Here is a 72089-nt window from a genome sequence, read left to right on the forward strand (position 1 = left end):
ATAAATCATTCATGTACCAAGTGACAGTGATACCCGCAATAAGAGATCGTTTAGGGGAGTTGGTTTGACTTTGGAGACAAGAGTATTGCTCTGTCGTCTGGACTAGCCTGGATCTCAAGGCAATTCTGTTTCTGACTCCCAAATATTGGCATTACAGGTCTCAGCCACCATGCCTTCCAAAATTGCTAGGAGATAGGCTTATTTCTTTTCATTTCTTTTTATTGGATTTTTTTTGGTTTGGTATTTATTTTATTTTTTCCTTTTCTGAGGCATGGTCTCATATAGCCCAGGCTAGAATTGAAGTAGCCAAGGATGACCTTGAACTCCTGATCCAGTCTCTACCTTCCGAGTGCTGGGATTATAGGTGTACATCGTCACGCCTGGTTTCTGCAGTACCGGATATTGAACAGAAGGCTTTCAGCACAATAGGCAAGCATTCTACCAGCCGACCGGCATTTCCCGCCTCCTCCATTTTTTTAAGGTGTCATATTCTAGCTCAGGTTTCCCCTGAACACTAAGCAATCCTCCTGTTTCAGCTCCCTGAGTGCTGGCATTATAGGTGTGAGCCAGGGTGCATTTTAAATACAGACGTTTAATGAGATAATTCCTTGTAAGCAATAGCCTTACATTAGATGGTGGGTAAATGATAAGGGCAGGGAGGGCCCTATGAATTTTTCTGCACCTCCCATATCTGACCACCAGGTGGCAGCCTCCCACAGCTAAACCCTTGTAGGCCAAAGTGGCCTAGTCCATGGTCCTATTCAGCACCAGAGCGGGGCAAAGTCCAACAATGCAACTGTTTGTCCCTCCCCTGCTCCTGGTCCCCGATACTCTGGTGCAGAAATGTCACAGGACTGCTTCTGAGTGAGGACTCTCCTGTCTGAACAGTAAGCCCAACTTAAAGCCTTTTGACTCTAGGCATCACACTCCGGAACCCCCATAAGGTCAGGAAGCAGGAAGAACATTCAAGGCAGAGTTGCAAAAATAATCTGATTTGGGAAAAGGCCAAGGGGAGAATGGAATCCATAGGAGAAGGTATAGGCTGTGAGAGAAGGAAAGAGAAACGTTTTTACTCAGTCACCTCTCACAAAGCTTTATTGCAGCGCTTTCATGGAAGCCACCAGCCACCTGAAACCCCCACCTCCCAGCCCCTGGCCACACATCAAATTCCCCTTTTATCGCTTTCGTCCCACTGATTCTCCAGCTGGCATTTTGCTCAGCTATGGTTCAGAAAAGAAGAATGAGAGTCTTAAGCAAAGACGTCATCATTCTCTCTGAGTTCGTGCAGTTTTCCTAGTACCCAAGCTGCCATGGCTTTTCTAACGGCCAATTCTCCCCATCAGAAAATCTAGTTCCATTTTTGAAAGACATCTTTTTCCGTTTTTTACAATAGTGTCTTTGACTTTGCAGCTAACTAAGCTGCATATTTAATTTCCCAAGTGCCTAGTATTTTTTTTCTAACGTTGGCATATTTTTTTTTTCAGGCTTCCAACAGGTTATTTTATTTTTAAGCAATCCACAGGTTTCCTGTGGGTTATTGACTTTGTGAATGTTAGCCTTAATTTTTCCTAATGTCTTATAGCATGTGGCATACCCAAACAGGAATGGGCCTTGTTCAGACAGCATCCTGAAGAGGAAATATTGATTTAGTCTGCTCTATCTGGACAGAGACGTGGCTGTAACCATTGGTAACGCCCAACCACTTTTTAAGAGCTTTTTCCCCTCGCACAGAAAAGATCTCTCCTCAACATTTTCTTTTGGTGCTGAGAATGGAATGCCCAGGGTTTTAATATGGTAAGCACAAGACTCTACCACTCAGCTAGGTTCCGGCCTAAAACTTAAGAAAATCAGAGGGGTTGATTGAGAAAAGGGAACCTCTCCTCCAGGAAGAACAATGTAACAAAACTGAAATCATCAGGGTGTAAAGGTTAAAGTTGTCGACTTACCTCTAATTCCCTCTCTCCCTCTCTCCCTCTCTCCCTCTCTCCCTCTCTCTCTCTCTCTCTCTCCCTCTCTCCCTCTCTCTCTCTCTCTCTCTCTCTCTCTCTCTCAATTAAGACATAGGCTTGTTGTAGGCATGGCTCTAAAGAAGACATATCCTCCTTGCAAGGCTCAAGGAGCATTGTGGAAAAGGGGACAGGAAGTCTGTAATGGCTGAAAGCTAGGATGAAGGGTGTGACAAGCCATTCTTTAGATTCGATACAACTCCTACAGTTATTGACTGACAGTTTAGTTGCTTGTACTGGGTGTGTACAACACCAGCCCCATCAATAAGTCAAGGAACGGGGAGGGGCTCACAGGATCCCACTCTTTACCTCTGAAATACTGGCTCTTGAGAAGACCCCGGAAGAAGAGGAGCCAGCATCTACTCCACAGTAGCTACTGCCGAGTCCACCATACTTCAAGAGAAATCACACCATAAAGCCCTGGTTAATCCCAGTGGATCGCAAAACAAAGAGTCTTGAATGATCCAGAAAATGTCTGTGGGGAGATAAGGAGGAGATCTAGAAAATTTCTTTGGGGAGATAAGGAGGAGAGCGGTGAAAGTTGTCAGTATACATGTGCAAAACTGCCTTTCAAAGTAACAGTTTAAAACTTTAGTTTCTTGTATGTGTATGAGTGTTCTGCATTAAATACATGTGTGCACCCGTGTGTGCCTGGTACCTGCAGAACTTACGGATAGTTGCGAACCACCATGTGCGTGCTAGGAATAGAACCCAAGACACTGAGGCATCTTTCCAGGCCAGAAATTTAATTAATAATGATGAAGGGAAATAGGACTGTGGAGAAATTACTCCATCACAGTGCCCTAGCTTTGCACATATCCACACAGGCAAAGGTTCAACCCACAACCCACCTGAGTTCTGGCAGAACACCTTGTCCTCTTGTCTCCTAAGAAAATGGCATGAGGCAGTTGTTTGTTGTTTTGTTGTGATCGTTGTCTTGGTTTTGTGTGGGTTTCTTTTGCTTCCCAGGTTCTGATGAGAAACGGCTGTTGCTGCCCTGTCTCTGAGGAATACCAAACTGCTTTTAGAATATGTACATTCATAAAATCAGAGTTTTGTGTGACTACAAAGTCCAAATTTGTGTAAATGGGTATTACATAGAAGGTAAAGTCACAGAATATGACTGTCGCTGTAATCAGACACACCAGAAGAGGGCGTCAGATCCCCATTACAGATGGTTGTGAGCCACTATGTGGTTGCTGGGAATTGAACTCAGGACCTCTGGAAGAGCAGTCAGTGTTCATAACCCCTGAGCCATCTCTCCAGCTCCAGTACTTTGTTTTTATTTTAGGTTTTTAATGTATTTAGTTTGTTATTATTTTTTTTTCCAGAGCTGGGGACCGAACCCAGGGCCTTGCACTTCCTAGGCAAGCGCTCTACCACTGAGCTAAATCCCCAACCCGTTATTTTTAATGTTATATATATATATATATATTTATACATGTAGTAATGTATGTGTGTGTGTGTGTGTGAGAGAGAGAGAGAGAGAGTGTGAGTATGTGAATGTACATGCCCAAGGAGGCCAGAAGAAAGTATCCAATCCTCTGGAGCTAGAGTTACAACTGCATTTTGAGTGCTGGGCACCAAATCTAGGTCCTACGCAAGAGCAGTGTGTACTCCTTTTTTTTTTTTTTTTTTTTTTTTTTTTTGGTTTTTTTTCGGAGCTGGGGACAACCCAGGGCCTTTGCGCTTCCCTAGGCAAGCGTTCTACCACTGAGCTAAATCAGCAACCCCTGCAGTGTGTACTCCTAACTGCCGAGTGATCCCTTCCCCTGTTTGTTTTCCTAAGAACGGGACTCCTGTAGCCCACAATGTTCTTGAACTGACTTTGAACTCTTTCCTGGACTTCAAGGCTTCTACATGCTGAACACTTTCCTTTCATTTTTCTAGAAAATTGTTTAGACAATATGCTGCTTTTTTTTTCATGTTCTGCACACTGTGGACTGTTTTGTGGACACTTTCTCTCATTGGGTGTAATGTTTTTGAGGTTTGTCGAGGTTGTCGCACCTGTCAGGAGTTGGTTCCCATTTACAAGTGAGTAGAAGCCTACTACATGAATATTCCAGGTGGGTTGTCTGCTTTCCCAGTGATGGACCCGCTTCTCTTTGCAGTTTTAGAGTATTAGAAATGAACGTGCTTATTGTTCTTTTTGTAAAAAACCCATTTATTCCATGTGTGTGTTCATTCGTGTGTGTATGTGGACACCACAGTTTGTCTGCATGTAGAGTTCAGGGACCAATTTATGAGGGCTCTCTCTCTCTCTCTCTCTCTCTCTCTCTCTCTCCTCCCTCCTCCCTCCCTCCTTCCTCCATCATGTGGGTTCCAGGGATTAAACTCTGATCACCAAGCTTAGCAGTAAGCTCCTTTGCCCACTGAGCCATCTAGCTGGCCCACCTCATCATTCTTGTAACCCCTTATGAGGACATAGACTTTCATTTCTCTCCACTTTGTTGTGTGAACGCTGCATTTCTCCACTTACTAGAAAACCTGAACACATTTTAGGGTGGGCCTCTCACTCTCTGTATTTTTTATCTGTGCACTTTACTGGCTTTTGATTGGGTTGATTGTCTTTTAACATTTTTATATTTTCGAAGCTCTTCTTCTGGACACTAATCATGGGTCTCTAATATTTGTACATATTCTGTCCTTTTGCTTTGTTTATTTACTTATGTACAATTTAAAATTTTTAATGCAGTCAAATCTATATTTTCTCTTTTATACTTTATACTTTATTTAAGTCAAAAGTCTTAAACTCTGAGGAATATTCTTAATATTCCTAAAGGGTATATAAAGACTTTCTAAGGTATATAGTCGCATAGATGGCTTAGCATAGTGTAATAACAATCACTACACATACTAATCCGACTACTGGGGGAGCAGATGGTGGAAATAAGGAGTTAAAAGGCAGCCAGGGCTACATAGTTAACTATGACTTAGTTAACTGTGGCTAGACTTAGACCTCTTTAGATGAGACCCTACCTCCAAAAAGAAAAAAAGAATCTATCTGGGGGTGCAGCTCAGTTGGCACAGTGCACACCTACCCTACACAAGGCCATGCTTTGGTCCCCGAACTGCATAAAAGTGGGTGTGAGGCTGGGCAGTTGGCTGATCTCTAATGTGAGTGTGCCAAGAAGCCTGACCGCCTAAGTTACATCACCGAATCTCACATAGGGAAGGAGAGAACAGACTTCAACAAGTTGTTCTTTGGCCTCCACGTGTGCAAAATAAATACGTATAAAAAAAACTAAACAAAAAACAGGAAGTGGAGACAGGGGGATCAAAGGCTCATGGTTATCCTTGAATCTATAAAAAGTTCAAGGCCAGCCAGGGTTTTCTTTCAAGGTGGGCTTTCTGTTTATTTGTTTGCGTTTTGGAAAGCAGAGGCTGGCCTTGGACTAGCTACATAGCTGGGAATGACTTCGACAGGCAGGTGCCACTGTGTATGATTTTGTGAGGTACTGGGCATAGAACCCAGTGCACTGTGCACGCCAGGCAAGTGCTAACAACTGAGCCATATCCCCAGCCCCTTTCTCTCAATAGTGCCCGTGCGATGCCCCCATTCAGTTTCCCTCCTCACTCTTCTTTTCGCAAGCGAGCCTGCCTCCTTTCCCCACAAGTTGAATCATGATAAACCTCTGAAATCACACTTGAATCAGATGTAAGGCCTCTGACAAACCAAACAAAGGAGCAAATCAATATATTGATGTTCAAAGTGTACATACTGTCAGGCCTGGTGGCGAATGCCCTTAATCCCAGCATCTGCAAACAGGAGCCAGGGGGGCTCGAGAGGTTCAAGGCCAGCTTGTCAACTTCTCCATTTGTTTAAAATGTTTCACAATAACACATCAAAGGGACGCCAAACGAACAGTATTGATGGCGAGAAGCCTCCCTGAGTCATAGTCTTGTGTGTTTCTCTGTTACTGACAGATAGTCCCATGGGGGAAAAAGAAAGAAAAGAGAGTTTGGGTAAGAAATACTGAAGGCGGCAGAACCTTGTTCCAGACAGCAATGTCATGGCCACATCTATCTTAGAATTCAGAAATGAGCACTGCAGAGATGACTTAGGTACACAAAGGGGCCTGCCACCAAACTTGGCAACCTGAGTTCCATCCCCAGAACCCACACAGTGCACAGTGGAGGAGAACTGACTCCAGAAAGCTGTCCTCTGCTAAGACATGGTGCTTGTAGACATGTAAAAGAGAGAGGGCGAGGGGCAGGGAGAGAGAGAGAGAGAGAGAGAGAGAGAGAGAGAGAGAGAGAGAGAGAGAGAGAGAGAGAGAAATGGCTAAGCAGTTAAGAGTGCTTACTACTCTTCCAGAGGACCAGAGTTTGATTCCAAACACCCTTGGCTCACAACCACCTGTAACTCCAGCTTCAGGGAATCTGAAACCGTTTTCTGTCTTCTGTGGGTGTGTGCACATACACGTGAACAAAAATAAATCTAAAATGGCCAGGGATGGGGTTGGAGAGATGGCTCGGTGGTTAAGAGCACTGACTGCTCTTCCAGAGGCCCTGAGTTCAATTCCCAGCAACCACATGGTGGCTCACAACCATCTATCTATAATGGGATCCAATGTCCTCTTCTGATGTGTCTGAAGACAGCTACAGTGTGCTTATAATAAATAAATAATAAATAAATAATAAGGCCAGGGATGGTGGCACATGACTTCAATCCCAGCAATTGAGCGGAAGAGGAGTATGAATCTGTTAGGTTGAGACCAGCCTGGTCTTTATAGAAAATTACAAGCCAGCCAGGGCTACATAGTGAGACTGACAATATCTTTAAAACATTGATCTGAGAGCTCCAAAGATGGCTCATCTGTTAAGAGCCCTGGCTGCTCTTTCAAAGGACCAGGGTTTGATTCCCAGCTAGTAACTTTCTGTAACTCCATTTCAGAGGACTTCAGTCCCATTCTGATCCCTTCAGGACATGCATGTACACCGTGTGTAGACATGCAGGCCAAACACTCATACACATAAAATGAACAATAAATATTTTTAAAAATTAAATTAAAAATGAGCAAAAGTTAATGAGAATAGACTTCATAAATGAGCTAGTGGTAGTTGCTTACAAATATTATATTCAAATGCTTTCATTTGAATTGAAAATAAAGTCAGATTGTTAAAAATATGCAAATCTCAATTGACAGGATTTGTTTTGAACAGTCTGATTGATTCTGTCAATGAGATTATATAATGCACTGTTTCTATAAACTCATGAATGTAAGGGAGCAGTTCCAAGGCATTAATGAAAGCATATTTAAAGCACAAGGGAAAATAGGGACATTTCATTTTAAAGTCGACAGTGGTAAAGACTGCTTCAAGTTATCAATAGCTTCTTTTCAGCACTATCTGACTATATCAAACGAATTAACTGATCTCCAAGTAAGACAACAGAGGAACGAAACTACTGGTCATTCAATAAGCTTCTTGGTGTAGGTGGTAGAAACTGTGAGTCGCAAACAACTCCACACAATGAGTGATGGGTCATTTGCAGTTCCAGTGGATTCCAATCATTCATTTTCACCAAATTTAAGGGAAAGCTTAATTAAATAGAGTGATTACAATATATCATTACTGATAGGTCACTATGTGTCTTTTGTGTTTTTGGGGTTTTTTTGACAGAAGACTCAGGATGAGTTCAGATAAGTAAATGCCATTGCTATTATGACACGTTATTCTCATTTTCTTATGTGTTTGAACAAGTCTCTTGATGTATTATGTCTCTAAAAATAGAAACAAGGGTGGGACCTGCAGCGATGGCCTCGTGGTTAAGAGCACTGGCTGCTCTTTCAGAGGTCTCAGGTTCCATTGTCAGCACCATACATACCACGCGTAACTTCAGTTGAGGGGATCTAGAAGCTTTTTTTTTTTAAGTTTTTGTTGATTTTTCCAAACAAGGATGAATAGCTCTATAAAAATGAGATACAAGAAAGACAGTTGGGAAGCAGGAGTTTGCTCTCGGAGACAGCTACGCTATGGGAGACTCGGGTTCTGAGACGCTCTGGGACCACCTTGCGTTCTTGTGCTGTTAACGGCTTGGTGCCGGTGCCGGTCACTGGCCTCGGAACCCGATCCAGTGATCCCTTTGAACTCAACACTTCAGACTCTTAGTGTGAAGAGCTGTGTAAGCGGAGTCTGCTTCAGTGCCTTTGGAGCCATGACGGGGCACAAAGAGCTCCTTTAGGCTGTGGCCTCTCGTCAGTCCCGCCGTCTCAGCAGTTCCGAGGCCCATCGTCTGCCCCCCTCTCGTGCTGTAAGCTATAGTAGCAGTTCTGGCAGACAGTTGAGGGGATCTAAGACCCACTTCTGCTCTCCACAGGTAACAGACATACATTCAGGCATAAGTATACTCAGATGCATATAATAAAAATACTTTTTGATAATTAGAAAGCAAGAACCAAAACTGAGGAGGTGGTTCTGTGGTTAAGAGAACTTACTGGAAGCTAAGTGTAGTGTTGCATGCTAAATCACAGCACTCCGGAGACAGAGGCAGGCTGGTCTCTGTGAGTTTGAGGCCAGCCTGGTCTGCAGAGTGAGTTCCAGGACAGCCAGGGCTACATAGTGAGACCAGGTCTTGAAAAAAAAAAAAAAAAGGAAGAGCACTTACTGGTCTCTCAGAGGACCAGAGTTCATATCTTAGCACCCACATGGGCGGTTAGTTCATGCCCCTTTATGGTCTCTGTGGGCAGCGTGTGTGTGTGTGTGTGTGTGTGTGTGTGTGTGTGTGTGTGTGTGTGTGTGTGTGTGTTGTGTGTGTGTGTGTTGTTGTGTATGTTATATATATACACACACATATATACATATATATATACATATATTTACACACAAACACACACACACTTTGAAAAAAGAAAGAATTGATGCTGAATTCTGTCACATTCTGATGACATAGTACTCATTTATACCTATGCGAGGGAAAAAAAAAGGTCTAATAGTTAAAACTTATGCTTGCTAATAAAGTACTCTTATTTCAGGAGGCCTAATGTATTCCAGGTTGGTATTAAACTCATTGTGTAGATGACAATGGCCTTGGACTCCTGATCTCTGGTGGCCACATCCCAAGTACTGAGATTCCAGGTGCATATCACCATGGTAATCTAAAGAGTCATTTTATATTCATTTTTGCTGAAAAGAAATGTGATAAGTGATCAGTAAAAAACTGCCCTCACAGGCTAGAGAGATGGCTCAGAGGTTAAGAGCACTGACTGCTCTTCCAGAGGTCCTGAGTTCAATTCCCAGCAACCACATGGTGGCTTACAACCATCTGTAATGGGATCTGATGTCCTCCTCTGGGTGTCTGAAGACAGTGACAGTGTACTCACATATATAAATATAAATTAATCTTAAAAATAAAGACTGTGCCCACTCTAGTTGCCGTAACCAAATATTACAGAGTGGGTAATGGAAACAAGGGATAGTATATTCTTATGACTGCAGGATGGAAGCCTGGACACAATCCCTGTCCCTGTCCATGCAGGCTTCTGATCCCCATGTCCCCACATAAGGATTCTCACACAGATCTCTTTACAAGAGCACCAATTCCATTGGAACACCCCCACACACTCATAATCTCAGATATCTCATTTAAACCTAATTACTTCCCAAAGGCCCTATATTCAAACACTCAGTGACAATCATACATTCAGCATATAAACTTGGGGAAGAAATAATTCAATCCATACATTTTTAATAAAGCATAAAATCACGTTACATTAAGATGAAATTCAATGGGGGTAAATATAATGGAAAAATTAATTAGAATTGAAGGTGATTTATACAAATTTTCTACTATTGTTATTGTTTTGATGACGATTATGATTAGAATGCTTTTGAGACAGGGTCTTTCTATTATGTAGCTCTGGCTGTCTTTGAAGTCACTCTGTAGACCAGCTGGCCTCAAAGAACAGAGTTCTGCCTGCTTCTGCTTCCAAGTGCCGGGATTAAAGCATGTACTACCATGCTCAATTTGGTTTTGCCTTTCTAAAGGTAGTTTTATGTAACCCAGGCTAACCCCAAACCTCCTATGTATTGAACAGAACCTTGAACTTCTGATCCTCTTGCTTCACAAACTTCCCAAGAGCTGGGATTATGAGCATGCCCCACTGTGCTCACCCATGTGTGGTTGATTTTTATAGTAGTAATATAGTGTTCAAAGTATTAGGCAGGGAATGGTGGTTCGTGCTTTGTAATCCCAGCCCTTGGGAGATAGAGGCAAAAGGATCAGGAATTCAGGTTCATTCTAGGTTACATACTGAATTCAAATTAGATACCACCCCCCAGGCTATACAAGACCTTATAAGAAACAAAAAGCCAAGTGTGCTGTGGTGCTTGTCACTACTTAAGGTAGCAGTCTACCATGTCCAGATAGCCCCTCTGAGCTCGGTGCAAAATGGAGGACTCCTTTTTCTTAGTGGGGCTTCCTCTTCTCTGCCTAATCTGGGGAGCCCAGCCCCCAATCTTCTACCTGAGGAATGTCACATAGTCCTTGGCAAACCTACAAGTTCAACTTCCTGTTTCCTGATAAGAACCCACCCAGCAAGTACTTGGGATTACTGGAATGCCTCTCCGTACAAATGAAGCATTCACAGTACTTTAAACTCAAGCCAATGATTTCATTTACCCTGAAAACAGCTTTCCACTCTCCAAGGTTCAAATATAGCCCTTGGTTTCCCCAACTAAAGTGTATGTACACAAGCTCATATTGTCTACGAGAGCTGTTTCATTAAAATCCTTGGCAAAGCCCCTTCCACCTTACACACACACATCCCTGTACTCCCAGCCCGACCAGGATCCTGTAGATCCTACCTGATGTGCAGCAGTGCCTGGCCCCCCTGAAGGCTGAAGGAAGAAAAGAACCACGGCTGGATCCCAACACGCACAGCACAGTGCAGCATCTCTATAATCTTAGCACTTGGGAGGTATGTGAGGCAGGAAGATCACTGAAGATTTGAGGCCAGCCTGGTCTACATAGCAAGTACTAGGCTGGTCGAAGCTGCATGTGAGGCTGCATGGAAGCTGCATGGAAAGACCCTGCTCCAACAGAATAAGCACAAAAATGTCTTTATGTTTTATAGAACTGGGGTTGAACTCATGCTAGGCAAGGACTCTCCCACTGACCAACAACCTTAGTCCTTTACTCAGCAATTGGATATTGCTATGTTTACCTAAGTTGGTTTTGAACTCCTGAACCTAGACAATCATTTGCTTCAACCTCCTGAGAGTCAGGACTACTGGCACATCCTAACACCCAGCTAAATTTATTTATTTATTTATTTATTTATTTTTTTTGGTTCTTTTTTTTCGGAGCTGGGGACCGAACCCAGGGCCTTGCGCTTCCTAGGCAAGCGCTCTACCACTGAGCTAAATCCCCAACCCCGCTAAATTTATTTTTAACCATAAAAAAATTGTGCATACTTATGGGACATCAAGTGATAGTTAAAAACATTGTATATGTGTTTAAATATCTTCTATCAGTTTCACTCTTAGTGAATTTTTTCAAAAGCCTAATTTGTTTTGTTTTGAGACAAGATCTCATTGTGTACCTCCAGCCGTCCTCTAATATACAAAGATCTTTCTATTTTAGCAGACACACCAGAGGAGGGCATCGGACCTCACTTCAGAGTGTTGTGAGCCACCATGTGGTTGCTGGGATTTGAACTCAGGACCTCAAGAAGAGCAGTCGGTGCTCTTAACCACTGAGCCATCTCTCCAGCCCAGCTCTGGCTAGTCTTAAACTTGTAGCAATTCTTCTGCCTCAGCCTCCTAAATGCTGACATTACAGGCATGTGACCATGTCTCCATTTGTACCAACTAGGTACAGAGGTTCTCTTTTCTCTCCATCCTCATCCTCGTTGTTGAATTTGACTTTTTTTCAGACAGGTTCTCTTGTATCTTTGGTGAGCCTTAAACTCACTGTGTAGCTAAGGATCTTGAAGTCCTGACTCTCATGCCTACATTACCCTAGTGCTGGCATTATGGGCATGTGTTACTGTGCCCAGCTTTTTGAAGTGCCAAAGGTTAAATCCTGGACCTTGGGCATGCCAAGCGAGTACCCAACTACACCCCAGCCCCAGCCCTTGATAGTTTTTAATACAATTAGTCCTAAGAGTCTAAGGGGATGACTCCCTGTGGCTCTGATTTCATTTCCTGATGATTAGTGATGAGGAGGGTCTTTGTTTGTTTGATTTTTGTTTTTACATACCTTTAGCTATGTTTTTGAGACAGGGTCTTACTATGTAGCCCTGTATATCTTAGAATTCACTATATAGACATGGCTAACTTCAAACTCATGGAGATCCTCCTGCCTCTGCTTCCCAAATACTGGTATTAAAGACCATTTAGCATTCTTGTATCTTCTTTTGAGAAACTTCTGCTTAGGCAAATTTTTTTTTTATATTTTATAATTCAGTTGGGTTTTTTTGTTTGTTTTATTTTATTATATTTTATTTTATTTTATTTTGCTTATTTGTACTTGGAGCAGAGCCTTACCACGTAGCCCAGACTGGCCTCAAATTCACTAACTTTTTGCAACAGACTGCCAGGTGCTCGAAAGATAGATACGCTTCATCAAGCTCAGCTTGAGAGCGTGTCTTTTAGACACACTGCTACTCTCTCTGCTGGGAGCTTTCTTGTTTCCAGGGTTACTGCAATCGTTTCCTAAGTTCCTTTCCATTTCTTCCTTCAAATCCTTTCAGTATATTATGCTGTCATAGTGATTTTCTAAAAGCCAGCTTTGATTTCCAATTCTTTGTGATAGGCCAGGCAGAGGGGTTCAGGCCTACAGTGCTAATGCTTGGAAAGCTGAAGCTTGGGGATCACAAGTTAGAATACAGCCTGTCTCAAGGAAACATGAAGTACAACAAAACAAAGCACAAATCTAGCGACTCTTTTGATGTTTTTGTTGCCATAGAAGCATTTCTAAAACTTTACTGCACCGTAAACCTGCCAAGTCTGGTGATAGATAGCTGTGCTCTTATCTTAGCTACTTGGGAGGCTGAACCAGAAAGGTGGAACCCAGCCTAGGATATATAGCAGGTTCAAGGGCAACCTAGGGTCAGACACCTTGTCTCACAACTAAAATATAAATTAATTAATTAACTTAGGTGTGTGTGTGTGTGTGTGTGTGTGTGTGTGTGTGTGTGTGTGTGTGCATACAGTGCCCATGGAGGCCAGAATAGGGAGTCAAAACACCTGGACTAGAGTTAAGCTGGTTGCGAGCCACTATGCGATTTCTAGAAACGCAGTTCCTCTACAAAATGAGTAAGCTCTTAACTGCTGAGCTCTCTCTCCAGTCAAATGGAAAGAAAGAACTTCGGCCAGAGTTGTTTCATTTTCTTTGTTGTGTTGCTTTCTGAGACTGGGCTTCATAGAGCCCAGGCTTACCTTGAACTCTTCATCTTCTTGTCTCCACCTCCTCAATGCTGCAGTGACCCATGCCTGCTTTACGTGATGCTGGCACAAGCATTCTACCAACTAAACTGTATTGCATCCCCCAGCATTCTTTTTATTCATGTTCTGATCGCAAACCTAGCAGAATGCCAAGCATGCACGATGCTCTTAAGTTAGGTTCTCTCTAAAGTGCACCACCACTCATTTACCAGAGCCCACTCCTGCAGTGACATCCATCTGGTGGAGCCAACAAGAGGGATCCTGGGCGCAGATCAAAACAGACTACATTAGACTTCAGCATTAATTTATTTTTCGATATAGGGTCTCATGTAGCCCAGGATGGCTTCCAACTTACTATGTAGCCAAGGCTGGCTATGAACACTTTTTTAGTTCTGGATTTGTTTGTTTGACTGGTATTTCCTTCAAGACAGGTCTCACTGTGTAGCTCTGGCTGTCTTGGAACTCAGCCAGACTGACCTCGAACTCACAGAGATCGACCTGCCTCAGCCACCTAAGTGCTGTCGTTAAAGGTTGCGCACCATGAAACTGGGCCATAACTCTGAACTCTTGTTCCTCCCGTGTCTGTTTCCCAAGAGCTAGGATCACAGGTGTGCAGCATCACAGCTTGCCAAGACTTCCGTCTTGAAGGACAACTAAGAATTGGGTAAATGAAGTGGTGGAATTTAAGCTGACAGGTCAGAACATAATAAGGCATAGAAATGGAACAACGTATCTTGGATGCTGGAATGGCAGTTAATGCTTTATGGCGAGAGTGGAGCTGCTGACATTTACTGTGTGTTTACTGTGGTACACTATGTTAATCGTATTACATAGTGACAAAGGCTTCATCCTTAATCAAACTGGAGTCTGCCTCTTCTCGGTTATGTCCTAAGTCCAGTTAGTCCAGTTTTACTAAGAATTTGAGTCTCTAGCAACCGCCACCCTCAGTGTCTGATCACATCCCTCCTTCTGTGCTCATGACTCTGGTCAGCCTCCAGCAAGAATTCCCCTAGATTTGACATTTCCTCTTGGTAGTTTTCCGTTTGCTGACCCCTATCCTTCCCCTTGGCTACCCGCTGCTATTCTTCCTTCCTATGTTTGAAGCTGAACCTAACTTCCTTCCTCTGCCGCAAAATTTCCCCTGCAGTGGTCACCACACACACCACGATACAGCCTTTCCTTAACAGACATCATGAAAAGTATTTTAACAACAGAGGATCACATCTGTTCTTCATGTAACCTTTATGAGAGGCGTAATTTGTTAATACCATTTACTAAATAGAATCCTGGAGGTCGACAGTTTCCTGATGATTCAATATGTAAAGATTTAGCTATTTATTATGTATAAGTACACTGTCGCTGTCTCCAGACACACCAGAAGAGGGCATCAGATCCCATTACAGATGGTTGTGAGCCACCATGTGGTTGCTGGGATTTGAACTCAGGACCTCTGGAAGAGCAGTCAATGTTCTTCACCACTGAGCCATCTCTCCAGCCTGGATTCAATATTTAAAATGGCTGGGTGGGAGGGAGGTTACAAAGAGTGGAAGAGGCTTGAGAGAAGCACTTGGGGCCAGATTCAAACATTTTGTCTTAGTTCATTTGAGCTGCCATAACAAAAATACCAGACACAAATTTATTTAGTCTCAGGTGAGAAATCTAATGTTGTTGTTTGTTGTTGTTGTTGAAGGATGAAGTCTCAGATCAAGGTGTGAAAAAGTTCCCTTTCTTCTAAGGCCTTGGTCCTTGGCTTGCACATTGCTACCTTCTTTCCTAGGCACTCATATGGTCACCGTGTTCGTGCATCATTGATATTTCTTTTAGTGGCTTCCTTGCCTATTATAAGGACATCAATCAAGTATTATTAGGTTCCACTATGACCACCACACTTTAACTTAGATACATCTTCAAATATCTCTAAATATAGTCATATTATTAAACTAGGAAACAGGAATCCAACATATAATTGGGGGAGATACAATGGCTTCCATCCATAGCTCTGTAAAGGATTTGAACTTTAACCTATAGACCAGTTATTCTGAAGCCTGCTGGTGAGTCAGAGTCACCGGAAGATCTTTTGGAAAACGACTAATTCCAGGATATGATTCAGATTCAGTCACTCTGGGCTATGCTCTGGGGAGAAGTTTAGTTCCTCTATCCTTTCCGGTTGGTTCTGGTACAGTCAGGTTTTTCTCCCTATCCCCACCCAGGTCCTAGGAATTGATCAGAGGGCCCTACATGTGTTACATAAGCACTTATCACTGAGTTATACCTTCAGCCCTGTTTATAACTCTGAGGGCCAAGCTGGGTGGTGGCAGATGCCTTTAGTCCTAGAATACTGAAGGCAGAGGCAGGCGGATCTCTATGAGTCTAAGGTCAGCCTGGTCCACAGGGTGAGTTCCAGGACAGTCAGGGCTCCACAGATAAACCCTATCTCGAAAAACAAGCAAGCAAACAAAAGAATCTGAGGGCCAGCAAAATGGCTCAGTGAGGTGGGTGGCTCAGTGGAGAGAAAGCACTTGCCTTGAAAGCCTGATTACCTGAGTTCAATTCTTAGATTCCAAGATGATAGAAGGTGAGAATCAACTTTTTTTTAAGAATTATTTATTTATTATACATAAGCACACTGTAGCTGTCTTCAGACACACCAGAAGAGGGCATCAGATCTCATTACAGATGGTTGTGAGCCACCATGTGGTTGCTGGGATTTGAATTCAGGACCTCTGGAAGGGCAGTCAGTGCTCTAACCGTTGAGCCATCTCTCCAAACTCTTGAACGTTGTCTTCTCTCTACTGCTGATGCCAAGAAGTGCTTGCTGACAGGAGCCTGATTCAGCTGCCAAAGCCTTACTTATACAGATGCGGGTGCTTGAAGCCAAAACCATTGGACTGTTCACAGGGACCCCAATGGAGGAGTTAGGGGAAGGACTGAAGGAGCTGAAGGGGCCTTATTTGTCATTAATGGGAGGGGAAGCCCTTGGTCTTATGAAGGCTCAATGCCCCCGTATAGAGGAATGCTAGGGCAGTGAGGCTAGAGTGGGTGAGTGGGTAGGTGAGAACCCTCATAGAAGCAGGGTAAGGGGAGATGGGATAGGGGATTTGCAGAGGGGAATAAATAAAATATCCAATTAAAAAAATAAAGTTGTCTTCAGACCTCTAAACCCACAGCATCACACACAAACAGCCATACTGACACGGACATGCACACAATCACATCAAAAAAGTAAAAAATTTAAAACAGAAAAAAAGTAACAGACAAAAAGAACACTTAGACCATGGTGACTAAGTGTTAGCAGTTAACAGACACTAATTATGTTAGCACACACTAACTGGGACTACTTACATTTAAGATATGAATCCATTCAGCTCTTTGGCTTCTAGTTCATATTCTTTCTATCTAAACACACATCCCATTATCCATATTGACCCCCAACAAGCCAGCTTTCATCCTGGATCTTAACCCCAGTAGTTTTTGCCTTCCCTGAATCCAGACTCACAGGGCCAATTTCCTGACCTTGGGTCTGTTTTGATATTGTTGACTTTGAACACTGAGGAGATTGGGGATAGCCTTAGGACTGGTCTAGTATATAGAAATCCTGGGTGGACTTTTCCCTTAGTTTGAGATGATTCTAGGAGCTTCTTTCTCTACCCCTAAACTGTTTGACCCCTTCCCTGGAAGATCAAGGCAGGGAAGGAAAGGGAGGGCTTGGGAGAGACAGCAGTTTTGTCAGCACAAGATAAGGGCATTTTATGACTACACAAAGAGAGGAAATTGCAGTTGGAAAGAATGTGGGAAAGGTTAACACTGAGACACCAGAGCAAAAGTCAGGAGACAACTGGGTGTGATTGGTCCATACCTATAATCTCGGAAACGCAGGAAACTGAAACCAAAGTCCCAGGAGGAGTTCCAAACCAGTCTGCAGAACTTGCTAAGGAAAAGAGAGAGAATGAGAAAGCAAGAGAGGGAGAAAGTCAGAGCGCTAGGAAGAAACCAAAACAGAAAAACAGAAAGGGAACGAAAGAAAGAAAGAAGCCAGAGGGCAGGAAGGTAGACGCTGCAAGCAGATGCCACTTGCTTATCATGAACGATCTTCACAGAGGCGGTCTTCTGACTGAGAACAGCACGGTCCTTGGCAGGTATGTATCCCTTCCTGTAAAAGGACTCAAGATGAGAGCTTTAAGGGCAAAGCCTGGGTTCACTCTACTCACAGAGCTAAACTCGAAGCAGTTCTGCTTTTTCTACCTACTATGTTTGGGCTTTATCATATAGTTTTTGCAAAAAAGTTTCAATGCTAAACCATTCTGATTGCTCGCAGCAGGTAACTGCGGCTTTTACTTTGGGTAAAACCTTGTTGCCACTGAGGTCTGGTGACTACTGTCAGTTCTTCTCTTTCTATCTCCTGCCCTTAGTCTCCAAAGCTGTGTCCTTTCTCCTATTTACAGCAAAGGCTTCTGGTTGCACTTGATTCTTTTATCTTTTCCTCATTTCCTATGAATTCTTATGCCATCCATTTTTTTTCCTGTGTGGCAGCATAGTAAAGGTCTGTTTAAATGATTTCCTGGGCCTGTGGTGGTTTGACTATGCTTGGCTCAGGGAGTGGCACCTTTGGAGGTGTGGCCTTGTTGGAGGGAGTGTGTCACTGTGGGCGTGGGCTTTAAGACCCTTGTCCTAGATGCCTGCAAGCCAGTCTTCTCCTGTTTGTCTCCGAATATGATGTAGAACTCTCATCTAACTCCTGCACCCTGCCTGCCTGGACACTGCCATACTCCCACCTTGATGATAATGGACTGCACCTCTGAATCTGTAAGCCAGCCCAAATTGAATGTTGTTCTTATAAGACTTGCCTTGGTCATGGTGTCTGTTCACAACAGTAAAACCCTAACTAAGACAGGGCCACTGGCAGGGTTTTCTCTGATTTTTTGCTGTTGTTTTGTCTTGCTAGCATTAAGGTCTCATGTATCTCAGACTGGCTTGAAACTTACTGTGTAGCCCATGGATGGCCTTGAACTTCTGGCCCTCCTGTCCTCACCCCTGGAATACTAAGATTACAGGTGTATGCCATCATGCCTAACTTTGGACACTATCACCTTCAGCAGTTGCAGTCTAGTACCTTTGTATACTTTTCTCTAATATTTTCCTTAACTTAGAAAAATTCCAAGTAAATATCCTTGTACAGGGATGGGTAAGATCTCAATGGTTTTTTCTAATTTAACATTTCTATGGGTCTCTGGACATAGAACCTAGATATTATACTTTTGTAAGATCATAACCTCCCCCCCCCCGGGGTTGGGGATTTAGCTCAGCAGAAGAGCGCTTGCCTAGCGAGCGCAAGGCCCTGGGTTCGGTCCCCAGCCCTGAAAAAAAGAAAAAAGAAAAAAAATCATAACCCCCACCAAACAAGTCACTAAGTGTGGTGGTTTGAATATGCTTGGCCCAGAGAGTGGCACTATTAGGAGGTGTGGCCTTGTTGGAGGAAGTGTGTCACTGTGGGAATAGTCTTTGAGACCCTCCTCCCTAGCTGCTTGAATGACAGTCTTTTCCTGGCAGCTTTCAGAAAAAGATATAGAACTCTCAGCTCCTTCTCTAGCGCTGTGTCTGCCTGCACGCTGCTGTGCTTCCTGCTATGATGATAATGGACTAAACCTCTGAAACTGTAAGGCGGCCCCAGTTAAATGTGTACTTTTATGAGAGTTGCTGTGGTCATGGTGTCTCGTCCCAGAAATGGAAACCCTAACTAAGACACTAAGTATTTACCAAGGGTATGAAATAGTCATGACATGCTTGCGGACTCATTTTACAGTTACCTGCTGAACCCGTACCATGTCAGATGCTGTTGTGAGTATTTGTATCTGTGAAGAATGGAAAAGTCTCTGCTGTCTGTAATTTTTTTTGTGCTTTCTTCCTTTCTTGTCTTCCTAATTGTATGAGCCCACAAGAACTCATGTGTACCATCTGATGAAATTTCAAGCAGAGGGCATCAGATAACCAGAAACTGGACTTACAGATAGTTTGGAGTCACTGGGAACTTAATGGAGTGCCTCTGCAAAACCAGAAAGCATTCCTCTTCACTGAGCCATCTCGCCAGTCTTTGTTTTATTTTTGAGACAAGGTTTTACTACATAGTGGAGATGTCCTCAAACTCTCACTCTTTCTGTTGTACCCTCTCTAATACTGGGGTTATGGAAGTGCAGGACCATGACTGCTCCTGATCCTTTTGTTCTTGAAGGTTTTGGTCTAGCATGGATGGAAGGAAGAAAGATATAGTAAAGAAAATACATGAGGAGTGGAGAGATCAGTGTTTGGTGGTTAAGAGCTCTTCCAAAGGACCTAGTTTTGATTCCTAGCAACCACATGGAAGCTCACAACCATTTGTAAATCCAGTTCCAGTGGTTCCAATGCCTTCTTCTGGCCCCTGAAGTCTCCAGGAATGCACATAGTGCATAGACATATATGGTGGCAAAACAAACAAGAGAAGAAAATAGCTGAGAAGACATGGAATGGGGGATGAACATTGAAGTTGCCTAAGGATAAAGGAGGAGCTAGGAGTTCCATTAGGAAGTGGGAGAGGAGAATGTGGGTGCATATAACCAGGATGCATTGTTTATGTGTATGACATTGTCAAAGAATAAATAAAAGATAGTCTATCAAAAGACGAGCACAAAAGAAATGGCTGGAGAAATGGCTCAGTGGTTAGAGCATGTACTGCTGTTCCAGAGGACCTCAGTTCAGTTCCCAGCACGCTGGAAGGCTCACAACTGCCTGTAACTCTAGTTCCAATAGATCTCATGCTCTCTACTGGCTTCTATGGGTACCTACATTCATTTGCATATACCCCCCACAGATATTGATGGATACACAAAATTAAAAATAAAAATATTTAAAAAGAAAATAGTGAGATAACTATACAGTATATCAAAAAGTGCAAGATGTGGATAAAAAATAGCAGGGGGACACAAACAAGGGATATGATATTTTAGTATAAAAATATAAAAATAAAAGGCTTATTACTTTGAAAGTTAAATATAAAAATATTAAAAAGAAAAAGACCTGAGTATGGTGGTATATGTCTTTATTCACAGAACGTGGGCAGGGGGTTAGAAGCAGAGGTATCTCTGGGAGTTTGAGGCCAGCCTGGTCTACATAGCAACTCAGGCCAGCCTGAACTATGAAGACCCTGACTCAAAAAATTAAAAAGAAATAAAACTAGAAAGGAAATAATAGATGCTGCTAAAAACAGAAAATATAGAGAAGGAGAAAGGAGACTGAGAGCACTAGAAGGAGGAATTATACATTTATTTTCATTTTTGGGAACAGTCCTGGGGGCTGATGGCCCAATATTATATGTCTAGCTTAATTAGTTTTAAATATGGTGGTCACTGTGGGCCTTGTGGAGATGGTGACAACCAAGCCAACATGACAAGAGAGGCAAAAGGCCAGCCATGGAAATGCTGGACTTCAGGAGAAGTCAGTGTTCCAGGCAGAATGAGTACTAGGCACTGGGGCATGAAAGTAAAGGAAGAAAAGGTGAAGGTGGTGGGAGGTGAGGACATGGAGATGGCAGGGTCAAAGTCTGTGTAGGATTTTTTATTAGGTATCTATTGCTATGTAATAGGTGTAATAAATTACTTGAAGACTTAGCTACTGTGAACTAGGCTGGGACAGAGGATAACTCAAAAAAGTGCTTGCCTCACAAAGACCTGACTTCAATACCCAGAACCTATGAAGTGACATGGTATGGTGGCGTGGGCTTGTAATACAAGCACTGGGGAGACAGAGAGAGGTAGATTCCATGGAGCTGATTGGCATACATAGTAAGCTACAGGCAAAGTGACTGTCTCCAATGCCAGCTAGGCAGCTCCTGTATGACTTTGCTTCTTTATTGATGTTATAAAACCATGACCAAAAGCAACTTGGGGACAAAGGGGCTTTTTTTTTTATCTTACAGTTTATAGCTGCTCATGGAAGGCAGTCTGGCTAGGGACTTAAGGCATGAACCTGGAGGCAAAAACTGAAGGAGAGATCATAAGGAATGTTGGCTACTTGGTTGTTCTCATAGCTTGCTAAATTTTTTTAATATAACCCAGGCCCATCTGCCTAGGAGTGGCACCATGAACAGTGCGCTAGCCCCTCCCATATCAATCATCAATCAAGTAAATATCAGACTTGCCTACGTGCCAATATGATGAAGGCATTTTCTCAGTTGAGGTTATCTTCCCAAGTGACTGTAGCTGTGTCAAATCAACAAAAATCTAATTACTCATAGCTCTTGGGAAACCTAGTCTGAAGTTGTCTGGCCTACATACAAAGGAAAGGAGAAAGAAAAAGAAACTGTGCACAAATTTAGGAGAGAGGTTCATATGGACACTTCTAACTTTGGTTCTCAAGAGGCTACATGGTTTTGTTTGGGGAGGTTAGTTTGTTATACTGATTTGGTTTATTTTTAAAGACAGGGTCTCATTTGTATCTGTCGCTAAAGCTGGCTTTGAATTCAGTATGTCATTGAGGATAACCAGGAGCCCATACCTCCCAAGAAATGGAGTTACAGGTGTGTAGCAACACACTAGTTATGTGATCCTGGAGCTCAGACTCAGGGCTCCATGCATGCTAGGCAAGCACATCACCAAATGAGAATCATGCCCAATCTCAAGAGATTGTAGTTATCTGACTGAAGTATCCACTTCAAAGTGTCTTACAAGGTCAGGAAGGTGTGGCAGCTAGCTGGTCCAGGAAGAGAAAAGATGAGAAAGGGTTAGGTTTCATTTTCTCATTAGGGTTGTTCAGATCCTGGGATGCTCTCTCGCCCTCCTTCCCTTCCTCTTTTTCTCTTCTGAGTGGGGTTTGAGATAGGTAGCCCAGACTGGCTTCTATGCAGCCAAGGCTGATCTTAAAATCCTGGTCTTCCTTCTTCCACTTTCACCTCCAAGGACTAGATTACAAACATATGCCAACTGTCTGTCTGTCTTTCTTTCTGTCTGCCCTTTCTTTCCAAAGATTTATTTATTTTATTTATATGAGTACACTATAGTTGTCTTCAGACACACCAGAATAGAGCATTAGATCCCATTACAGATGGTTGTGAGCCACCATGTGGTTGCTGAGATTTGAACTCAGGACCTCTGGAAGAGCAGTCAGTGCTCTTAACCATCTCTCCAGCCCCTTCCTTCCTTTCTTCCTTCCTTTCTTCCTTCCTTTCTTTCTTTCTTTCTTTCTTTCTTTCTTTCTTTCTTTCTTTCCTTTCTTCCTCCTCCCTCCCCCTCCCTCCTCCCTCTCCCTCCCCCCTCTTTCTTTCTTTCTTGTCTTACTATGTAGACCCGGATGGCTTCACATTGAATAAGCCTTGGCCTCTTGAGTGTTGGAATTACAGTCATGAACCATCACACCTGGCTTCACCTTGTTTCAGAACTCAAACCATGCCTGGCTTACTCCCCAGCAACCAATCCAAGAGAGGAAGGCAGGAACCACAGGTCTCTATAGCCTCACCTAATATGTCACACGCCACTACTTCCGTATTATTAATTATTATTAAGTTAAAGAATAAATGACAATAGAAACTGTGAGACTATAATCTTCAGGTAAGGGAATTAGTTTCAATAAATTGCTAGAGAGCAGGCAAACTGGTAAGAGCCAGGGCAAATTAAGTAGTTCTCTTAGAAGACACCGTTCTCTTAGAGGACACGATACGCTGTCTTGGAGGAGAGTGAATTTAAGGCTAAGGAGATTTACCCTTATCCTGAAGTCAGAATGGAAAGATTTAACTCCGCAGCATGCAAGCTAGACTGTGGGGGAAGGGGAGCAAACTAAGAACAGAGAAGTCAGACTGCCCTATGGTCAGGAAGATCCAGGGTTGAGTCAGACGGTTCAGCTCCTACAGAGATGAGTACAATTGACCACTGCAGCCTCTTTGAAGTGAAGTCACGGTGGACACTATCAAGACAACCGAGGGTAGGGTGGCCTGGGACAGGGTTCTTTTGTTTTTTTTTTTTTTTTTTTTGAGATACAGTCTCTTGCATATCAGGTTGGCCTCGAAATTCCTACTGAGGATGACCTTGAACTCCTGATCCTTCTGTTGATAAATTTGAAGGTGACTTGTAAGACCTCCATCTAAAGAGAAAAGATGGAGCTTTACTGGCTTACATACTTAAGGGTGCTCTGAGAGGTGAGAGAGCAGTATTTGCCTGCACTTGTTTCGTTGACAGGGATGGGATTTGAATTCAACCTTGCGTGTGCTTGACAAGTGATCAACTACTGAGTTACATTCCCAGCCCTTGTTTGAATTTACTATCATTGTGTTAGTTCAGATGTAATTCTCAGAGATAGAAGAGCACACCCCGGGGCCTGGGACTCAGATGGCTTAGTGGGTAAGGGCATAGCCACCAACCTGAGGACATTAGTTCTTCCCTAGAACCCACATGCAAGCTGTTCTCTGACCTCACACCGTAAACCAATGCAATAATTTTGAAAAAGATTGCATTAGAAGGGACATTATGTTAGCAAAAGTTTTAAGAGTCAAATATATTTCTTTTACTTCTTTACCAAGTTCCTTTTCATCAAGTGCAGCATTAGTTAACTAGGCAGATGGTACTCATGATCTTCTCCTTTTAAATATGTACAATCCATCTTACTACACTAGCCATTAATTCCTGAAATTCCTGAAATCTAAATATACGTTTATCTGACCACCTTACACGCATATAGCACGATCACCACTTGCTGTACAGTCTTTTTGTGTGTCTTTCCCATCTTTGTTCTATTATTTCTCCTTTTTCTTCACAAATTAAATCTCTCACTCTTTGTCTCCCTTTCTTGTCATTCCTTCCATTTTCCTCTATTTGGAAACAACCGATTCTATAATATCGGTTTACTTTTTTTGTCGGGTAGGGGATACTGGGATAATTATTTTCTCCCGGTCTCAGTTTCCCCTGTAAAGTGGCATTTAATAGATGTGTCCTGCCTTCCAGGGTTTTCAAAATGACAAGGACTATGTTAGATACCTAGCAGAGTCCCTGGTAACCGGTGAGAACTCAATATGCTGGGGCCCTTTTCCCCTGGCTTTTAATCTTCTTACCTGTATTCCACTACCCCACCCTCACCCCAGAGTCCAGGTAAAAAGCTGTGTGTTGGGGGGGGTGGAGTCCTGGATGCTAAAAGAGGAAATGCTGGAGTTGGGGGCGGGGACTGAGAAGTGACCTGTGCGCATGTGCTGTCGCTGGGTCAGGGCTCTGCTTGAGCTAGGGAGGGCAGGGTGGGGGGGTGGGGGGTCAGGCTGTATAATGAGGACTGGGGTTTTTGGATGCCCCCTTCCGGCTCCGCGAGACGGCGGGACCTTGGCGGTCCCCCGAGCGAGCGAGACGCTAATCGAGGGCTGCTCGGCTCAAGAGGTAGGTTGGAAGATGGCGGAGTGGGAAAGAAGGAGGGGCTCTGCCGGGCGGGAGCAGAGCTCCGGGGGGAGGGGGGAGGACATGGCCTGAGGCCAGTGGCTGGGCGCGCCTGGGAAGCTGGCGGACTGCACTGGTTATTTTTTTTTTAAAGTCCTGACGTGGGATGCACTTTGGTTTCCGGTCTTCGAGTTTTCTCAAAGGACTGTCCTGCCTGGGAAGGTTATAGGGAGGAGAGGGAGGAGACATAGTGACTTCTGTTCTTCTCCCAGGCTGGGGCCTGCTGCCCAGCAGAGTTGGGTTTTCCCTGATCCGCTCGGGCGCCCTCCTCCAGGATCCCCTCGGGAACCGTCGCCATGGCAGGTTAGTTAGGACTGATTGCTTGGCGCGGTGGGTACAGCTCTTGTGGGTTTCTCACCCTCCCCTCCCCTCCCTTTCCTCTCCCCTCTCCTCTCCCCTCCCCTCCTTCCCCTCTGCTCTGCTCTTCCCTCCCTCCTTCTCCTCCCCCTCCCTCGTCCTCCTGAGTCCCTCCTCCTCCCCCTCCTTCCTTCTCCCCTTCTCGTTTCCCTCCTCCTTTTCTTTCCCTCTTTCCTCCCTTCCGCTTGGGCTAGCTCTGTTTAGTTGGGCGGGAAGGCTGTGCCTCCCTCGGGGGAATGCTGGCCTGGGCTCCTGTCCAGGTTCCCGGGATTGCCCCCTGGAAGCCGTGGGTAGGGTGGCTGGCTTCAAGCCTTCAGGTCAGCCTCCTTAAACTTCGTGACACCTAAGGTAAATCTAGTTAAATAATTACAAAAAAAAAAAAATACAATCAACCTTCCTGCCCTCCGAATCTGATGACTTGTACGGGGCAGGGTGGTGTGACTCTGGCAAGGGTGGTATGAACCCAAAAGAATGAGGGCCAGAGAGCTTCAGAGGAGGAAATAGCTGGTCATTTTTGCCTCTCTTTGTCACCTTGGTCACTTCCCCAGCATATTTCTGAAAGAAAAAAAATGTCACTTTGACTTTCAGTTTCATTATTTTAACTCCACAGTTTACTTGAATTGTGGGGTATTTTTCTTTTAAGCAAGGGGAGTAGTGATTGCTGAAACTAAGCAGTGGCTCTCCCCATCTAAAAAGGAAAGCATTAATGGAAGCCTTGGGGAAAACAAACATCAGATTTTAATAATCTACTACTTTGCCTTCAAGTACAGTTATGACACTACTTCTGACATCCCATCTATACCTTAATAGTGAACAAGTTGTAGAAATAGACCAGAAACTGCTATTTCTCGTTTTCTCCTTAATGGGATTTTTTTTTTAGTCAGTTCAAGAGAACACTGTTAAGAGCCGGCCATCTTAGACTTATACCATTTTTGAGTTGGGAAGGACCTCAGCTCAACTCTTTTGTTTTACTAAGCAGAAACTAAGGCTCATGATTTCATGACTTGTCCAAGGTTACCATGCCATTTAGATTAGAACTTGGTTTCTGGCTTCCTGGCCACCACACTCCTGTTGCTTCATGTAAACTCTAAACAAATATCTTAGTATATTCTATTTAACATTTATGTCTAGCATAATACTATTTTGTCTCAATGTCTGCACCATTTTCAGTGTACTGAACATGTATGTGCCTGGGATTGTTTTCCCCCATAACTTATGAATGGAAAACATTTTAGGCCAGATAGATTTATAGCTACAGACACAGAAACAGAAGTTTAGATCTGTCTGGATTGAGTCACATGGATCCTTGAAAGAGATACAGAAAAAATGCTAACCCTGGTTACTTCCGAAGAAGAGGAATGAAAACCTTTGCTTTTCTCCTGTGCCTTGTATGTTTGGATATTTTCTAATAAACACCTTTGATTTTATTCCCAAAAGGTTTAAAGCTGACATAGAGGTATATCAACATAAGTATTTGCAATCAGTATTTATGAACATCCATTTATCAATGATTTTTATTGTAAAATCCAGTATGGCTTATGCTGTTTTAACAGAACAGGCTCAATTACTTGAGTGTTTGTTTCTCTTTTGGCTTTCACCAATTGTTCTGTATTCATGTGAAACGGTAAAAAGGTTAGTCTTTATTTTATTTGAAAAAAATACATATGGTGAGCCTCCTGATGTTCAAATAGTATAGCAAACTATGGAACTCACACATCAAATTTGTCATATAGATAAGTCTGACTCACAGAATCTTTTGGGACTAAAGTTATTTTTAAAAAGGTTATGCATGTAAAAATTGTATTGGTATATGTAGTTCAGTATAGTAGAGTAAATACTTGCTTAACATCTATAGGGCTCTGGGTGTGATTTTTTTTTTTGGAGCATATCAAAGAAAATGTTAAAATTTGATCAAAATGTATTATGTAATTTGTGAAACTAACATAACCTGCTATTTTGTACAATGACTATACACCAGTAGAAGAAAGGAAGGGGAAAGAAAGCTAGATGTGGTGGCTTCCATCTATAATCCCAACACTGTGCAGTCAGTGCAGGAGAATTGCAAATCCAAGTCGGCCTGGGCTATGTAGTGAGACCCTGCCTCACAAACAAAGTTGGGTAGGACAGTTGACTGTGTAAATGCCCTGGCTGCTCTTTCAGAGGACTGGAGTTCTATTCCCCCCACTCACACGGTATCACAGCCATCTGCAGCTCCAGTCCCAGAGGATTCAATGGTGCTTTTGGCTTCCATGAGCACTGCATGCATGTGATACACATATATGCATGCAGGCAAAATACCCAGACACATAAAATAATAAAACAGAGTCAGGGCTCACACTTGTAACCTGTGCATTTGGTAGGAAGAGGATCAAGAGTTCAAAGCCAGCTTGGGCTACATCATAGCCTGTATACGCAGAATCAGAATCAATAAAACTTTTATATTGCGTGGCATTGTTTGGTACTTAAGTGTTTGCTTTTTGTGCCCTCATTATCACTCCTCAGACATGTTATACAGTTTTTTTTCTAGGATCCAGGATCCCTCTCTCTCTTTTTTTTTCTTTAGAGCTGGGGACCGAACCCAGGGCCTTGCGCTTGGTAGGCAAGCGCTCTACCACTGAGCTAAATCCCCAACCCCCATGTTATACAGTTTTAAAAATGGTAAATGTTTTGGGTTGGAGGTAAAAGCCTCAAAGGATTTGGGGGTGTGCATCAGTCCAGCATAGTATATCCTAGGCTCTGAAGTCAGTATCTAAAGAAAAAAGACTGGACACATCCCCACCATTGAATTCTGTACTCTCATTGACAGAAAGGCTAATGAAGACTCAGGTGAAAGATGAATTGCTCAGACTTATCTTGTTTATTGTTAGCAGACTGTCTTAGTCTAGAACTCCTGTAGTTAATTGTATTGCTTTCTAGTGCATTCAATGAGACCAACTAAAATAACAAAGTAATGCTAGCTAAAAGTTAGACATATTTTAGTGGGCAAGCATTTTACTTAATGTGGCAGCTAATTCAGTAGAACACTTACAGTTTTGACACAAATATCCCCCTTAACTTTCATTTATTTAGTATATTCTCTGTATTTAATGATTGGAGACTAAATATAACATAATGAGATTTCACTGGTTTTGCTTAATCTAATCGTCTAGTAGTAAGTGCTGGGGGGGAGCTAAGGTTTAGAAAATAAATACCTATTGAGTACTTACTATGTGCTAGACACTGCACTGTGGTATGGGTCTAAAGATGACTACATATTACATATAGTGATACGCATTTGTAATTTTTGAACTTGGCAAATTGAGGCAGGAAGGTAACATTTTCCAGGACACCCTGGGCTACATATTGAGAGCTCCCATCTTAGAAAAAAAAAGCACTAAAGGATGAATATGGTAAAGTGCCCTTGTTATTTTGAGGCAGGAAGATTATAAGCTGTCCATTCTTAAAGTTTATCTCCAGTAATCTGTTAATAGTGTTATGTAAGCTGTTAGCATTGTTTAAGGTCATGGTGCATGGCTATTTGAGAAGACAAGTGATATTAGAAAATGAGAGATTAATGTCAAACTTAATAAATAATTAAACATATACAGTGGAAAATATCCTGAATTGGACGCCATGAAACTTTTTTGCGGGGAGGGAGGATCTTGGCTTTTTTTCCACTTAGACTCAGCATCTCCATGTTTCTTTAATTTTTCACAAAAATATGCTTATTCTATTTCATTGAGAACATAAAACAGGTGTTTTGATATTTTAAATTAAAAAGGCATATTCTAGAAAATGTGTGATGTCTTAGGTGGGACAGAAATCTAGGGCCCTGTTCCTTAATACTTCTTTATCAAGTTCTGCTGTGAACTACTCCTGTGTCAAAAAAGTCTTTCAAGGTGTAAGCCTTATTCTATACCTATTTGTCTATAGAGATCTGAACTCTTGACTCCAAAGATTCAAAATTAATTCAATTTTTAATTTTTTTATTTTCTTGAGACAGGAATTCTCTGAGCAGCCCTAGCTGCCCTGAAATACTCTCTGTAGATCAGGCTGGCCTTGAACTTACATATCTACCTGTCTGTGACTCCCAAGTGCTGGAATTAAAGGCATGCGCCATCCCAGCCCCGCTCTTATGTTTTATTTCGCTTTTGTGCCAAGGTCTTGCTGTATAACTCTGCTGGCAAGTTCATGTAGGAATAGGCTTGAGCAGAAGGATTGAGCTTTTCTGTTTGTTTTACTGGGGTTTTTTTGCAGAAGGATCTCGAGTCGGGTTTTAAGAACAGCTGGGCAATAGTGAGACCATGTCATTTTTTAAAAAAGCCTTATATGTGTTATATTTTAAAGAGCAAAACTGTAAGAACAAGGTGGAAATAGAAACCTTAGTAACATGGATCATACTTTACTTTTTGAGATAGATGGGGCCCTGATATATGTCTTCAGGGTGACCTTCAACCTCCCCTTGCCTTACTCAGGCTTCAGTTTCCTGAGTGCTAGGATTACAGGTGGATGCTGTCACACCCAGCTTTCATTCGTTTAATTGTATATATTTAATAATAACTATTATTGTTGTTGGCATTTTGAGGCTCGGAGTATTCTCTGTGTAATCCTGGCTGTCTTGCTGTTCACTATGTAGATGAGGCTGGCTTTAAACTCACAGAGGTCCTCCTGCCCCTGCCTCCTGAGTGCCGACATTAATCCCAGCTCTCTGGCATTTAATTTTAATCACTGTTTTTGGAAGTCTCAATGGCAGTTGCTGGCCTGTTCTGTTTTGTCTTGTAGGTACAGAATAGGAGGATTCAAAGGGGGGAGAAGCAAGCTCAGGAGTCTGAGATTAAGAGAATTTTTGGCAGCTCAGAAACGGTGGGCAAATAATAAGTTTGTGGAGATAGTATCAAATATCAAAGCTTGGATACTGAACTGTCTTTCATATATCCCCATATGGTGACTCACACCTTTAATCCCAGCACTTGGGAGGCAGAGGCAGGAGGATCTCTTGAGTTTGAGGTCAGCCTGGTCACAGAGTGAATTTGGGGCCAACCAGAGCTATCCAACATAACGCCTTTTCTCAAAAAGACATTGGCTGTCATATTATATGTACTTCTTTGTAATAATTATTAACTCAGGATTCTTGAGTTAAGAGTACTTGCTGTACTTCTACAGGACTCGAATTCTTCATCTTTATTTTAGCTTCCTGGTCTCTTGAATGCTAGCATTATAGCCTGCTATAGCCATGCCAGGTTAAGAGATGGTCTCACTGTGTAACTATGGCTGTACTCACTATGTACTGTATGTAGACTTGGTTAGTTTTGTATTTATGGTCAGTCTTCCCATTCCTGATTTTTGAGCACTGGTTTTATATGCTACCATGCCTGACTAAGACTGAAAAATTTTAAAGACTCTTTGGTTAAATGGAGAAAGGGTCTACTTCACAGATATCTGTACTTACATATGTAATTTATACTTTTCTATTTCTATAATCATTTTATTGACTTGGAGTCTGTCCAGCAAGGGACACTACTGTAATTCCATTATTCATTTTGAACAGAGACAGGAAGACCTTGAACTCATAGGCAGCCTGAGCTACGTAGTAAACCCAGTATCAAAGTGCATTCATTCCCGTGTCATCTGACTTTCCTGCTTTAGAACATTTCCCGAGCACAGAAAGGTTAGGAACCCTCACATTCTTAGATACCTCAGTAGAGTCGGCCAAGAATATCCATAGGACTGTCTTTGTAATTCTATTAGTCGCAAGACCTGGGTTCCAATCTTTTCTCCTTTTTCTCTTTCCTTTGCCACATTATATATGATAGTAACTGCCAGTCAGAACCACAGTTTGCACATTTTATGCATGAAAGCTATGAGCATGTTCTATCAGTTAAATCAAATATCACGTATCAAAACATTGTAAATTTTAAAAGTGCATTAACAAATTTTAGTTATTATCAAAGGAAATATGGTAGAAGAAAAGAGGACAGGATATAGACACTAATCATGTTTAAATTAAGGTGATTTCTCATTTAATTTCATCACACTTTCTGGATTAGAACAAATATTTACCTGCAGCTAAGCATTTAGCTATATTATGGCATCAAGGAAAATAAAAATTTCAAGATAGATAGTGTTTGGTACTCAGGGACATTAAATATGTACTTTTAACTCTAGGTTATCTTTACTGAGGTAGATTACTTTGTCCGTTTATCAGTTAAAACCCAGACAGAGCTAGGCTTGGTGGTACATGCTTATTATAATACAAGCACTTGGTAGGTGAAGGCAGAAGGGTCAGGAGTTCTAGGCCAGGCTAGGATCCAGAGTATGTCTTAAGTCAGACTTTCATGATAGCCTACCTTTAAAAAAATTAAATGAAAATAAAACAAAGACAGGATGAACCTACCAAATGTTCTACTAGAGACAACAAAGTTGTTTTGTAGATAGAGAAGAATGATTTTATATCGGGGAAAAGAAAAAAAGAAGGCTCCTGTCAGGAAATTGTTTCAAAGACCTGGCATGGTGGTACACACTTGTCATCCTAGCACTCAGGAGATTGAAAGAGGAGGATCACAACTTTTGAGGCTAGCCTGTGAGTGTGACACTATCTCAAAAAAGGTAATGGGGCCTAGAGAGATGGCTCAGTGGTTAAGAGCACTGACTGCTCTTCCAGAGGTCCTGAGTTCAATCCCCAGCAACCACATGATGGCTCACAACCATCTATAATGGAATCTGATGCCCTCTTCTGATGTGTCTGAAGACAGTGTACAGTGTATGCATATACATAAAATAAATGAATCTTTAAAAATGATTCCTAGTATGATCATAAAATAAAAATACTTTATTCCAGGGTCTAAGAGTACAGCCCTGGTAGAACATTTTCCTTGTATACATGGGCCTTGGCTTCTATCCCAAGGATTGAATATTATTATTATTATTATTATTATTATTATTATTATTATTATTCTGCGAAATTTCTAGGGTGGGTTATATAACCCATTTACCAAATCGTCCACTAAATGAACACCCAACAATGTAAATATTGTACCCTGATCACTGTCAGAATTCCTGGGGAAGTGCCCTAGAACTCACTATGTAGACCAGGCTGCCCTCAAATTCACAGATCTGCCTGCTGCTGTCTCAGTAGTGCTAAGATTAAAGGTGTGCATCACCAGGTCCTCCTAATTATTTTTTACAGGGCAATAAATGAACGGTTAGAGATGAGTTAAAAATACTATTCAACTCCAAAACGAATGAGCGAGATCCAAATGTGGCTTAGACCTTTAACACCAGCATTTTGTAAGGGAAAGCAGGGCATGTTGGAGGCCAGTCTGAGCTACATAGTGAGTTCTAGGCAAACCTGTTCTACCCAGTAAGATCCTAACTAGCTCAAAACAATAGATTCCCATCCCCTCCAATAAAGTAGCAATCAGAAAGTAACTGGTTTTGTGGCTGAGTTATTTCCATCTAACCAGTGGATCAAAAGGCATTTGCTTCCTGGCAAGTGTCAGAAATGTGACCTGTCCATCCCTGAGACTTTCTTTACCTTTATCTTCTCTGTCTCTTGTCTAACCTGATGGTCAACAATAACAACATCAATTTACAATTTCTCCTCTTGTATGTTTTCCTCCTAGACAGTAGCAAACTGGCAACAAATCTCAGGTGGCAAAGTAAAGAACCTATCTTTTTTTCTTCCTGTAATTTATAAAAAATTGTCTTCATTGGAAAGTGAAAACCTGTCAGTACAGGGTCTCAGTACTCAGTTAATTAGATTAATGTATTCACAGATGAAGCATTTTGACATGGATAGCAACCAGATGAGACTCTATTTGGTGGGTGGGATTGTACAATGGCTCTCTGGCAAATTAAGAGTCTACCTCCTTATTCTTTTAATTAGAATTCAGAATGCTTGCTGGATAAAATTTAAATGGTGAAAGAAGGAAACAAAAGAGAAGATAAATGAGTAATAGCGTTAGCCTGAGATACCTTATTTGGGCTGGAGGAGGAAGACTTTATTGCTTTATAGGTTGCAGTCCATTGAGGGAAGTCGGGGCAGGAACCTGGAGCTCAGCCTGCTTTCTGTTTTTATTAATTAATTTATTCACTTTAGATCCAATCACACCTCACCCCCCACAGATGGCTCAGCTGTTAAAGGCTAGGCTCACAACCAAAAATAAAAACGGTAGCAATTTTTTTTAATGATAAGCTCTCATGTTGTGGTCCAAGCTGGCTTGGAAATCACTGTATATCCCAGGCTCACTTCAAACTTTGAGCAGTTTCCTGCTTCAACCTTCTCAATGGGGAAATATACTTGTAAGTCACCATGCCTTGCAACAATAGAATTTGAGTGCATAACATCGGCATTTTATGCTTTTGTTATTGGGTTATATAGTTTTACCATCATCATCACCACCACCATCATCATCATCACCATCATCATCATGATGATGATGCTGGGGCTTCCAGGACCTCATGCATGCTAAGTAGGCATTGTACCAATTAGTTATACCAAAGCCTTGTACCCAGCTCTTTCACTTAAGAATGTCCTGACAATATGTATAATTTAGTATTTATCTAAAACCTGAGCTTCTGGGTTTTTTGTTGTTTGCTATGTTTCTGGGAATGGAATGCCCATGCATATTGGGCAAATGTTTTACCTCTGACTAAAATATCCCTGGTCCTTCAGTCTAGAGTTTGTATTTTTTTTAATGTGTGTATGTTTTGTAATATTTTGCAAGGGAGGGGGTGGGTGGATTGGGGGACATATGTGCCACAATTTGCATGTAGAAGTTAAAGGGGATACTTGGTGGGATCAGGTTTCTCCACGCTCCCCTTCTCTCTCCCTTTCTACATTTACCTAGGAACTGTAGATTAAATTTAGGTTGCTAGGCCTTTACCTGATGAGCCATCACCCCTGTCCAATCTAAGTTTAGAGTGGTTGTATATGGTTCCATATTACCTTAGTACTGTCTTCTGTTTAATATTGTGCCTTTGTTTCTGTTTTTTTGGGGATGGTGGTGGTTTTGTTGTTGTTTTTGAGACTGGGTTTCTCTGTGTAGCCCTGGCTGTCCTGAAACTAGTGCTGTAGACCAGGCTGACCGGGAACTCAAAGAGATCTGCCAGACTCTGCCTCCTGAATTCTAAGATCAAAGGCATGTGCTAACCACTGCCCAGTGAATATTGTGTTTTTGTATGTTTATGAATAGCACATTTTTTGAGCATTTTACATGTACCTTTTATGTTATTTCTGTCACTGACAGTTGAACCCAGGCTCTTGCATATAATAATAACATGTTATAGTGTTCATATGAGCCTGTACACTGTTTTTTTGAGACAAGGTCTTCCTGTAGTCCAGTTTGCCAGTACTTAGCTAACCTAGCCTCTGTTGTGGTTTCAATGAAAATGGCTCCCGTAGACTCACAGGAGTGGCACTATTAAGAGGTGTGGCCTTGTTGAAGAAAGTGTGTCACTGTGGGTATGGGATTTGAGATTTCAGAAGCTCAAGCCAGGCCCTGTGGCTCTCCTGCTGTCTGCTAATCCAGACGTAGAGCTCTCAGGCTCCCTCTCCAGCACAGTGTCTGCGTGGATGCTGCCATGCTTTCTGCCATGGTGATAATGGGCTAAAGCTCTGAGCTGTAAATGAGCCCCAATTAAATGCTCTTCTTTATAACAGTTGCCTCGGTCACAGTATTTCTTCACAGTAATAGAACACTGACTAAGACAGCCGTGATCTGGTTTTATTTCCCTGAGTGTAAAGTATCAGTATTAGTTTTGTCTGTTGTCTCATCCTTGACATGTTTGTTGGTTACATTGATTTGTGATACTGATCTTTGCCAAATAAGGTAAAAATAACATCATCGTACAACGAAACCCATCACATTGTAGAGGAATTTAAAAATTGTTTTGATTACAAATGAGACTTAACAGTTTTACATACATTCATGATTCTTTATAGTACCTATTTGCAAATATTTCGATTTTTTGTTGACATATTCATCTCTTTCTTATAGAGTTATAAGTGAATTCATGTCTTTCCTTAAAGCCACTGTTGGTTAAAAAAGCCACGACAGTTTAAAAGAAGGTGCTGACTGATACAAGATCCATTTCTACTTGAGAACATTTAATATTGGTGTGAAAAACAAATAAGATAGAAACAGATTTAGACAATGTCATCCCTTTTCAAACTGCATGTATTTAGAGAGTGAGTATGTATATACACACCCTCATATCATGGCACCAATTTTGGAGATCAGAGAACAACCTTTGGGACTTGGTTCTCTGGTACCATGTTGGTCCCAGGGATCAAACACACCACCAGGATTGATGGAAATTGCCTCTACCCACTGACCCAGTTTGCCAGCACAGAGCATTCTATTTTTATTAAGTTTTAAATTCCTATAAAGTGTGATGGTTTCGTTCATGTGTATATCATGTGTGTGTCATTTTACTTTGTTTCTATTCATCCTTGTCTCCTATTTCCCCCCACCCCTTTCTCAGTCACTTGTTTTCCCAGAAGAGTGTTATTATGTGGCTTTGGCTAGCCCTGAATTTGCAGAGGTCCACCAGCCTCTGCCTCACAAATGCTAGGCTTAAAGGTGTGTGCCATCATAGCCAGCTGACACTCACTCTTGATATTGTTGTTAGTAGTAAGAAATTGTGAACTTTAGGTCCAGCATCAAGAGTGGGTATACTGATTCACACTTGTAATTCCAGCACTCAGGAGGCTGAGACTAAAAGGTAGCTTTGAGTTTGAACCCAGTGCACACCAAGTAGTGAAGTGAGTACTATGCCAAGCAGAATTATACACTAAGCCCTTCCCCCAACCTCAAAGTCCAGCAGTTAAGTGCATAGTTATAGAGTAGAGAGCTGTGCAGTCCAATGAGTAATTGGGCTAATGAAATCAATGGATGGTTGAGGGTCAAATGATGAAATATAAATAGCCAATAAACGTAAAAGTGTCCACTATCCTCAGCCACCAAAAAAATAGAAATAAAACAGTACTGAGATCCCATTTCACAACGAAGTGGCTATTTATGATGTAGATTATTTTTAATACTTCCTCTAGATAAATTCATAGACAAAGTTTCTAAGATGATAGTATTCATGTTTAAAGTTTCTTCTATCTCCTCCTCCTCCTCCTCTTCCTCCTCTTCCTCCTCCTCCTCCTCCTCCTCTTCCTCTTCTTCTTTCATACACTGCCAGGATACTTTCCAGAACACTGGGCCAATTTTATTCTTTCTGTGGTGACTATTTGACACAATGTTTTTATTAATTTGTGAATATTATACAATATATTTTGACAGTATTCACCCCTACTCTTCCTTTTACAGAATGGCTTTAAGTAAAACAGAAAAATAGCAAATGTTGAGAATTTGCTGGTGGTGGGAATATAAATTAGTTTAGCCACTATAGAAACCCAGAGGTTTCTCAGAAAAGTAAAACTAAAATCTTTCTTTTCTTTTTCTTTTCTTTGACATAAGGTCTCTTATGGCCAGAGATGTTCGTGAATTCCTTATCCTCCCTCCTCCACTTCCCATGTGCTGTGATTATAAGCATGTGCCACCACACCTCCCTTTATTTAATTATTTGCTTATATGTTTACCAGGCAGGTTCTCATTCTGTAGCTCAGACTGGTCTGGTACTCTCTGTAACCCTGCTGGGAGGTTGTGGCTATTCTCCTGCCTCTGCCTCCCAAATGGAATTAAAGGTGTATGCCACTACTAGATGTCTAAAGACTTTTAAAATGCCTATACATGATTCTGTATTCTGAGAACATTTCTGGAAGAGTAAATAAGAAACTAGTGAGAGTGATTGCTTCTAGGAAGGGCCCTGGAGGTTTAAAGGTACAGAAGTGGGTAGATAGAACTTGAATTGTTCAGGTGGTTTAAGTCCACTTAATATCTGTTTTTAAAGTCAAAGTCACACTGTAAAACAATTAATTGCTTTTAACCTTATTTGAAAATAGGGTTTTCACAGAATAATACACATAAGATGATGCTATCAGAGTGAACTCTAGTTTACTCTGGCTGCCCTGGCTGTCCTGGAACTCCCTATATAAAACAGGTTGGCCTTGAATTCACAGAGATGTGCCTGCCTCTGTCTCCCAAGGACTGAGTATAGAGGTATGTACCACCATTCCCTGCAAAGCTACTTCTCAATATATTTTTACCATATTGAGAAAATATCCTTCAAATTTGAATAGTTTGTTATTCATTGTTTTAAATAGTACACAATTATTATAGACATATCCACACATAATAGACCGTAGGAACGTTGTTTTTTACATTCTCAATTTCTATATGTAATTATTTTATTACTTTAAGCGCATTGTACTGTAATTATTAAAAAGTAATGGCAACGGGTTGGGGATTTAGCTCAGTGGTAGAGCGCTTGCTAGGCCCTGGGTTGGGGTCCCCAGCTCCAAAAAAGAAAGAAAAAAAAAAAGAAGAAAAGAAAAAAGAAAAAAAAAGTAATGGCAAAAAGAAAGTAGGTGTTCTAAGTGTGTATGTGGAGAGTGACTATCAGTGATGGGTAGATACTACATAGTTAATTTTAATCTTTGTTTATGTATATGAGTGTTTTGTTTACATGTATATGTTTGTATCCTATGAGTGCATGGTATCCCCAGGGGCAAGAAAAGGGCATTAGCTCTCCTGGAACTAGAGTTACAGACAGTTGTGAGCTGCCATGCTGATGCTAGGAGCTAAACCCAGGTCCTCTGAAAGCAGCCAGTGCTCTTAATTGGTCAGTCATCTCCCATGCCTCCTGTTTATTTTTTAAGATAGTGTTTGTAGTATAATCCTACGAAAAATCCAGTCAGGCTGAGAGTATAGCTCTATGACAGAACACCGGCCCCCAATCCAATTCACAGTAGAACAAGCACAACAAAAGGAAGAGAATACAAAGTCTTTGTGTAAAAATATATACCAGGTTTTCATTTGTGTAAACTTATTTTTCTTTTGGTAGATTTTATATCTAAAACATGGTACTGGAACTCACTAAATAAATATAAAAGTGTTAGGCATAGTTGTCTGCAATCCCAGTTTATGAAAGGCTGAGGCAGGAGGATGGTGAGTTTATTGTTAGCTCTTGACAAAACCTGGGTTGTTAATAAACCTTGTTTCAACTCTCTCCTTGCCCCATAAAATAAATGTACACTGGAAGCTTGAAATGCTGCTACAGGCCTATAATCCTAGCACTTAGAGAGCTAAAGAGGAGGATTACAAGGTCAGTGACTTGCCTGGACTACAAGGCAGGGTCAAGGTGAGTCTGCCAACTGACTGACAGCTACCCAGTCTCAGAATTTAGAATGGACTGACAGTGAGGTGGCTCAGCAGGTGAAGCATCGCCGTGCCAGGACCCACGTAAAGGTGGAGCAAGAGCTGACTCCACAGAGCTCCTCTCTGACCTCTGGACTCAGGCTGTGGCTCGCACGTGCCTTTCCCCAACCATGCACACAAAGTTTTGAAGATAAGTAAGAATGTTAAAAACCTAACCTAGGTGAGGATCTAATCCAGCCTGAGATCACTCACCTAGTATGTGGAAGGTTCGGTCCCCAGCAGCACAAAACAAGGACATACTAATATACAAATAAGACAGGAATTCCAGCCAGGCTGGAAAATAGGGTATATTGTTAGTAAAGGAGTCTCATTAACAGAGACAGGGAAATTTACCTTTTAAATATTTAGAATTGCCAGGAGATGGTGGTACCTGTGTTTAATCCCAGCCCTCAGGAGGCAGAAGTAGGTGGATCTCTTGATTTCTAGGCCATTCTGGTTTATAGAGTGAGGTCTAGAACAGTCACGACTACACATGGAAATCCAGTCTCTAAAAGTAAAACAAAAAAACAAAAAAAGAAAAGAAAAGAAATAAAAATGCAACCACATGGTGGTGCACATCTTTAGTCTCAGCACTCCGGAGGCAGAGGCGGCTGGATCTCTGTGTTCAAGACCAGCCAGAACTACATGGTGTGACTTTGTCTAAAAAAAAAAAAAAACAAAAACCATAAACTAAACAATAGGGGCTGATAAGATAACAATAGGGGCTCAGCAGTGAAATCTGCTTTGCTGCCAAGTCTGGCTATTGGTTTAGGGTACATAGGTTTAGAAAGCAGTATCTGAATGAATACTGCATGGACTTAATCCCTAAGAAAGTGATCTCCTTTTATTTTTTTGAAGCAAGGGTCTTAACCTCACCTAGAACTCAACCGTCTTTCTGCCCCAGACTCCTGATGGCCAGTGTTACAGGGATGTGTTACTATATCCACTTAAAGGCTCCTCTTGGAAGCTTCACAGAGAGATGCTCTCATAGAGTGACAAAGTTTCACAGATCTAGAGTAGGACGAACAATTGAATGCACAAATGTCTGCCGTTGTGAAATAAGACTAGACCTTTAATTTTATGTTTTGATTGTATCAAGAAACAAAACATTACCTCAGGGAAGGTAAGTTTCACCATTTTGTTTATGCCATTCTTTAGGAATATAATAGACTTGAAATGCTTAGTCTTCTAGTCTACACTGAAGTCTCATTTTACCCTATGTTTTATTGTTTGATTTTTTTTTTTTTTGAGATAGGGCTTCTCAGTGTATCTACCACTTGCCCTGAAACTTGCTCTGTAGTCCAGGCTTGTCTTGAACTCATGGAAAACTGCCTGCCTCTGCCTCCAGAGTGTTGGGACTAAAGGCGTGCGCAGACTAAAGTCTCTTACTGATGGGAAGGACTCATATTCTCAAAGGCAACCCAACCTATTTCTTACTGCATTTGACTTGTGAAGTTCATATGTTGTGCTAAAATGTTTTGGTTATGAGCCAGCCAGAGGGCTCATCAGGTAAAACCACTTCCTACCAAACCTGATGACCTGGTTTTTTCTCTTTGGAGTCCACGTATTAAAAGGAGAAACTGGCTTGAGAATTGTCCTCTGACCTCCACACATGTGCTGTGACACATACCCTGGACCACACACACACACACACACACACACACACACACACACACACACACATACACACACACACACACACAGACACACACACACACACACACACACTTTTTTTTAAAATGCAAAAATTAGGAAAATGTATTAAGTATATAAATTGGCCTTAATTCCACTGTAAGGTACATTGCATTTAGATTTTGTTCTCACATATCAACCTTCCCTTCTTTTGGGATGAATAGGCTTGTTTCTTCCAACTATTCCTCATATACTGTTATCTTGAACGTTCATCTGAGGACATGAAAATGTGTCAATGTCTCTCCTAAAGTGTGTTGGAACTGAGGGTAATAGTCACCATGTATCTGAATTGGATATGAATGTTCCACATCTGGACACTAATATAGTCTAAAGGCTGTGGGTTTTTTTACAGCCACGTAATGTTGGCTTGTAATGAATTTGCAATTAACTAAAATCCCAAGGTTTTAAACTGGAAGTTCGCCTTTATGTGACTTCATTCTAAACAATTTGTTCATTTTGCTAGTTATGCAATACTTTTTTAAAAACAATATAAAATGTTGCATATTTCTGTAATAGGTTTTGTCTTACTAGCTTATCAACTAGCCGTTTGTTTGTTTGAATCTTTTATGTAATTATCTAGCTTTTGTTGATTCAATAAAGAACTTTGAACATTATTGTCAGAATGTTTTCAAATATCTGGAAAATGATACTTAAAAGTATCTAAAACTGTATTCCAAAAAGTTTCTCAGAAATAGATAAAAGTCAGCTCTTAAGGGATATGTGAATACTAATGAAAATTGGCAAGGCCACATAAGCCTGAAGGGTATTGTCATTTTTCAAGAGAGGCGTTTTTTAACATTACTCAAAGGGAATTGATGTTCTAAGACATATTGTGCTTACATAATCCACAAAGTTTTGTATAAATCTTCCCAAGATCCCTAAAACAAGACATATTGGCCATTCTGCTCTTTTGTTTATTTTTTTTTTCAGACAGAGTCTCATTATGTGGCCCAGGCTGGTTTCTAATTCAGTGTCCTCTGTTTCAGCCCCTAAATCCCTAAATATATTCTTTTAAATCTATGTATCACCCACATGGTAGCTCACAGTTGTTTGTAACTCTAGTTCCAGGGGATGCATCATTTTATTTTTATTCCATGTGCACTAGTGTTTTGCCTGTATGTATGTATGTCTGTGTGAGGATGTAGGATCCCCCTGGAATTAGAATTATAAACAACTGTGAACTGCCATGTGGGTGATAGGAATTGAATGAACCCTGGTCCTCTGGAAGAGCAGCCAATACTCTTTAATTGCTGAGCCATCTCTCCAGCCCTTAAAAATATTTTAATTGACAGCAGTAATTATATAAGTGTATGGGATACAGTGTGGTATTTCAGTACATGGAAAGTATGTTAAATAAGATCAGAGTAATTTTCATTGTCTCTTCATTTCAGACTTTTTTTTGCATTGAGAATACTCAAAATGAAGTGGGCTCTGTGGCACAATGGATAGCGCATTGGACGTCTAGTATGATCGAGAGAATACTCAAAATGTGTCTGTTAACTATTTTAAACTAGTCAGTTAATTATTGTCAATCATAGTTTTCCTAGTTTACTACAGAACATTTAGTAATCAGGGCTAGATCAATGGCTCAGTGGCTAAACCATATGCTATGCAAGCATGAGGACCTAAGTTTTGATTCTCAGGATCTAAATAAATCCTGGGCATGAGTGGGCATGGTGGTGTACCCTTAAATCCAGGAGGAGACTCTCAGGCTCTCCAGAGCAAGCTGGCTAGCTGACTAGACATGTTGGTAAGGTCTAGATTTATTTAGAGATCATCTTTCAATGAATAAGATGGACTGAAAATTTGGGGTGATTCCCAACATCAACCTTGGGCTTCTGCATGTACAGGCCTGTACCTGTACGTATTTACCCACACGCATAAAAACATGGAAAAAAGAAAAGTTCTTTATCCTGCAGGGCTTATTGGTACATGCCTGTAATCCCAGGACTGTGGGGGCTTAGGCAGAAAATATGAGGCCTGCCTGGGTTACACAGTGAACTCTGTCTCCAAAGGAAAGGGAAAGCATTGTGTTAGTTCTGTTCAGCTTATGCACATTGAGCGTCCTATTTCCATTCAATCTTCCTTCATCTAGGTTCCCTTAACTACTACTGTTCTGGGAGATTAATCTTTTAGCTTCCACATATGTACCTAACATGTTTCCTTTCACATAATGTCCTTCCATTTCTATTCATGTTTCTGCCAGTGGCAGAATTCTAGTGTTTTTAAGCCTAATATTATTGTATATACATATACTAAATTTTCTTTATCCATTCAGCAACGGTCACTGAAAGCTGATTTCACATACACACAATGCTATAATAAATATCCAAATGCAGGTGCCTCTTTAACATACTGATTTCACTAGCCTGGATGTATGCCCAGTGGTGAGACTGCTGGATCCTGTTTTAAAGTTGTCTCTGCTTTGTTTATTTTTGAGATTGTGTATCACAGGCTGACCTAAAACCTTGTTATGTAGCTGAGAATAAGCTTGAAATTCTGATCCTCTTACTTCTACCTCATGAGTTCGGGATTATAGATGTACTGGCACACCCAGTTTTCCTAGTGCTGAGGATTAAACCCAGGGCCGTGAGCATGCTACTTACATACTCTACTACTTGAGCAACATCCCATCATTGTCTACCGGGTTTTGAAAGTTTTTACTTTTAAACGTGTATTTGTGTGTCTGTGTACGAGTTGGTGTGTGCACATGACTGCAGGTGCCAAGGCCAGAGGATTAGATCCCCTGAAACGGAAGTTCCAGGTGATTGTGAGCAGCTGATTGCGGCTGTGGATGCTGGGAGTTGAACTCGGTTCCTCTGGAAGAGCAGAAAGTGCTCTTAACTGCTGAGCCCTCTGTCCAACCCCTAAGTCTCTCTGCTTTGCAAAGAGACTCCATTAGGCCTGGAGAGATGACTCAGTGCATGGTGGAGGCAGACAGGGAATCCCTTGGAGCAAGCAGGTCAGTGAGCTCTGAGTTCATCTGAGAGATCCTGCCTCATCAAAGTATTGAGTTATAGCTGATATCCACTCACATGAATGCTACCAGGCACACATATCCCCACAAAACCAAAAAGAGCCTCCATTTTGTATTCCATAATAGCTGTTTACATTCCTGTTTGTAGGTCCCTGTTGTTTACATCCTTGGTGGCATTTGATGCTTTTTGTCTTTCAAATATAGCTATCCTAAGAGGGAAGGGGTGATACCTCACTGTGGTTTTAATTTTTCTTCCCCTGGTGTGATGTTGATGTGTTTTCATGTGTTCTTTGGCTGTTTGTGTGTCCTCCTCTGAAGGATATACCCCGATGTGCACTCATTTTTACATTCGAATCTTTCCTTTTCACTGCGAAGTTACTTCCAATTGAGCCGTTTGGTTATCTTGCGTCCGACAGACCCACTGAGGGCGTTATGGCAATGTGGAAGACTCTGGAGAACTAGGTTTTTCTGTAGCTTAGGTGACCACATGCTCTTCTGCTTTGCCTAAGGTGGCCATGATTTATGCTGTTGTCCTTGTACAATTATTAGTAGCATCACTTTGCACTTTCAGACCTGTTGGAGGACAGACTATCTTGCCTCTCTTCCCAGAGCCCAGCTAAGTCCTTTGGTGTGTTATCTGGGTTCAGCATTGCACAGTTGAGATTTGGCCTCTAATGAGGCTGCTCTTTCACTCAAACACATTGTTTCTTGACCAACAGAAGTGTATAGCAAAAGTAACTTCAGTTCATATCTGTAAATATTTAGAATTTTTCTTAAGGCATTCTCTGCATCTGTGTTTCTTGCCTCTGTGTTGTATGTATATGTGTGCACACATAAAATAAGGGACAGTCCACTTCCAGCAAAAAATGGGTTCTACACATGAAAATGAGAAGCATTTGATATCCTTAACATGCTGAAACCAATACTGTGAATACTTTTTGTGTTTAATACATTTTCTAGTCCTTTGAGAATTTTATACATTGCATTTTGATCATAGTACCGTCCTTCCCAGCTTCTCCCAGATTCACCCACCTAAGTTTGTGTGTGTGCTTTTTTAATCCATCGAGTTTCATTTGTGCCTCCTGTATACTCTTGAGCACAGCATCCACTAGAGCACCTTTGTTTGCTCAGCAAGAAAGTAAAAAATATTTTTTAAATTAATGCATTACCATTCTAAACATTCATCTGTTTTTAAATAGTAAAAAATTGAACTTTGATGCCTTGAATATGTAATGATTCATTATAACAATTATGCATAGTCTTTAATAATCTGCATATTTTATGCTGCTTTCATGTTTTTCCTAATTAATGACTTCACATGTTTAATATTTATAATTTCTCTGTCATAGTTTCCATATTTATATAAAACGAATACTTAAGATCAGCAACTCTGCTCTTTTTGCTTATATACTATTTTCCATCAAAATAGAAAATGGGACTGAGGCTTAGGCTCGTTGGTGGAGCACTTGCCTGGAATGCAGAAGGCCCTGTAAACCTAAGGCTGCAATAAATATGTGGGAGAGAAACAGGCTGGGGGTGTAGTTCTGACTTAGAACATGTGTTCGGCATTATGTGAAGCCCTAACACTGGAAAAGGAGAGCAAACAAAAGCACACACTTGAAAACTCAAGTGGTTTGGTAATGTACTACTCTAGTGTTTAGAATTAAAATGTGATTGTGCCATTATTTTTATGTCATCACTGGATAATTTATTAGTGCTTAGTATCAGAAATATATTCCTTATGTTTTGTGTTCTGAAGTTCCTAATGCAATGTTCTCTTTTTAGAAAAGGTGGACAAGTCGTATTTTCAAGAGAAGATGACTTTTAACAGTTTTGAAGGATCTAGAACTGTTGTACCTGCAGACACCAATAAGGATGAAGAATTTGTAGAAGAGTTTAATAGATTAAAAACATTTGCTAACTTCCCAAGCAGCAGTCCTGTTTCAGCATCAACATTGGCGCGAGCGGGCTTTCTCTACACTGGTGAAGGAGACACCGTGCAGTGTTTCAGTTGTCACGCGGCAGTAGATAGATGGCAGTATGGAGACTCAGCTGTTGGAAGACACAGGAGAATATCCCCAAATTGCAGATTTATCAATGGTTTTTATTTTGAAAACGGTGCCACACAGTCTACATCTCCTGGCATCCAAAATGGCCAATACAAATCTGAAAACTGTGTGGGAAACAGAAATCCTTTTGCTCTTGACAGGCCGTCGGAGACTCATGCAGATTATCTCCTGAGAACTGGACAGGTTGTAGATATTTCAGATACCATATACCCGAGGAACCCGGCCATGTGTAGTGAAGAAGCCAGATTGAAGACATTTCAGAACTGGCCAGACTATGCCCATTTACCCCCCAGAGAGTTAGCTAGTGCTGGACTCTACTACACGGGGATTGATGATCAAGTGCAATGCTTTTGTTGTGGTGGAAAACTGAAAAATTGGGAACCCTGTGATCGTGCCTGGTCAGAACATAGGAGACACTTTCCCAATTGCTTCTTTGTTTTGGGCCGGAATGTTAATGTTCGAAGTGAATCTGGTGTGAGTTCAGATAGGAATTTCCCAAATTCAACAAATTCTCCAAGAAATCCAGCCATGGCAGAATATGACGCACGGATCGTTACTTTTGGAACATGGCTATACTCAGTTAACAAGGAGCAGCTTGCAAGAGCTGGATTTTATGCTTTAGGTAAACTTCACCAGTAAATTACTTTCCAAATGTCACAGGGCTCCTAAAAAGAAAATCGTTGCCTTTAGTTTGCTCATTATCAGTATCATTCTCTGAACTCATATGTTAAATCTTTGATGGAACTACTGAATTTGTGTTAAAAGGCTCTGCTTTTATGAGTCAGATCTGTTCAAGTAATTCTTGGGTTGGGGAGGTTGCAGCTGAGAGAGAAAAGGTGGTATCAATTCCTGAAAGATAGTGGATCTAATAGTAATACTAGCTGCCATTTATTGAGCATCTACTCGATATGCTCAAAATACCTACTACATGGATTTTCTCTACGCTTCACCACAATCCCATAAACACAGTTACTATTAGAGAATTTAGTCTGAGTCACAGTAAATTGACATCAAGCTGAGTAAGCATGAGACCACATACCAGTAATCCCAGCAATCTGTCAGCTGAGTAGAAAGGCCAGCATGAGTTTGAGCTACACTGTGATACCAAAGCCAACCAAACAAAAATTACCATCCACCTTTAAGCATACTCCACATATTCAGAGTACTTTTCAAACTATTCCTGTGCATGTCTCAAGAAAAGCTGGCAATGTTATGGCTTCTAGAAATATTTTAATCTGTATGCCTGATTCATTTGTTTTAGGATTAAATATAGCCAAATTCAAAATATACATTATTTCAGTTATATAATACAGTAATCTTTTTTAGATTCATTTATTTATTTATTTTATGTATATGAGTACACTGTAGCTGTCTTCAGACACACTAGAAGAGGAATCACATTACAGATGGTTGTGAGCCACCACGTAGGTGCCAGGAATTGAACTCAGGACCTCTAGAAGAGCAGTCACTGCTCTTAACCACTGAGTCATCTCTCCAGCCCATAACAGTGAGCTTAAAGGTCTGTTTCATGACAGAGAGCTTGTTCTTAAAGATAGTTACCTTGTAATTTATGCTGAACTTTAACATTTGCACTAAAACTTAAACAGTTTTCAGTTTGATAAAGTAAGTTTAATAGCGATGGTACAAGTGACATATACTGGAAAAATGTAGTTTCTAATATAAAAACTGTGATTTTACTTTGTCTTCTACAAAGTACATTATATCGAGATGATTAATTTAGTACATATTTTCCTTCAAATGACAAAGAGCATATCTAGATATGATACCATCTTGAATGTTGTCTTTTAAGCCATGAGGTTTGATATAATTAGACACTCCTCAAATGTTAGAATGGGCATTTTCTGAAAACTTACACTTGCACAGAAACACATAGTTTTCCTTGTGCGCTTTCTTAGGTGAAGGTGATAAAGTGAAGTGCTTTCACTGTGGAGGAGGGCTCACGGATTGGAAGCCAAGTGAAGACCCTTGGGAACAGCATGCTAAGTGGTATCCAGGGTAAGATCCTTAATTGTTCATTCACTAATAGGCAAGTTGGACATTGTGCAGTGGAAACATTTGAATTACTTTTCACCTCAACTATTTTTGCCTTCACTATGGCTTGAAATTCACACCAAGTTTACAGAAATGGGGTCACCTACTTTGTAGGGAAAAAACCCACCTAAGACTTCTGGTAACCATAACATTCACTGCTTATATGTCATATGATACTTAGATAATTCTTCTATTTCTAAAAAACAAATTATAAAAATATATACATTTTTATTTAGTATAGTATACAAAAATAAATACTTTTTATTTAGAAGTAGGCTCTTTGGAGATTGGCATGAGCCCATGGTGCCATGAGAAGACCTGAAGAATGATCATAATGTATATTATTGTTTGTTTGTTTAATCTGAGACCAGGTCTCACATTACCTCAGGTTGACCTGAAATTCCCTATGTCTTCCAGGCTGGCCTCCATCTTGAAACCCTCTTGTCTCAGTTTCTTTGTCATCTTGCCTCTGTAAAATACAGTACTCAGCTAGCTCTATAAGTTATGTGAGCTTCTAATATATAAAATAATACCACTCCAAACATTAGAACAATCATTTGAAAAGAACCCTTTAAAGGCAACATTCAAGTTAAATGAGTGTTCAGTACTGATTTTAAAAGATTAACCATTTTGAACTTGTAAAAAAAATGTCAGTATTGGTGATGGTGGCACATGGCTTTAATCCCAGCACTCGGGAGGCAGAGGCAGGTGGATATCTTAAATTTGAGGTCAGCCTGGTCTGTGGAGTTCCAAGATAGCCAAGGCTATACAGAGAAAACCTATATCAAAAAAACCAAACAAGTAAAGAAATAGTAGCAAGTCACTGTTAGGTACTAATTTACTGGTTGCTTTTTACCTGCCTTCAGGTTTAGGTTTGTTTGTTTGAGATATGGTTTTTACGTAGTCTTAATTGGCCTGCATATTCCTATGTAGATTACGCTGCCCTTAAACCTCATGCTGGTCTTCCAGCTTGCCTTTTGAGTAATACAGAGGTGTGGTACCATGCTTGTCTTTTTTGTTTCTATTTTGGGATAATATCTTTTATACATCAGGCTGTCAAGAATTCACTATGGAGCCAAAGATGGCGCTAAACTTCTGTTCTTGGTTAATTCAGGTGTTTGCCACCATGCCTAGCTAATTACTTTTTTGACTTTTTTTTTTCATTTTCTTTTTTGGCACTGGCTATATAAATAGCCCAGAGTAGCCAGGTTTTCATATTGGTCTTCGTGTCTCAGCCTCCCAAGTGCTGAGATTACAGTCGGATGTTACCATACTTGGTTCCTAATTTAGTAACTCTTACTTGAAAATTGAAAGTTCTCAAATTTATAATATTAGCATGATTATAGCCTTGGAATCATAGCTGGATAAGGAATTGGATGGCAGTGCTTTGTGGCTCCTCAGAAACAGTGAATGAAGCTGACCATTTAACCTCAGCTACTTCAGAGTCTGGTGAGATGGGAGGATGAGAATATCCAGGCCTGTCTAGGCTACAGAGCATACTCAAGGCCAGCCTGGACCTCTTAGAACCCAGCTCAAATGAAAACACTGGGGTGATTTATGGTTATTCCTGCTTATAATCCTAGCATTTAAGATATGTAGGCAGGAGTATTAGAAGTCCAAGGTTACGTTTGGCTACATAGCAAATTTGAGGCCAGCTTTAAATGGCCTCTGATGGAAACTGATGTTATAGTTCAGTGATGGAGTGCCCGCTAAGGTACTCATGACCCTTAGTTTAATCCCCAGGAACACATACAAAAAAGACAATGAAAAGATAGGTTTTGTTTGTTTGTTTGTTGCCTGGGTTGGGGATGTACACAGTTGGAGGTTAGAGTACAGCCTGGAGGAGTTTGTTCTCTCCTAACTTGTGAGCTCCTGAGATTGAACTCAGGTATCAGACTTCTCGGAAAGTGTCATCTCTCTGGCCCCCAAAAGGTAGTTAATGGAATTTATATGATAGAGACTGTCTTTACTAGTACTTCTCTAATTTATCAGCTAGTAGAATTTAATTTTCTTTAATCTTTCAGGTGTAAATATCTATTGGATGAGAAGGGACAAGAATATATAAATAATATTCATTTAACCCATTCACTTGGGGAATCTGTGGTAAGTTGCTTATTTGCAATGTGTTTTCAAATTCTATGTCTTTGTTTTTCTTTTTGTTTTCATTAATTTATTTATTCACTTTACATGCCAATATCCACCCCTATTTCCCAGTTTCTCCTTCACACAACTTCTTCCTCTGTATACCCTCCTTTTTCCCTGAGAAGGGGGAGACCCTCCCTGGGTATCACCCCACCTTGGCATATCAAGGCACTACAGGACTAGGTACATTATGCCAAGCCAGCAAGGATGCTTAGTTAAGGGAACAGGATCCATAGGCAGGCAATAGGTTCAGGAACAGCCCCTGCTCCATTTGTTCAGGATCCACATGAAGACCAAGCTTCACATCTGCTACATATGGGCGGGGTCTAGGTCTAACCCATGTTTGCTCTTTGGAGGGTGATTCAATCTCTGGGAGCCCCCAAGGGTCTAGGTTAGTGGAGTCTGTTGGTCTTCCCTGTGGTCTCTCTCTCTGTGTGTGTGTGTGTGTGTGTGTGTGTGTGTGTGTGTGTGTGTGTGTGTGTGTACACATACATGTACACACCATGTGTTGTACCTGAGGAAGCCATAAAAGGGCATGATTTGGTATTAAAATTACAGGCAGTTATAAGCTGCCCAGTATGAATTCTGGGAACTGAACTCTGGTCTTCTAGGAGAGCAACAGGTGTTCTTAACTGCTAAACCATCTCTTTAGTAACCCTTTAGCGGATAATACTTAAGGTTACAAAAATAAGGACAGGGATATACATGGGTTTTACTTTTTTCTGGCTAGCATAAACAAGCCCCTGGATTCAATCTCTGATAAGACAAAAAAATGTAATAATATGTCTGAATTGACATATAGGACAGTGGCAATCATAGCATTAGTAAACTGAGAAGAACCTTGGACTGCGATGGGAGTCTAGAACTGACATGATGGTTCTACCATTAGTTTCTAGTTGAGTTTGTATTTGTTTCCCTCGGGGAGTCATTTAATCTCATTGGCCCTTGGCTTCTTGTTTGTAAAGGGGCGATGATTAGATAGTCTTACCTTCCTTCCATTTTGTTGGCTGGGCTCTTATGGACAGGCATGTTTCGAATTAGAATAAAGCCAATTTGTTTTAAGTTTATTAACTTTTCAAATTGAGATAATTGCTTTTTGCTAAAGTGAAATCTTACCATTCATGTTTTTCTATTTTAGGTAAGAACTGCTGAAAAAACACCATCAGTAACTAAAAAAATCGGTAAATATGTCTATTAAAAATAAATCTGTTTAGTTTTGTGGCCAGTTTATTATAGTTTGTTTAATGAGGCTGCTATAAATTTAAGAATTTAATTAAGTGCTTATAATTTTATACCAGACATTTTTATAGTGAGTACATTAATAGAAAGCCAGGTGCTATGGTGCAAATCTATAATCCGAGCACTGAGGATGTTGAAGCAGGAGAATTCGGAACCTGTGGTCAGTCCGGGTTGCATGACATGGTTTTAAGAAAGGAAGGAATGGAGGGGGGAAAATGGATTAAAGCAATAAAGATATTAGAAGTTTACATTTTAATTTTTCATTCATTTATTTATTTAATATGTATGGGTGTTTAGCCTTCATATATGTGTGCCTGGTTGCCCCAGAAGCCAGGAGAGGGTATCAGATCCCGTGGAACTGAAGTTAAAGGTGGTTGTGAGCCACCATGTGAGTGCTGGGAACTGAATTCAGGTCCTCTGGAAGAGCCAGTGTTCTTAGCCTCTGAGCCATCTCAGTAGTCTGTCTACCGTGTAGGCCAGACTGGCCTGGACCTCTCTCTTTCTGCCTCAGTCTCTAAGTGCTGGGATTGTGGGAGTGTACCCCCATATGCAGCTAAAGCTGATAGTGTGCTGGCAGCCGAGCCCAGTGAATGCCAAGTACTCTGAGCTGCAGCCTCAGTAGTGTTCCTACAGTTCCCTTGAAGAAACAGAGAGGTGATGTGACCTGCCTACGGCCGTGTTATCATTTTATTTTGTTTCGTTTTGTTTTGTTTTTAGAGATAGGGTTTCTCTGTGTACTCTGGCTGTAATGAATTTGCTTTATACACCAGGCTAGCCTCAAACTCACAGAGATCTGCCTGCCTCTGTCTCCCAATTAAAGGTATATACTATTATAAATTGGTAATAGAACTAGCATTATAAACAAGGTCTTCTAAATCACATAGCATATTGTAGATGTAATTTTTAGTGGGGTTATGTATGGTGTTTTGGTGGTAGTGGTGTGGAACGGAGTGTTTCATTGTATCTCAACTGTCCTAGAACTCACTTTGAAGATCAGGCTGGCCTCAAATCCCCAAATACCTTCCTGCCTCTGCCTTCAGAGTGTTAAAATTAAAGGTGTACACCATAACACCTGACACTGGAGTTCTTTTGCAGTTTTGATTTATTTGTCTTTTGTGGGGTTTCTTGACTGTTTTTAAGATCTGCTTTTTCAATTGAAGTGGTATGTTTCAAAGAAAGCTTAATTTAGAGTATCTGATGAGTCCCTGTTCCCTAATGTTGTAAGATCATCTGTTTTGTGTGTCAAGGATTAGAAAGCAGGAGAATACTACAGGTATTTATAAATATGCTCGAAATGCGGGGCTATGTTAAATTATTTGGAATGGATTTGGTAACAGGCATAAATAACGAAGTTAAAGAAATCATTTTTCCCTAGCATACTTTTTGCGGTTTCTCAAGACAGGGTTTCCTGGATGTCTTTGAACTTTCTCTGTAGACCAGGCGAGCCTAGAACTCAAAGATCTGCCTGTCCCTGCCTCCTGAGTGCTGGGAATAATGGCGTGCACCACCGCTTTTCTTCTTAACTTTGGGGATCAAAACCACAACACCACATATAGTAGGCAAACACTACCACTGAACTCTTCAGCTATCTTAAGTCCCTTAACTGTTTTACTGTTCAGTCATGTTAATGAAAATACTTGTATTATGTTCTTTCTCCACCCAACTTTGATTTCAGATGATACCATCTTCCAGAATCCTATGGTGCAAGAAGCTATACGAATGGGATTCAACTTCAAAGACATCAAGAAAACAATGGAAGAAAAGCTCCAAACATCTGGGAGCAACTATCTATCACTTGAGGTTCTGATTGCAGATCTTGTGAGTGCTCAGAAAGATAATTCGCAGGATGAGTCAAGTCAGACTTCATTGCAGAAAGGTATACATTGCTTGTTTCTGTCGGGAAAATCACCTTGCAGCCCATTCATTTCCTTTCTAATATCCCCATGGCATTAACACTTTGACTCTTTTATTATGGTAAACTTGAAACACAAACAGAAGTGGAAAGAAGAATGGGTTCGCTTCAATAATAAGCAACTTTTTTGTCATCTTAAGTCCCATCTTCTGTCTTTTTGGCCATAGTAAATGTCTATTTTGACATATATTCAACATAGAAGGGTATTTGTACATGTGCCCTTAATGCTGCTGTTTCTCAGGCTACTATAAGAAAATTCCACAGAACTGGGAAGTCCAAAAGTAGATCCCCTGCAGATAGTTGACTTCCCAAAGCAGTGTGTATTTCATGCTAAAAATTCCCCCAAGAGTTCTCATGCTTATGACTTGATCAAACCTAATTGTATTCATGCATTGCTTAACAATGAATATATGTGTTGAGACATGGGTTGTTACATAATTTCATCATTGAATGAACGTCATCACTTATACTTACACAAACATAGATGGCATGTGTCCCAACCACTTGTTGTGGCCTCTTATCAAGATTTATTAACTATATGTTATGCTTTCATATGACTAGCAGCTTAGGAGGTTGATTAATACCAACATCCTCACAAACCCGTGATGCATTATGCTATGACATTAGAAACAATACATGTTCTCTGGTTACCAAAGCATTGTTCAGTAACACTTGACTCTCTTTCCCAAAGCCGTTCCTCTGAGCATCATTGTGGAAGGTTAAGCTTGCAGCATGTGAGTGTAAGGAACACAAACATTCATTCCTATCACTTTGTTATCACATTTGACAAAATGAACTCTCTACCTCATCAGAAAGCTAGTTGGTTTTAATACCCCTCATTGTTTTCAGTGCTAGAAGGTAAGCTCAGGTACTACATGTCAAGCAGGCGCTCTTCCAATAAGACACAACCTCACTTCTCTGCTTTCTTAAAACATTCTTATACTTGATCCATTTTAATAAAGATCTAAAGAGTCGACAGTATATTCATCTTATTCAAATGTCTCAATTATATTAATTCTATATGATGATAGGATTCATGGTGTTTTCCCATATGTACTTATATTCATTCCCCTTTCCTTCCACTGATCCTCTTCTGATTTCATGCACCCTTACCTTTTTGACCCAGTGAGTGCCTAGGGGCATGTAAATTACTGTGTGAACACGTGCATGCTTGCTTATGCATGTGCACATACATGTAAAGGCCAGAAATCAACCTTGGATGTGCGTGCGGAAGAGAGATAAGCAGATCCTCAGGGATCCCTGTAAGTCAGTCTAGCCAATTGGTGACCTCCATGTTCAGAGAGAGACTCTGTCTCAAAAAATAATATGGAGGAGCATTTGACAAAGATAACTAACATAAGTCTCTACCCTTCTTGTACATAAGCAAGCACACTTATATATACAGGCACAAACCAGCCACATAAATACAGACATGAATACACAGGTTATTTTTTTCAGATTCTACATATTTTATTATTGAAAAAAAAACCAATTATCTCATGTGAGAAAGAAAAGCAAATTAGAACTCCCAGTTTAAATGTGAGCAAGTCTCCTCCAGTGGTCCAAACATTGATCTCCATCTGGTAGGATTAATATGTGACCATGACTCAGCATAAAGCCTCAGTCACACCACTGTATGACAGCCGGAATTTCATTCTTCTCTAGTGTCGTATCTTGGAGTTGGACCTGCCTTTGTTACCAGTTTTTCTCCTAATCCATTGGGTAGTATTGCCTTTGTTTCTTGGCCAGGGATCTCTTTATACTGAAAGGCTTGTAAGAAGACAAGGCAAGAAGCAATCAGGTGTATGGTGTGTGAATAGTGCAGGAAAGGTGAATACATTTTTTTTCGTTTGTTTTTAAATGCGTGAATGGACTTGGAGAGATAGTTCAGTGATCTAAAAAAAATATTCTTGAAAAGGACACAAGTTTGATTTCCAGTATCCATATTACATGTGTGTGTGTGTGTGTGTGTGTGTGCATGCACACACACACATACACACATGCACGCACGCATGCTTCCTTGAGCCTAAGAGTTCAAGGCCAGTGGGAGCAACATGCAAGCAATATACTAAAAATATTAGGAAGTAACATCAAACATTATCTAGATACCAAGCTACATTGCTGTGTACCTGGAACATCCTTATCTCAAAGTGGGCCTTGTGAGAAAATACAAGGAGAAAGAGCCCTGATTGTGCGATGTAGGTTTTTAATCCTAACATTCCAGAGGCAGAGGCTGGTAGGTCTGTGAGAGTTCAAGGCCAGCCTGGTGTATATAGCAAGTTCCAGAATAGACAGCTGCATAAGAGACACTGATTGAAGAACAACAAAAAGACGCCATAGGCAAGGATAGTATAATAGTCACCTTTGTAGCAGAAAGGAATTATTAAAGCTAAATTACTAGTCAGGCACATCCTCAGTATGTGACTGACTCGGAAACGTTGAGCTGATGATATATATTCATGTTCGACTTCATTCCTGTGGGTCTGTAAAATGGAATTAAGATTAAACCCATGAGGAATATTAATTCCTGGGCATGGTGGTCCACACTTAGAATGCCAGCACTCTAGAGATTAAAGCAGAAAGATGACCATTTTAGGGTAACAGGACTGTCTCAAAAGGAAAAGGGTGTTGGATTCTCAGTTATAGCTCAGTTCATAGAGAGCTTGCATAGCATGCACATACCCTAAGATTTCATCTACAGCACAGCAAAACCTGGATGTAGTAGTGTGGACCTTTAATCCCAGAATTTGGGAAGTATAAACAGGAAGGTCAGGAGTTCAAAGTCATCTTTGGCTACATAATGAGTTTGAGGCCAGCCTGGGATATATGTATGCGACCCTGTGTTAAAAAGACCAAACAAAAATAAGAGCAGAACAGCTTAGACTATGCTAGTATTGTGCTTCTATTCTTTTCAGTAAGCAACCAAAGTTATAGCAGATAAGCTGCCCCAGAGAGCAGCTCCTTTTCCTTTGAGACAGTCCTGTTACCCTAAATGGTCATCTTTCTGCTTTAATTCTAGAGTGCTGGCATTCTAAGTGTGGACCACCATGCCCAGGAATTAATATTCCTCATGGGTTTAATCTTAATTCCATTTTACAGACCCACAGGAATGAAGTCTTTTCGGGGGGGGGGGTGCAGTTGGAGACAGCTCTGTGTAGCACTGGCTGTCTTGGAACTTGCTGTGTAGACCAGACTGGCCTCAAACTCAAGAGATCCACCTGCTTCTATCCCACAAATGCTGAGATTAAAGGCATGAACCACCACGCCCAGCCTGAAGGCTGTTTGTTATGAAGAAACCAGAACAATCCTTTTGTCCCCTTCTTACCCTAGAGCTCAAATGTGGTAGTGCCTCTCTCCAGTTCAGAATTCCTCAGCAGCTCTCCAACCCTCAGAATCAAGTCTCACCTCTTCAGTACTTTGCCACATCTTTAAGGGTTGGTTCCTGCTGAGCACTGTACCTGGTCTATTTACCTTCCTATCAGTTACAGTTTTACTCACGCTCTCGTAAGCCGTGCCCTGTCTCTCCAGCATGCTTCAGTCATTGCTTTCACCTTCCTTTACTACGGTCTCACTGGAGTATGTCAGATGCCTGTTTACTTGTCTGTGAACATGGGGTGCCGACGGTGTATGTGTGTTTACTTATTGTATACCGAGTACCTACGTGTTCACTAAGTGCTCTTACTTGAACAAAATTAAACTGTTGCTTTCTGAACATGGTTTGGAAATAATGTTCCTTCTAGGACATAGAAAGGAGTGACGGCAGGCATGGCGGTATACTGTTAATCCCAGGATTCAGGAGGCAGACACAGGCAAATCTCTTAGTTCCAGGCTAGCCAGGACTTCATAGTGACATACCGGAGTTTGTTTTGTTTTTAAAAGGAGATACACAATTAAATAGGGACATGCATTTTTCCATAATGAGATGCATACAATAAAGTAGTTCTTATGCAACAAGCACTAGAAGTTAGCAGACAAACCTAGCAGGGCTGCTGCAGTAGCTCAGTGGTTAAGGCACCTGCCCCCAAGCCTGAAGACCTGACTTGAGGTCTGTAGACCCGGGAACTGTATGGTGCAAAAAGAGAACCAAGTCCTAAAAGTTGACCTCTTCATGTTTACACGTGTGCCACAATATATGCACTCATACAACTATAAATCAATGTAATACATTATTTCTTAGAAAGAAAGGGAACTTGTTTTTAAAAGATGGTAAGTGTGTGGCACAATGAATGGTATACAGTATCCTGAACTGCAGGATTCCTGACCACCCCAAAGGGGGAAGAACCGCCACGTAATTCTCATTTGAGGCCAGATTTATAAACCATTAATACACAGTGATTACAAAGACATGTAATGTATTCAGAGTAATGCCTGGCACAAAATATTTATGCTCTATTACTGTTGATTGTTGTTGCTGTTATCATATATGACTACAAATCATAGTTTTGTGGCATATTTGTTAGCATTTTACAAAATCTGTTTTGGCAAAGATTCAACTGTGCAGCTACTCCAGTATCCTCTATATGCTAATTACACCCGAATGTTTTTGTTTGGGTACCCTGCCAACATCTTAAATAGACTTGAAGCTGTAAAGCCTTTACCTCCTTTTATATTTCCAACCGTTATCATTGCCTCCCTGACACATTAACAAACCCAACTTTAGTTCCTCTTTCCCTCTTTAGCCCTCACATCTAAGCACTAAATCCTACCCTTTCCTGTATTGACCCTTTCCTGGAATTACTTAATGCCTTTCCATATGTTTGTACATTTACTTCATCCTTGCCTTTTCTGCCTGGTAGTGTGTTGCCTATACTTAAATGCCCTCCTTGTCATGATGCTTTCCCCAACCACCCAGACAGAAGAACGTGTTCATCTTGCCCCAGAGCACTTTGTATGTAACGTGATTACAGCATGTTCCACTTTGTACTTACCCTCTCTGGCTGCAGCTCCCAGCCTCTCCCACCAGCATACAAGCTTCTTAAGAATTTGTGCTATGTCTGAGTCATTTTCGTGTCTCCCAGGACTTGAGTGTCTAGCACGCACGAGGGCTTCAGTGTTTCAGTGAATTTAAACAACAAAACCCAAAACTAGTATATGTTGTTTTTCTCTTTATACAGACATCAGTACTGAAGAGCAGCTAAGGCGCCTACAAGAGGAGAAGCTTTGCAAAATCTGTATGGATAGAAATATTGCTATAGTTTTTGTTCCTTGTGGACATCTGGTCACTTGTAAACAGTGTGCGGAAGCAGTTGACAAATGTCCCATGTGCTACACAGTCATTACGTTCAAGCAAAAAATTTTTATGTCTTAATCCAGCACCACAGTAGGCATGTTATGTTCTTCTTACTGCAATTGAATGTGTGATGTGAGCGAACTTTAAGTAATCAGCATCGCATTCCATTAGCATCTGCTCCCAGATGGAAACAAATGTTAACAGCACTGTTTCAGGCTAATCTTTGAATTTCTGGATCTTGAATTCCCGATCTTAGGTTATTAGCTGTTTTACCATTTATCCAGGGTTTGACGCGTTTGAAACCTTAGACAAAGAAGCATTTTATAACTTTTCACATGTATATTTGTAGTACACTGACTTGTTTTCCGTGTATAAGTGAATGAGTCACCTGCATTTTTCATTCCTTTTTTCATAAGCTTAACAAGCGGAGTGTTCTGTATAAGCAGGGAGGTTTGATTTAATCTGCCCAATCATTTTAATTTGCTTATTGTAAACAGGGAAAGAACTGTTCCACACTGGTGGGAGGATGAACATTGTTTTTAGATGTTTGTTTCTGTGTTTTAGGATTCTGTTCATTTACTTGGGATTTATTGGAATTGTAAATGTACTTATATGAATATTTTTAAGTGATTTTGCCATCTCCTAAAAGATATCTAATGGTGGACTACCACCTAACTAGCATGTACTGACATAGAAAAGCATCACAGATATATGTATAAAACAGAGATGGCAAAACACTCTATCTAGTTGGAGCCAAATCATCACGTGTGTATTCTGTACCTGTACAGGACAAAAAGATTTGGAAAGATAAGTATCACACTCTTAAATGTATTTTTTCTTCAGGGGGTGGGGGATGGGTCTTAGAGGGCCTATAGAGCCCTTCACTTTTTTCCATTTTTTTCTGTTTGAAGCTTTTATAAGTATGTATTACTTTTATAATCAGAATTCTTAGAAAATATTTTGCTGATTTAAAGGCTTAGGCATGTTCAAACGTCTGCAAAACTACTTATTGCTCAGTTTTAGCTTTTCTAATCCCGGAAGGCAGGCCAGTTAACTTTTCTGGTGCCAATGTGAAATTTAAATGTTTTTGTTTTACCTGCTTTGTGGATGAAAAATATTTCTGAGTGGTAGTTTTCTGACAGGTAGATCATGTCTTCTTATCTTGTTTCAAAATAAATATTTCTGATTTTGTAAAATGAAATATAAAATATGTCTCAGATCTTCCAATTAATTAGTAAGGATTCATCCTTAATCCTTGCTAGTTTAAGCCTGCCTAAGTCACTTTACTAAAAGATCTTTGTTAACCCAGTATTTTAACCATCTGTCTGCTTCTGTAGGTAACTATAGATGCGTGTTTGTATATGGCTTGTAGTTTTAGTGTCGGCTCTCCATGTTGAGATTCTCAATGTCATTTTGTGTCCTAAAAGTCTGATGTAGTTTTTGCTGTTAGGAAGATGAAGATGTATATAGTACAAATGTTCAGTCTATGATTGTTTTATGTTTGTTTTCTTGACTAGTAATGGTAGTGGATACTTTAAATAGATTTTCTCAAGATCCTTAAAACATTGGAAATTGTAACATACTGACAAGAGTAGTTGTTTGAACATTTTTAACAACTTGTATAAGTCAATATGAATAAAATCCAAAGCTAAAATGCTTTATAAAACATGGGATTTACCTTAAGTAATTATCATGATAGACCTCTTGTAAAGACTGGTCTATTTTACTACAGACAACAGTTTGGGAGTGAAACTGTTACAATTTAGACTTTTCGTTGTATTTTCTAAGAGAAAGAGTATTGTTAGGTTCTCCTAACCTCTGTTGACTACTATGGTAAGTGATGTTATTTTAATTGCAAATTTAAATAGAAACCAACAGAATTAAGTAACTGACTACCCTTTTTTCCTTCGATTTTTTTTTTTCATAAAAATCCTTAGTTCTGTATAATGTCTTCTGCTTAGGTTAAGTTATATAATTGTTAGGTTGCATTTGATCTAAAATGACTAAGATTTCAATTTATATTTCAAGCATTTTACCAGGGAATAAAAGTGTTAGTTTTAAAAATCGCTTCCCAGGCACTTCAGGTCCAGTTCATGTAGGTAGTTTGTTTTATCTAGTTGTTAGCCAAGGACTTAAGGACTGATTGTTTTCAAATAAGGCTTTTCTTGTTCTCAGAGCTTCACTCAGTTCATTAAAACTCCTTTAAAACCTGTGTGCTGAGAGTTAAGCAAGACCTCTTTTCTTGTCTTCATGAGTTGCGAAATTGAATTCATGGAGCTGATGTGGCTAACAAGTTTATTTTAGGAATTGTTTAGAAAATGCTGTTGCTTTGGGTTCTTAAAATCACAGCACTCCAACTCTAATCAAATTATTGGAGATTTACCAGAGTTTGTCTGAAATCACGCTAAAAAAAAAAATCACTAGATCCTTTCCAATATAGTTGTGTAAAAATGGTCACTTGGAAGGTCACATTATAACCAGATCTGAATCACCACCCCTGAGAGAGTTCTCAGTGTCTGTGTATCGATGTTCTTTTTCTGTAAAAAGTTCACTCTCAGATTTCGAAGTAACCACCCATTTTACTACATATTAGTCATGTGAAATTTGAAGTTATTTTGCAGTAATTACTTGTATTTGTTATTTACTGTGTTGCTCAAACTTTTTGTGAGTATTTAGCCTTTGTTAAAGTATTTTCTTTCTTCCTAGATTTTGCCTCTTCTTGTAGTTAGGGGTAGAGGTGAGGTGAGTGTAGTAAGTGAATACAATGTGATTTCGCAAAGCTAGGCTAGTTTGTTGTCTTGTTATTTACAGTGTGTTGTTATCTGTTCTTATTTTAGTAAGTAAGATTTATATTTTGAGCTCTCTGAATGGAAACTGCCACTCCAACATGAGCTGCATGCATTGTTCCCATTAGACCTACATCTTATTGTACTTCTGAGTACCTAGATACTGAATAAAAGAAAAGAAGAAATGAAGTAGACTATCATTGCTACTAGAGAAACAGGAAAATGGATGGAGAAATATGTGACAGATACCATTTTAATGAAGAAAAGAACTAGCCAAATAGGCTTCACAGCCTGAATTCAGATCCCCAGAACCCAGACAAAAGCTGAGTGCATCCAGGTGGTACTAGCATACTCCTTTAACCCCAGCAGAGGTAGACAGATCTCTCTTAGTTTGAAACCAGCCTGATCTATAGAGCGAGTTCCAGGACGGAACCCTGTTTCACAAAACAAAACAAAGAAACAAAAAAAGCTAAGTGCACTAGGCCAAGTACCTGTAGTCCCAGAATGCCTACCTGCAACAGGAAGTAGATAGGAGAATGTCCAGAAGCTCATGCTCATTGAATGGCTTATGTATTAACAAAGAGGTACCATGGTAAACAAAGTGGGAGGGTGAGGGCCCACCAAAATCCAAAGGTTCATGCACCATGGCAGGTATCCACTTACACTCAGACACACACACACACACACACACACACACACACACACACACACACACACACACACACACAAAAGAGAAAAAAAATCAAAAGTATTAACACAACCATCTTCCAAGATGATGGAACGCAACTCGAGAACATCTTATATACTCTTAAGTGATGACTCTCATCCTAAAACTTTAGAATCCTCCATGGGTTTGTCTTGAACTAAAGATTAAAAGAGGACCTGGAAAGATAACTCAACTGTTGTGAGACTTGCTGCTTTTTCAGAGGACCTAGGTTCAGTTCCCTGCACCTACATGATGACAGGTAACTCCAGCTCTGGTGCCCTCTTCTGGCCTCCAAGGGCGCATGCATGCATGTACACATACACAGTCAAACACACCTAAAATGAAAATAATCTTTGAAGCTTAAATGAAACTTCTGTTAACTTTTAGACACTATTATTTGTTTCTCTGGATGCTTCTTGAAACAAAGCTATAAATTGTAATAGTTTGATCCTTTAAAAATATTTAAATTACTTTTTCAAAATCTAGAAAAAGTATTCTTACTAAATTCAGTTGAGTTGTCCTAATAGAAACAGTCAACTTATTCCCATCTTAATGTTTTAGTTTGGCGTTTTAGTTTGGCTCTGAAACACTTAGCACAATGTAGATTTCTTCCTTACATAATAAAGTCACAGACTATCAGAGCTAGAAATGACCTTAGAGAGTCACTTATTCACACCACCACCACCACCACCTTCATTTTATTGTTGAGGCAACACCTCAAAGGAGAGGTGATTGGCTCCAGGTTATATAGCTAATTAGTGATAGGTTCCTTACTGGGACATAGTTTGGAGTTGACACCTTCAACTATGAGATTATGAGCCTCACCATACCGGCCGCTTGTCCTTGAAGTCTCAGGTGTTTTTCAACTGTTCATTCTATTACACTCTATTTTCACTGCACATTAAGTGGTGCTTTATAATTTCTGTAGTAGGACCATTGTTCATACTTTCAAATTAAACAGTATGACAGTAATGCTTGAGTGCTAAAGTTCTCTTTTGGAGACTGAAGTTTGCAGATGTGAGTGCAGATGTTTGGCATTTACTATGTGCTTATGTATTATTAATGGACATTTAAGATTACTGTTTGATCACTGTCTATACTTACCAACAAACCTGCATTTTTAATTTGATGTAATAACGGCATAATGTAATTTCTGTTTTTGCATTTTTGTTATCCTTTACCCAAAAGACTGACCAATTGCTTTGTCATATTGTACTATATTTGTGAATATAATTTTATGACTCCTTTTTGTTCTTTTAATGGATACCTTTTCTTTCATTATGAAAACTTTTCATCCTGAAAACTTTCATTATGAAAATTATACAGAGAATTGCTTTCTGCTCTATAATCTGTCATTCGTTATAGATTAAAGCTTATTTTTCTGTGAATAAAACTTATTCAATAAAGAACTATTCTTTAAAATGTTATCTTCTTTGTATTTGATTTTATTTGTTCTGTTGAGACAGGATCTCATGTTTTAACCCAGGCTACTGCCTTAAACTCAGTGTGGATGAAGGTGCCCTTGAACTTGTACCTCCTTAGTGCTGGGATCACCTGGCATTTGAAGCATTGAGGATCAAACCCAAGACTTCATGCATGCTAGATTCTACTAACTAAGGGAGCTAGAACTCAGGTCGGCAGGCTTCATAGCAGGTACACTTACCCCCCAGAGCCACCAACGGGGACATACTCCATTCTTTGATACAAAGTATCCATCAGAGTAATCAGGCCGATGGTAGTGGTCCATGACTTTAATCCCAGCACTCGGGCGGCAGAGGCAGGCAGATCTCCCAGGACAGCCAGGATTGCCTAGAGAAACCTGCTGCCGTCCTGTTCTAAAGCAAAGTAAGTAATCTTTGAAATACATTGAAGTCGGGCCAAAGGTGTGATCAGCGGCAGAGTACCTGCCGCTGAGAAGAGTAGCATACATGAGAACCTGGATTGAATCCCCAGCACCAGGAAAGAGTCCAGTCAACACCACTCTCCTCAAAGAGTAGCCTGTTTGTGTTCAAAGATCATGCAGCCGCTGTAAAAACAAAGTACCAGCAAGTGAGGGGTCTATGAAGCACTGCCCCATTGAGGCAGGCACCAAAGGGACTTTTGTGAGTTAGGGTACATACTGGCCAGAGTTTCAAAATGTGAGAGCAATCCGGTATGATACAGGCTCCAATGCACAGGAATTTACAAGGAGCGGTTTCAAGTGGCTATTGCCCTGTCCCTTCTAATAATCTACAATACAGGTTCTTAAATGAATTATTATTCTAGCCGGGGATGATGGCAGATGTCTGTAAACCCAGCGTGTAGAAGGGAAAGACAAAGTTTAAGGCAAACTGAGGATACATGAGACCCGGTTTTCAAAAAGAAAAGGGTATTTCAGGCCATCTGTGTCAGGACTGGTTAATCTTTGACAGTATATTCACTGTCAAAATCATTGTCATCAAAAAACAAACAAGACTTGACAACACATCCACAACATATTTGAAATAGGTCTTAATCTCTAGTTCCAGATGGATTTAAACTTGGCAATCCTCTTGCCTCAGCCATCAAAGTGCTAAGACTAGGCATGAGCCACTATTCCCAGTTCCCTTTCAGAAAATGTGTTCCTCCTTAGAGTATGCATTTGAGCTTTGTAAAGGTAATCAGAATAATTCCCGATTGCTCATTGACCTTAAACTACTCTGATCAAAGGCTGGCTGGCATGATGGTTCAGCAGGTAAAAGGTACCAACAAGCCTGATGACGAGTTTGAGTCTCAGAACCCAAGAAGAGAAGTGAATGCTGCCTATTTTCCCCTTGACTTCCACATGCACACTAGAGCACATATGTGTGCATGAACAAGACTACGAATGCACACACAGTAGACAAGAATTTTGAAAAACTACCCTTTGATGAAGCAATGAGAGTTAAGGATTTAAAAGCTCAGCTGTAGGTTCTGGTAGATGACAGCAAGCGGATGAGACTGCAGAACGGATCTGCACTTGAACAGAGCCAATGCCACAGTGAAATGCGAGCCGTTAATTTGGAAGGAAAGGATTTCAGAGTTGGAAGGAGTCAGCCTTTCTAATTCATAATAATTAACAGTTCTGATTCTTTTTCAGTTCTGAAATTTTTAAAGTGTGGCACAAAAAAATAGAGGACTCTGTCTTTGGATGATGAGAATTGTGAATTGATACATGATATTGTAACCAAAATAACAGTCTTAATAGGTATAAGACTAGATGACAGTTTAGTATTTTAAGTCATAGTTTGTATGAGATTCCCAAAACAATATAATGGATCATAATGAGAATAGCAAAGAAAATCTTTTGCATGTGCCTAGACTTGTTAACTTTAAGCTTCTGTATAATGTTGGAAGAATACTGGTTTCAAATAAATACAGAATAAGAACCCAGGAGAATCAGATTTTCATTATTGTTTTTCCCCAGAAGAATTAAAATTGAAGAAAACCTAGGATATAATTAAATGGGATACTGTGTATTGAAACAGAGGTCTCTCAAAACCTAATTTCCAACGTAGCTCAAGTCGGCCTGCTTTATTGCAGGCACACATGCACCATAATGTCTGGCTTTCAAAATCTTAATTATTTCAATAGCATTAATTTACTGTCAACATGTAGACATGCATTTAGATAGTCTTAGCGTCTCCCAGGAGGAAACCTAGAGAGTCACTTATATTAAGGATAGAATTACTCTGTCACTGAGCCATATTCCTAACCCCGCAAATATGTATTTTGCATGGGAAATTACCAATGTACATTTTAAAATAAGCTTTCATTGTATATTCATTTCCGTGTGCACGGGAGCACCTGCTGCTTCTTTAGCTTGACTCCATTACAAGGTACTGAGGATTTCCTTTTCATTCCCCTAGCTTATAGAAGGAGCTTTGCAGTTTTGACTAAGGCATCAAAAATGTATTTTCTCATTAAATGCTGGAATTTATTTTGCCAGAAATTAGGCTCTGCTTCAGGCAGATCAGTAACAATTGCTGAAGGAAAGGAAGCAAGGAAGGAAGGAAGGAAGAGAAAGGAAGACACAGCAGTGTTTTTGTAAATACCAACTGATGTTCAAAAGAACTGTTATTAAAACAACAGACCACCCCCCCCAATAAAGTTAACCTTTTTTAAAGTTAATCTTCTGAAGTAGGGAAATAACTTCTAAAAATATTTTTGATTGAATATTCAAACATGGATCATGGCTCTTTGTAAAAAATTAACAAATGTTTATGTTAATCATTAAGAGAATGTCCTGACTGATCTGGAAAAACCTGTTTTTCTTTCAACATTTTATTTGATTATTATGATGAAATATACTGTACTTAGCTTTCTATTATAAAATTTTCAGATGTTACATTTTATGTGAGCTATAAGCATGGAAAAAGCAAGTGCTAACAATATTTATAAACCAATATTTTTCACTAACTGAAAAACATAACAAAAAATAATAATTCATGCGGGTAGCCATTCCTCTTTCTTCTTCCCTATGGGATTATGAAGACCATGTGAGAAAATGTACATGAGAGATATTTAAAAGGAATGAACCCTCTGTGAGTCTGAAGAATCATTCATCTAATTAGAGTGTGAACTAATTACAGGTTCGTTTCACACAAAATGAAACAGTTGAAGACCAGTGTCTGATTAATCAGGGATGTAGGATGATGAAATGCATTTATGGCCATTTTCATAGCTCTCAAAATGCTTTCCATCCATTTTTTCGTTCCCTTCCACTCTACATCATCAAGTGTAGTGTTTAAATCAGAAGAATATGTATAAGTGCTCAGGGGGAATTAGAGAAATTGTTGCTATGGAAAATCAGGAAAATTATGTTCTTAAACCATGCCATTTAATTGACCTTCAGATAGGGAGGTGGGGATGTAGCTCAGTGGTAGAGCACTTTGACTAGTCCTAGGTTCAGTCCCCAACATTACAACAAGAACAACAAACCAGTAATGACCCCTCACATAAAAATTTGGGGCAGTTATCAGTGTTTTAACGTGACTATAAAAGCATGTCAAACATATTTAGGCCCAATAATTTATGTTCTCAAAGGGTTTCTAGACACATCACTAAAACCAATTTTCAAAGTACTTTACCCACTTCATGTTTAACTTCCCTCTCAAAGGGACCATTCCTTGTAATTCTTAAAATAGTAAAAAAGCCACAGTGAAATTAAGTGACTTAGCCAAACTCCTACAGGTAAGTAGAGCCATGTCACAAGAGCCCTCACTTCTGTTACATTTATTTCTTTCGTGTGTGTGTGTGTGTGTGTGTGTGTGTGTGTGTGTATCCATTCTCTTGCTACTTGTGGTTTCTTCTTTCTTCCACCCTGCCAACCCCCTAACACTAGGTAGGAGAGAAAAGATGGAGGAGAAAGGGGGCATCATTATCCATAGACTTCCTTCCTGGGGCATATTTGATCTCCACCACCAGGATACCAAACTTCGTATTGTTTCTTCAACCCTGCCCCTCAGGGTCCTAGCATTTATATACTCTAAAATGTCCCCAGAATTCCAAAGGTTACACAATCATAGAAACTATCTGCAGCTGGCAAAATCACACCCCTGCTAAAGCACGAGGCAAATCATAGTCAGCTGCTATGGACAGTCTGAAGCAGCCCCATATTCCACACCTGGGATTAAAATGAAAGCACATTCCCATAAGATGTCTGCGTTTTTCAAAGAAACCAAAATTCTCACTACATGTATGTGTGTGGGTATGCATGGCACAGAATATATGTAGAGGTGAGAGGACCAGTTGTAGGAATCAGTTCTCTACTTCCATCCAGAGGGCTCCAGGTGGTCAAACTTGGCTGCAAGTGCCTTTACCCACTGAGCCATCTTGACCACCCAAGAACCCTCACTTCTACTCTTTTAACACCTTGTCATTTTATCTCTCATTCATTATATCTGTGCCACGTATATAATTTACAGCTGAGGAACCCTAGACATAGAGGTTATATGACTCACCAAAATCATATGGTGAAGAACAGTCAAGCTGTTCTTATAGGCAGTAAAGCTGTTTCTAGCTAACTTTAGGCATTAGTTACATTGGCTGCCTTGCTGTCTGACATGTATGCATCCAGATCCAGGCCCTTGGACTGTTTTATTGTTGTTGTTTTGTTTGTTTTAGTTTTTGGATTTTTTTAGGGTTTTCTGCTTTTATTGTTTTGTTTTTTGTCATGGCAAGACACGGCTGGCCATATGATACCAAGGCACAAAAACAAATTATAGGTGATACATGGGTGTGTGGAGTCCTTAATCTGACTGCTTTAATTTGAACCTTGCCTGTCTAGGTGATTAAACTTGATAAAATGACTAAAAATTCAAAAGCTGTATGTACATTTTAAATTTCAGTTTTGAGGGAAGGGCATGGTATGAATCAGTGGTGCATTCAAAATGTACAGGCAGGAGGATCAGGAATTTGAGGCCATACTGGGCGACATGCTGACACTGTGTCTCCAAACAAACAGAAAGGGAGTTTGGAAATGGGTGCTGAGAGGAGGTCAGTAACAAAGGGCTTACCTGATGTGCTTGAAGCACTAAGTTCTATCTCTAAACTCTTTTATTACATTGACGAGGCAAATATTGGATGTTAGGATATCGCCACATGTCTTCCTATAGTCACTGTGTTCCCATTGGTGAGGATACTGGGTACAGTCCATTAGAAGGTCATTACCGGACACTAGGTTCTTTCAGTTCAGCATATAATGTGTTGAATGAACATCATGTGAAAGAATGAATGAACAAATGTGATGGGAAAACTAAAAGCTGAACATGGAAAAACTGTATGTTCTAAAATAAAATTAATGCTGACTATTCTAAAAATGTATTTTCTTTGAGGAAGCTATATTAGTAACTTTTTTTTTGCTGGATCACTGAGGGTAGTCTGTCATGGTAGAGAAGGCTGTTGGTGAAAGTGGCTGAAGCTGTGGTCTCAGGGACAGATGCCCGGCTACCCCACTTTCAGCATCAGGAAATGAGGGTGTGATGGTTTGTATACGCTTGAGCCAGGAAGCGGCACTATTAGGAGGTGTAGCCTTGTGGGAGTAGATGTGTCACTATGGACATGGGCTTTAAGACCCTCATCCTGGCTGCCTGGAAGCCAGTCTTCTCCTGCTTGCCTTCAGATGAAGATGTAGAACTCTCAGCTCCTCCTGCACCATGCCTGCCTGGATGCTGCCATGCCCCTGCCTTGATGATAATGGACCTGTAAGCCAGACCCAATTACCTGTTGTCCTTATAAGAGTTGCCTTGGTCACGGCATCTGTACACAGCAGGAAAACCCTAAGACAAAGGGCCTTTGGAAACTCTAACAGACACACTCAGACGTTTGTCTCCTAGGGAAGACAGCGAAGAGTAAGAATCACAGGGAACAGGGTTTCACTATGAAGCCCACGCTGGACTGGGCATCTCAATCATACTGCATTTGCCTCCAAAATTTAGGGATTGCAGGCACTCTGCCACATTCTTTGTAAAACAAACATAAAACATCTACTGTGTGTCAGCAGGCTGTGTTCTAGACTTCCTGTCAGAGAGCATCGAAGGGCAAAAGGAGGTTTGTCTCGTTCAAATGGTGTAGGGGAAGGTATGATGAAAGTGTTCAGAGAAGGGAGCCTTAAAATACTGGAGGACAGGAGTGCTGGCTGCAGAGAAACAACCCAGAGTTCAGAATCACAAAGCTGGGCTATCTGAAGAACTGGAAAATGGGACGGTTTGGTTTGTTCTCACAATGTTGCCTATGTAGGTCAGGCTGACTCCTCCCCCTCAGGCTCCCAGGTAGGTAGCTGGCATTACAAGTGCACCCTGCTGTGCCCAGTCTTAAAAATGGAAGTTTGAAGAGGTCCGAAGGCATTTATCGAGACTCTTCCAGGCTACTTGTAGTTTTCTTTTTGATAGTGCCGGGACTGGAAATCAGTGCTCTTGTGTATGTTGGAGAAGCACAGTATCCCGTTAGCTGCATCAGCAACGCTAAGCGTCTTTATTTGCACTACATCTTTTGGGATGTCTGTTTAAGATAACTTTGCTCTGCTTCCCTCTTCCCCACTGCCACATTGAAGGAATGAAGATTGAAGGAGGTGCACTGAACTGCAGAGAGAGAAAGTAGTTTCCTCCAGCTGGTTTTGTGGTGTATGCCGGACCTAAGGAAAACAATATCCTTCCACTTGGCAATGGTCATCTAGTCTCAATCTTTTCTGGGGTGGATGAACAATACAGGCCTTATAGGCTCCTCCTTATTGAAATATATCTTCAAATCAAACGACTTTGGGGCTGGAGAGACGGCTACGTGGTTAAGAACTCTTCCTGCTCCCCTAGAGGACCCAAGTTTGCTTTCTAGCACCAATATGAGGTGGCTCCCAATCACTTGCGGTTCCAGCGCCCTCTTCCATCCTCAATGGCAACATGTGCACATGCGGCCCACACAGACTCATCGACATATATACGCATTACATAAAAAAACTTAATACCACGTCTCATATATAAACCTGGCTGGCCTGAAACTCAATATGTAAAGCAACGAGGTTTCTACCTCACGGAGATCCATTTGTCTCTGCCTTCTAAATGCTGGAATTGAAGACATTAACCATCATCTTGACCATGGTGGTGCATGGCTTTAATCTCAGCCCTCAAGAGGCAGAGGCAAGTGGATTTCTGGGAGTTCAAGGAAAGCCTGGTCTACAGTGCTAGTTCTAGAACAGTCAAGGCTATACACAGAAACCCTATCTTGAAAAAAAAAGCAAACAGTTTTTTTTTTAGTTAAGTTAATTTGTCTACTTATCTTAATGAATTATTAGCCTTTTAATTTTATTAAGCTAAATTGTATTATATGCTTGCTGGAAATTCTGGGAAGTAGGATAGAAAAAAAAAAGAAAACTTAGAGGGCTGGGGTATGGCATGTGTTTAGAATATACAATGTCCTTGGCTCCATTCTCTGTGCTGGGCAAAAAAATAAAAAATAAAATAAAACAAAAAAATAAAGGAGTGAGTACAAATGTCCTGTGGTAGATGCTAGAGTGGGTGGTATAGACCTTAGCTTTGTAAACTGTGTGTAACTAGTCCATATAAATGTGCGAGTCATGAAAAATTTAGCAAGAGTGGAGGGTTTCTAAATATGTGACAACAAAAATTAATTCAAAATGTGCTCCTGTGTCACATCACCTATGTCCACTGCGTCCTTGCTTTTGAACGTAGCGCATGAATGCTTTGCACTGTACAGGCCAATAAACACTGCATGAAGCACCTTGACTCAGATGTAAAACTATTGTATTATTGAATCCGTGTTTCTATCATACATAGACAGCTTTCTGCTCTTTTGGAAATGTAAATGGTATAATTATCTATAACAAAAGATAATACCCTTATCATGTAAATGTCCAGTCAGTCGATCTCCCATCGTATTGCAATAGAATCTTAAATTTTGTAGGCTGTGGAGATGAGTCAGTGGTTAGCTCTTCCAGGGGACCTGGGTTTGGTTCCCAGCACCGAGACAGTAGTTCACAACCATTGTAACTCCAACTTCAGCAGTTCCAAGGCCCTCTTCTTGCTTCCTTTGGCCTCCAGCACACATGAGGTGCAAAAACAAGCATTCAGGCAAAACACTCACTCAAATAAAATAAAGATTATCCTTTAAAGAAAAAAAAATTATTTTAAAAATTGATGTTAGAGTTGCGGTCTTGATATTCCTAACAAACTGTTCAGGTGACTGGAGAAGTGGCTCAGTGGTTATGACTGTCTACTGCTCTTCTGGCAGAACCTGAACTCAGTTCCTAGTTCTCCTGTCGGAGATCTCACAGTTGACTCTACTGCCTGCTCTGTGGGATCCAATGCCTCTGACTTTCAAGGACACCAGAACTACCCCCCCCCCGACACACACATAATTTTAAAAATAAAAACAAATGTTTTTTAAAAGTCATTCAATGCATGAGGGCATGACATAAAGAAAACATTTCTAACAATTTTGAAAATGGCACTAAACATCTTTCTGCCACTTTATGCTATATATATTTATGTAAACTGGCATTATCACAACGACAATTACAAAAATCAAAACACTAGGGGTTGGGGATTTAGCTCAGTGGTAGAGAACTTGCCTAGCAAACGCAAGGCCCTGGGTTCTGTCCCCAGCTCCGAAAAATAGAAAAGGAAAAAAAATCAAAACACTAATAAACTGAAATTTTTGAACATTTACTCTATGTCCTGCAGTGTCAAATATTTAGCCAAGTTTTTCTTTTTTGTGCAAAAATAAACATAACCACCTTAGTATGCAAATTTAACCAACTGTAAGGTTCTTATCTATACAAAAGAATTATTTCTAAACAAATTTTTGATTTATTATTGGAAAAAGTTTGATCTGTGAATTTCTTTCATAGTTCTGTATTCTCAGGGTGAGGTAAAAATTTCTAACATAAAAAGAAATTTTTCATGGGTTATGAGTGGAAAAGATTAAGAAGCCCTGGTGTAGACTGTTAGCACAACAGGAACATAGAACGCAAATACTCTATGGCCCAATACATGCTGAAGTTTGATGAAAATAAAGCCATTGGAGCTGGATGGATGGGTCAATAGCTAAGGGCACCGGTTGCTTTTCCAGACGTTCAACTGTCAGCATCCACATGGCAGCCTGCAGCTCAAGGGATCTGACACCCTCACACAGAAAGATGCAGGCAGAACAACAATGCACATGAAATAAAATTAATTAAACAAATAATGCCATCAAACCTAAGGGATCTGAGAACATTCTAAACCTTATAGCAATACAATTGTGAAGTGTGTGTGTGTGTGTGTGTGTGTGTGTGCTGTGTGTTTTGTTCTCTATTAT

At 40.6% G+C, this 72089-nt stretch overlaps 1 protein-coding gene across 3 annotated transcripts; it reads left to right on the forward strand.

Moving 5' to 3' along the window:
* The first annotated feature begins 17287 nt into the window (after positions 1-17287).
* On the forward strand, positions 17288-58517 carry Xiap (X-linked inhibitor of apoptosis). Of its 3 annotated transcripts, none has more exons than XM_032889600.1 (7): positions 17288-17533; positions 44930-45835; positions 47130-47229; positions 49290-49368; positions 50546-50588; positions 52322-52522; positions 57673-58517. In XM_032889600.1, exons 2-7 carry the CDS (start codon positions 44962-44964, stop codon positions 57864-57866), a joined length of 1491 nt encoding a protein of 496 aa, XP_032745491.1. In that variant the 5' UTR covers positions 17288-17533; positions 44930-44961; the 3' UTR covers positions 57867-58517. The 3 variants fall into 3 exon arrangements, with proteins under 3 accessions (XP_032745491.1, XP_032745492.1, XP_032745493.1); XM_032889601.1 differs by lacking the exon at positions 17288-17533 and adding an exon at positions 25045-25162; XM_032889602.1 differs by lacking the exon at positions 17288-17533 and adding an exon at positions 25432-25537.
* The last annotated feature ends 13572 nt before the right edge of the window (positions 58518-72089 follow it).

The sequence above is a fragment of the Rattus rattus genome, chromosome X (assembly GCF_011064425.1).
Source record: "Rattus rattus isolate New Zealand chromosome X, Rrattus_CSIRO_v1, whole genome shotgun sequence".
NCBI lineage: Eukaryota > Metazoa > Chordata > Mammalia > Rodentia > Muridae > Rattus > Rattus rattus.

Coding starts and splice junctions, on each gene's coding strand:
- Xiap (XM_032889600.1), top strand. CDS start 44,962: ATGACTTTTAACAGTTTTGAAGGATCTAGAACTGTTGTACCTGCAGAC. Junction 47,230..49,289: donor CATGCTAAGTGGTATCCAGG/GTAAGATCCTTA, acceptor TTAATCTTTCAG/GTGTAAATATCTATTGGATG. Junction 52,523..57,672: donor TCAGACTTCATTGCAGAAAG/GTATACATTGCT, acceptor CTCTTTATACAG/ACATCAGTACTGAAGAGCAG.